The sequence below is a fragment of the Pinus tabuliformis genome, chromosome 9 (assembly GCF_031772625.1).
Source record: "Pinus tabuliformis cultivar Carrire ecotype Pingquan chromosome 9, CPIR1, whole genome shotgun sequence".
Taxonomy (NCBI): domain Eukaryota; kingdom Viridiplantae; phylum Streptophyta; class Pinopsida; order Pinales; family Pinaceae; genus Pinus; species Pinus tabuliformis.
In genome coordinates this window covers 1,431,905,261-1,431,977,349 of record NC_142307.1, presented here as the reverse complement: position 1 = coordinate 1,431,977,349, position 72,089 = coordinate 1,431,905,261, and the positions used below count along the sequence as shown (strand labels likewise).

Genomic DNA, 72,089 nt, shown 5'->3' with positions numbered 1-72,089 from the left:
GCCATATCTTAAGACAAGGTTCAAAAATGATAAGAAAAGAATTTTCCCTTTCTCTTATCTTTTGGACAAGTATGTGCCATTGATGAAGATCATCATGAGGTATTTCACATGTGAGGGCAGGTTTTCCATACTATACTCATACCATATCAGGCTTCTCATGCACTTTACCAGGGTAAGAATGCTCAATTTTCCATATTACCTTTTCAGGAGTATTGACAAGATGACATACATTGCTCAGAAAAGGGATCCAGCTCATCAAATGCATATTATTTTCCATCATTCTCTTATCAAAATGATAGTCCTCCATCACTTAGATCAACTAGGCATTACTTAGGGGACCTTCATAGCTAATGAAATATTCAATGAACCACCTACTCAGCCAGCTCCCCACATTCCTCCATCATACTCCACTCATCCATCTACTTCTTCTCATCCACCACAACCTACTTATCACTCATCCTAAATAGGTCATTCTTCACCAGACACCTCCACACCATGTACATCACCATTTCATGTAGCCATTGATTCACCCAATAGAGATGATGGCAGTGATGAGGAACATGATGAGCATGATGACAGTGAGGGACATGATGTACACATTGAGCATGGTCAGAGTAGTATACCACAAAGGAATAGTTTTCAACCATTTTCTTTCACCTATCAGAGGGGAAAGATGTAGGTGTTTACCCCACAAAAAGTGGGAGGGGCCTTGCCTTCATCATCAGCATTACAGGCTAAAGGAAAGGAGAAAATGGTAGAAGAAGAAGAGTTCAAATATAAGCATGAAGAACATGAAATTGAAAAGGATTTTCTCCTTGTGGACACTAGTGATGAGGAGGGAAACAAATCTTCTCAAGCTGCCTTGAAAGAAAAGGATGCCAAAATCAAGGAGCTTGAGGTCAATTTACAAAGAGCCCAATATGTTATCTGCTTTTATGAGCAAGAGAACAAGCAGCTAGAAGTTAAGCAAGAGTTGATGCAAATCAAGTAAATCAAGGCAAAGAGGGAAGGTGAGAAAGCCAAATTTTAGCTTGCTGAGGCTTATGGAGATTATGGAGAGTCGGATGTTGAATAGGGACAACGAAAAATGCCAAGAACAAGAGGATTGAAAATGGCCTTAGAGCTTGAAAGACAAAAATACGTAGAATTGGAGGAGCAGCTCACTCTAAATGAGCAATTGGTCAAGGACATAGCTGAAAATAGAGAGTCTTGGCTTGAGAGAGTGAAAACACACTTGGAGACCCTCTTGGACAAAGTAAATAGAGATGTTGAATTAAAAATGAAGATGGCCAAGTATTATGCAAGGAGAAACCAAGTGGCAAGGAGCAAGCTCAAAAGAGCTCATGAGAAAATTGACAAATTGACCAAGCAAGAGGAGAGGAGGAGACTTGACATGCTTGCTGAGGCATCCCTACATGCCTCTAATCTTTGATCAGTCATAAAAACACATTTTTGGACATGATGGACCATTTTTGAGTTTGAAGGAAGTTGTTGTGTTTTTCAATCCATTTTTTGCACAGTCATGGAAGGCAAACGCACAGCGCCATGGGCGCTACACTCTTTTTTGGGGCATCCAATGAGGAAACAGTCAGCATTTTTGGATTCACAGTGATGAGTACATGCACCCTGTGCATTTGCTAAGGTTTTGGAGTAGAACTGGTTGACCAAAAGGGCCAAAAACCCTCAAAAAATGACCTTTCTGCCCTCTTTTTGGCCTGGGCACTGCACATTGAGCAGTGTTGGGAGAATTGACTTTTGACAGGGAAAATGAACTCCAAATGAAAAAATTCAAGATGTTTTAGAAAGTAGACAGATGGAGCTTTCCAACACATTATTGTGGGCCCAATTTAGACATCAAGAAGGCCTCCAAAAGTGTAGCTCAAGTTGAAGGGTGTGCCTGGCATTGGTGCTTTATGCCTAGCACTGGTGCTGTGCATTTGACAATTTGTCTAGATTTTCATTGTTTCCTCCCAGTTTTCACTTTCACCTTGGAAAATCATGATTTTATACTTGTAATTGATCAGTTGAATGTAATTATGATGCTTCTAGAGCTTACTAGGGTAGATTCATTAGGTGAAACAAATTTATGAAGTGTAATGTATCAGTTTGTTTGAATTAGGGATGAGTCACTTTGACCACCCTATTTTCTTGTTAGTAATTCAGATTTTGTTGGGAAAAACTCCTCTCATGGATTCGACCCCCTGAACTTAGGATGAGTTTTTTTTGGGTCTATATGATTCTTTTCCTATTTCTTTGGGATCCATGTGGTATGATGTTCAGTTCAATTTTCTCTATTGTGATCATATGTTAAAATGTTTTTTATAATTCATCAATCATTTCATTGCTTTTAAGTGGATTTTTTCAAGTTGATAGGCAGAACCCATCATTTTATGCTCTGTTTTGGGAATATATTCACAGTCTATGTTTTCTTCAGTTTAGGAAGAATCCATGTTGCTTACATGCTCTTTCTAGCTCCTCACCTATCTTGAATCACCTCACCCATCAAATCCTAGAGTGTTGAGCCTTGTGCCTACCTTGCCCCATCGAACACCCTGCAATTTTGACCTAATTTCCTTGCCCTAACTGTTTGGCTCCTCATGATCCAGCAAAACCCTTCAAAATCAAATCAAACCTTGTGCTAATATACCTAGCCTAATATCATTTTCTTGATCCAGTCATCTTGGCTGAGATCCTTATGGAGAGAGCCCTCTCCTAGCCTAGTAGGGCTAGCTACTTGGCTAAGCATGGTTTGTGGTTACCCTGGCATTGCCTTCCTTCAGCCTAAGGTTCAATCCATGTGATAACATAGTGGCAACCATACTGGGGAAGAAAGATCAGAAATTAATCACCCCAATAAGATGTTTTATTTGAATTCTTAAGCTTGTGGATGATGAGTTTTAGAATTTAATAATAGGCTGAATTGGAAAGTTGTAAAGCAATATCTTAAATTTCAAAATTAGACATACTGGCTTCCCGAAAGCACACCAGATCCAATATAGATCCGAATCCTCCAACTATTGTCAGTGATCCTCATAAAATTGGGTGAAAATATAAGAAATGTGTAGAGAAAACCTATTTTAGCTGGAGAACAATCAAGTGAGGATTTCATTCCTCGAGTTAATTCACTCCCGGGAAGGTTAGACACTTTGCAAGACATTGAGTTTGATATTAATTTTGAGAAGAGTTTATTTCACAGTAAATCTTTAAGTTGGATTGATCAGACAGTTGTTGATTCCTCTATATCTCTTTATAACCCTGTTGAAGACTTGTTTTCACACAATAAATCAGGGTCACAGCTTATTCATACTCTTGATCATTTGCAGAACCTCTCTTCAAACTTAAACACTTGGGTGCAAAATAAGACTCATAGGCCATCTTTTGATTTTCGAAATACTTCCATTGCATCTACTACCACTCAAACTACCTCTCATCCTCCACCTTCTTCTTCACAGATTGTTCACACCACTCAAACTATCGTTACCCCCTTTGATTATACTGAATATCCCAATCCTTGTTTCAAATCCACCACCTCCCCCACCCCCATTTATGGATGCCTGATATGCACCCCTTGTTTTTCCTCAACCCTAGTGCCATGCCCCTTGATTATCAAACCAAAATACCTTTCTTTGATGGCACCCAAACTATTACAGCTCAACAACACGTAGACAAGATGAATGATTTCTTTGACCTCCATGAAGTTGAAATTGAAGATGTGATGTTGAGGTTGTTTGTATGAAGTTTTGGAGGAGAAGTTCATAAATGGTTCAGAGCCCTTCTAGCAGCTTCTATCACTAATCTACTTGCCCTTCAGAGGTAGTTCCTAGATCGGTGGGAGGTGAAGAAGAATCCCCTTCAGATTTTGTCCGAATATGAGAAAATCAAAAGAAATGTTGGCGAGAGTGTGCAAGACTATTGTGTGAGATTCAACGCAGTATAAAATGCTATCCCTGCAAATATCAAACCACTAGATGGATTGGCTTTGCTTAAGTTTCCAAATGGATTTGATGCTGATATGGCATATCAGTTGCGTGAACGTGATCCTACAACTCTAGAAGACATGCAAAAGAGTGTTGTGAGCGTAGAAGCGAACTTGCTGGCTAAAAGGGCAAGAATGAGATCAGAGAAGAGAGTGACCATGAAAGAAGAAGCATCTACTTCAGATGTAAAAATGGATACATTGATTCGAACAATGGAAAGGATGGTTGACCAGTTTTCCATCACAGACAGACCTGAACTGTAGATCCGGAACCCAAACTTTAGAGGGAAACAACATCGATCCGGAACCCAAACTTTAGAGGGAAACAACATCCCCAATTCTTAATCAAGCAAAGAGAGCAAAAAGCACCAGAACAACTAGTGCAACAACAACATATCAAAACTCCCTTACAGCAGAATTATGTTCAAGGAGTGGAAGAAGAAAAGGAGGAAGATCCGGTAATTGAAACAAATCACTTCTTCACTACAGATGGTATGCCTATATTTCTGATCGAAGATGAGGAATATGTAGAAATTTCTAACATTCTAAAGGATGAGTAATACATCTTAGCAAATGATGTTGTTTTGGAGACCGAATCTAATGATTATCAGCGTGGTTACATGAATTCTTTGAGCGCACAGCAGAAACAATATTCTTTGAGGAGCAGAGATGTACCGGTCAGTCCTATTCAAAACAGGAAGGATGTTCAATCAAAGAATGATCTCTCAAACAATAAAAAAAAGGAAAGGAGTATGCTGATCAGAATCCTAGCAAGGTAAATCAACCATCAACAAGTACAACTACAAAAGAGAAAGACAATCATAAAAAGGATAGTGCAACGAAGGAGCAAATAGATAAGAGGGACATCGGTGTCAAAGAGGTAGAAAAAGTCACATATTTTAATTTAGAAAGTGAAATTTCTAAATTGAAAGTGCCCATTCCTTTGACCGAGCTTGTTAAGAATAGCCATTACAAACACCATGTGTCTAGAATACTGGAAATTGATCCTTTGTCCAACATGGTGAACATTGAGGATGATCACCCTGAACTTATTTTTGGTCCAGTTATAGAAGGTCAGTTAGAAGATAGCGAGGTCCCTCCCTTTTATTTGAGTCTTAGACTGCATGAGTATATTCTTCATAATGCTATGCTTGATTCCGGAGCTTCCCACAATTTGATTCCCAAGGCTATCATGGAAAAGCTGGGCCTGGATATCACCCGAAAATATCATGATTCGTATTCATTTGATTCTAGTAGAGTTCGCTGCATTGGTCTCATCAAAGATTTGGTGGTTTCCTTGGATCAAATCCCATCCAAAAAAGTTTTGATGGACATGATAGTAGCTAATATACCACCTCGATTTGGTATGTTGTTGTCTAGATCATGGGGAGCCAAACTCAAAGTCACTTTACAACTTGATTTCTCTTATGCTACAATCCATGTTTTTAGTCAATTGAGGAAGTTGTACCAGGAAAAGAAGATGAAATATATGATCACTAGTAAAGAGAAGCCTATAAATCATCTGATAAATTTTGTACATACATATTTAGAGTATTTTGTTTTGTACACTGATAGTGGATTGAATGATTTATATATTCATCTCGTAGAAGTAGATGATGCACCAAAAATTTTCGAAGGTTTTAGAGGAGTTATTAATCAAGAAAAGAAAAAAGTGGCAATTCCTTCTTAGTAGCCTCCACATGAGCAGAAAGTTAGTGAAGAATAGAAAAATGAAGCAACCAACAAAGGTAAGATTGAAACAAAAGCAAAATTCCAACATCTGGAAGATGAAGACAGCCTTTGGAGCATGGACTTCGATGGTGCTTTGGGTAAATATGCTGCGAGTATTGGAATTTGGATTTGAAGTCTTGTCTTTCAGCCAGACAAAGTCCCAAGTAATGTTAGAGTGTGTTCCTATAAATTAGCTTTCGATTGCTCTAATAATGAAGTGGAGTATGAGGCATTGATTACAGGACTAAATATTTTGAAGAAGTCAGGTGCGAAAAGGATTTCTATTTATGGTGATTCAGAGCTAGTGATTAAACAAGTCAAAGGAGAATATCAAGTGAAGCATCCGCGGATGAGAGATTATAGGAACGCAGTCCTGGATATCTTGAAAATTTTTCCAGAATACACATTGACAGTGGTGTCGAGAAGTCAAAACATCATCGTTGATTCACTTGCTACAATAGCGAGCAATCTGAAAATTCCAATGAATTCTAGTAATAAATTTGAAATTCATGTCAAACATAGGCCTACTATTCCCGATAATTTGAGATATTGGAAAGTTTTCTGGGATGACAACAAAATTAAATCCTTTTTGCAGAATGAAGGGAAGTTTAAGAATGCTTTCATTGATGATGTTTATGATTCTGATAAGCAAGACACTGAGGTAAATCAGATGGATGTTTTACAACTGAAGAATAATGTTATTCCTAGAGGTCTTATACCTTTATAGGAGTTGTTTGACCAAGATGATGTGGTGAGAAAACCAACCTTAGTTCCTACTAACAAAGAAGTTGAAGATGTAAAAATTGGAATAGTGGACCAGCCCAAGCTTGTTAAAATATCAAAAACATTATCTCTTGAGTCAAAGGCTAAGTATGTTAAGTTGCTTTCTAAATTTTATAATGTTTTTGCATGGGATTACTCAGATTTGAAAGTGTATGATAAGAACATCATTCAACATACCATTCCTATCAAGCCGGATCAAAATCCCTTTAGACAAAAGTTGAGGAGGATCAACCCAAAGCTGCTACCATCTATCGAGAAAGAGATAAATAGATTGTTTAAAGTGGTATTATAGATCCAATTAGATTCTCTGATTGGGTATCAAATCTGGTCCCGATACGAAAAAAGACCGGAGAGATAAGGTTGCATATTGATTTCCGGAACCTAAATAAAGTATCCCTGAAAGATAATTATCCTCTTCCTAAGATGGACCATATTCTGCAAAGAGTAGTTGGAGCATCACAGATGTCACTACTAGATGGCTACACAGGTTACAATCAGATTTTGGTGCACGAAAAAGACCAAGGCAAAACTACAAACCTTCACAACAACATGGGGGACTTTTCAGTATGCCAAAATGCCACTTGGATTGAAGAATGTCAGGGCCACTTTTTAGCAGGCCATGGATATATCTTTCACTAATGAGAAGGATGTTTTCTTAGTGGTTTACTTAAATGACTTGACAGTATTTTCTAGTTCTGATGATGAGCATTTACACCACCTGAGGATTGTTTTTAAAAAATGTAGGGAGTTTGGGATTTCTTTAAATCCAAAGAAGAGTCTTTTTCCATGGAGGAAGGCAAGCTCCTCGGTCATATAATTTCCAAAGATGGTCTTTACATTGATCCTTCTAGGGTGGAGTCAATTCAGAAAATAGACTTTCTACGCAACAAAAAGGAGATCCAAGCCTTCAATGGTAAGATGAAATTCTTACGTAGATTTATACCAAATTTGGATGAGCATTTGCATGAGTTAACTAATATGTTGAAGAAGGACAACATTGTGAAATGGACTGAGGAAGCCATGAAATATTTCAACTTGGTAAAGATTGCTTTGACCACAGCCCCTGTTTTGATCAGTCCTGATTATACTCATGATTTTATTATATTTTCATTCACATCTTAGCACACTTTGGCTGTGGTGTTGATGCAAAAGAAGGATCAGGTGGAACAGCCCATTGCATTTTTCAGTCAGACTATCAGAGATACTGCACTGTGTTATAACATCATTGAGAAACAAGCTTTGGCTCTTATAAAGGCATTGAAGGATTTTCGAGTTTACATTTTTCATTTGCATACCATAGCATATGTTCCCAATGCATCTGTCAAAGATTTCCTCATGCAAACTGATCCAAAAGGAAGAAGAGGTAAGTGGATAGCAGCAATGTTAGAGTATGATCTTGAGATTAAGCCCACGAAACTGATCAAAGGTCAGGGCTTGAAAAAACTCATGGCTGAGTTGAATCTTCATGATCTGGACATAAATCTTATTGCAACAATGTTAGATGATGAAGATGGTGGCACACTCATTCAGGTATCAGAGATGTTTCTTAACTCACCTTGGTATTATGATATAGTATATGATCTTCAGCATCTTTCTCCTCCTCCTGGAATGTCGAGAAGTAAAGGTAGATCACTAAAACTAAAGTCTACAAAATTCTACATTTTAGACAGTGCTCTCTATTGGAAAGATCCGAGAGGGGTTCTTCTTAAATGTTTGGTTGAAAATGAAGCTCAGCAGGCAATGAATGATTTTCATAGAGGAGATTGTGGGGGTCACTTGTTTTGGAAAACAACAACTAATAAAATATTGAGAGCAGGATATTATTGGCCATCTTTGTTTTCAGATTTATATAAAACAGTCATGAGCTGCCACGAATGTCAAGTTTTTTAGGGAAAAAGGAAGTTGCTTCCTCTTCCTTTGAATCCAGTTGTAGTCAATGCACCTTTCCAACAGTGGGGACTTGATTTCATAGGATAAATTCATCCTACATCATCAACACAGCACAGATGGATTTTAATAGCTACCGATTACTTCACCAAATGGATCGAAGCCATTCCGACAAGGCAAGCTACGGACATGGTAATTATTCAATTTTTAGAGTCCAATATCTTGTCTCATTTTGGTTTCCCTCACAAGATTATTACAAATAATGCAGCGGCATTTAAGTTGAAGAAAATGGTTGAGTTTTGCAACAAGTACAACATCACATTGGGTCATTCCATGGCATACTATCCGCAGGGCAACGGACTAGCTGAGTCTTCAAATAAATCCTTAGTAAACATTATTAAGAAAATGTTGGAGGCAAATAAAAAGAATTGGCATCGAAATCTTGTCAATGCTTTGTGGGCCGACTGACTGAGCAGTAAGAAATCAATAGGTATGTCGTCTTTTGAATTGGTTTATGGTATTCATACAGTGTTTCCTACATCCCTTGCGGTCCTGGTCATGAGATTATTGCAAGAAGTCGACAGTGAAGAAGATGATATTGCACGCCGGATCAATCAAATGATTCACCTTCAACAAAAAAGGGAAGAGGTTTCTCAAAATACTTTTCGGCTACAAGAGAAGATAAAGAAAATTTATGACTGCAAAACCAAGATAGAAAAGTTTCAGCTGGAAGATGTAGTGCTACAATGGGATGCACAAAATGTAGAAAAGGGGAAACATGGTAAGTTTCACAATCTGTGGAAAGACCTTATAAAATCTCAGCCTATCAAAGACAGAATGCATTTTTATTAAAGGAAATGGATGGTCAAGAATGTTCAGGAGGACCAGTGAATGGTAGGCTTCTGAAACACTATTATTTCTGATGCAACTTGTTGAAGTTGTTTCACTGTCATTGTATATACTAGTTTACTTTTCTCACAAGATTTGAAGTACAATGTCATTCGAGCTTGGGGCCCGAAGTGAAGGCTATAAAGCTTAGATTCTTTGTGTTGTTTTGAGTTGGTTTTTGAGTTAGTCTAGAGTTGGTTTTGAGTCAATTTTCAGTTTGTATCGAGTCATTTTTCAAAAATTTCAAAAATATTTCAGTCTTTCATTTGTTTGACCGTATTGGCCCAATCAGCTAGGCACTTGTTCTACGATGTTCTTGACACCTCCAAGGAGCTGCCATCCCCAATAAGGTGAATGTTAGTGTCAGTATATGCATACTTCCATCAGGGATCAAATCTCCTCTTTGCATTTTCATTTTAGGTGTTTCATACTGATTTTTTTATCATTCCACTAGGTCATGCCAAAATGGTCCACTGATGGTTGTCTTCTTCTCATAAAATAAAATTTTCCCTCATGAGGTACATTTGCTAACCCATCTCCATGTTGCATTCAGTTATGGTTCCAGTTGTGTTATTTTTAGAGTCAAGGCAGTTATGTTTCCATTAGGTCTTAGGGTTCATTTCCAAGGTCTTTCCATTAGGTCTTAGGGTTAATTTCCAAGGTCTTTCCATTAGGTCTTAGGGTCCATTTCCAAGGTGAAAAGCATTGTTTCAGTGTAAAAAAGGGCAGCAAAGGTAGGAGGAAGACCAATAAACAAATAGTGATAGGTAGCAAGTCATGGTTATTGTACAAAGTTCTTCTTTCACTGATGTAATTTTCATGATGAAAATAGAGTATTTTAGTTTGTTTATATTTTTTTATGTAATTCAAATCATTTTATGTAATAATTGTTCCCATAAGCTACCAAAGCATTTCTCCTTGCTGCAAGAAATGAGCCATTGAAGAAATCAGCTCAATCAAAACATTATCCACCTAAAAAGAGACAAAGAAAGAGAAGCATCAGACAGAGATTTGAAAACAAAATAAAAGTTCAAAACAAGCATTATAAAGTGGGTTTTTTCTAAAGAAAAATCAAAATCATCCTCTATATAAAATTCCAAAAGCATTTTTCAAAATTCATTAGTTCTTTTGCACCCTAAGCTCTCCTTGGCAAAGAGGATATTTAGTGAAGCTTAAAAAAATCTGAAGGGCGCGTTTTCTGAGGGTGGTACGTGCTAGGTGGAGTCGTTGCATGCCTAAGCAGTGAGGGCCGCGTTTGCCCATCCAAACCAGAGAAAAATTCAACGATGTTGCGTGCCTGTGCAGTGAAGGGCGCGTTGGAATTTGGTGCTACACATTTGGCCAGAAGAGCCTGTAAAACCCTAGGAGCGCCAAAACACCACTTCCTTTGTTTTCTCAAGTGACAAAAGCTTCAACTACCTGCATACAACAAGTAAGTGGCCCAGTATCTCTTTTTCTCCATCAATTAAGCAAATTGGCACCCTAAATTTTGAAACCCTAACAAAGCTCCCTTTCATGCTTCCAAAATCACCTATTTGATCAAGAGTTACAGTACTTCTTAGACTTTGTCACCTTCCAATCATCCTAACTGTATTTCACTCCACCTCCTCACTATTTCACTCATCTTGGCATATATATTAGTCCCTCAAGTTTTCACCTATAAAGCATGGCAAAATACAGTAGTTTAGAAGAAGGGGAAAGACAGCCCAAGAGACCAACCAAGAAAGGAGGGAGAATTATTATATTTGAACCCACTGATACAATAGAACTTATGGCATCACCACTTGCAGTATCATGTTTAAGGCACATGGGTTGTTTAGAGTTTTTCCAAAGGGTTGAGACGGTGAATTTTCATCAGCAGTTAACCAAGCAGTTCATCCTCAATTTGAAAAACAACCAGGTCACTTTAGCCGAGGTCACATTCACTATATCTCCTACCACCATATCACAGGCCACTGGAATTACAAATGCAAGAGAGAAATGGTTCAAGCAGAAAAATCTGCATCACAGTTTTTATGAGCCATATCTTAAGACAACGTTCAAAAATGATAACAAAAGAATTTTCCCTTTCCCTTATCTTTTGGACAAGTATGTGCCATTAATGAAGATCATCATGAGGTATTTCACATGTGAGGGCAGGTTTTCCATACTATACTCATACCATATCAGGCTTCTCATGCACTTTACCAGGGTAAGAATGCTCAATTTTCCATATTACCTTTTCAAGAGTATTGATAAGATGACATATATTGCTTAGAAAAGGGATCCAACTCATCAAATGCATAGTATTTTCCATCATTAGCTTATCAAAATGATAGTCCTCCATCACTTAGATCAACTAGGCATTACTTGGGGGACCTTCATAGCTAATGAAATATTCAATGAACCACCTACTCAGCCAGCTCCCCACTTTCCTCCATCATCCTCCACTCATCCATCTACTTCTTCTCATCCACCACAGCCTACTTATCACTCATCCTCAATAGTTCATTCTTCACCAGACACCTCCACACCATGTACATCACCATTTCATGTAGCCATTCATTCACCTAATAGAGATGATGACAGTGATGAGGAACATGATGAGCATGATGACAGTGAGGGACATGATGTACACACTAAGCATGGTCATAGTAGTATACCATAGAGGAACAGTTTGCAGCCATTTCTTTCACCTATTAAAGGGGAAAGAGGCAGGTGTTTACCCCACGGAAAGTGGGAGGAGCCTTGCCTTCATCACCAGCATTACAGGTTAAAGGAAAGGAGAAAATGGTAGAAGAAGCAGAGGTCAAACAGCAACATGAAGAACATGACATTGAAAAGGAGTTTCTCCTTGTGGACATTAGTGATGAGGAGGGAAAAAAATCTTCTCAAGCTACCTTGAAAGCAAAGGACGCCAAAATAAGGGAGCTTGAGGTCAATTTACAAAGATCCTAGTATGTTATCTACTTTTATGAGCAAGAGAACAAACAGCTAGAAGTTAAGCAGGAGTTGATGCAAATCAAGTACATCAAGGCAAAGAGGGAAGCTGAGAAAGCCAAATTTCAGCTTAATGAGGCCTATGGGGATTATGGAGAGCCGGATGATGAACAAGGACAAGAAAAAGTCCAATAACAAGAGGATTGAAAAGGGCCTTAGAGCTTGAAAGACAAAAATAGGCAGAATTGGAGGAGCAACTCACTCTAAATGAGCAATTGGTCAAGGACATAGCTAAAAAAAGAGTCTTGGCTTGAGAAAGTGAACACACACTTGGAGGCCCTCTTGGACAAAGCAAATAGAGATGTTGAATTATAAAGGAAGATGGCCAAGTATTATGCAAGGAGAAAACAAGTGGCAAGGAGCAAGCTCAAAAGAGCTCATGAGAAAATTGACAAATTGACTAAGCAAGAGGAGAGGAGGAGACTTGACATGCTTGCTGAGGCATACCTACATGCCTCTAATCTTTGATTAGTCATAAAAACACATTTTTGGACATGATTGACCATTTTTGAGTTTGAAGGAAGTTGCTATGTTTTTCAGTCCATTTTTTGCATAGTCATGGAAGGGAAACGCGCAGTGCCATGGGCGCTGCGCTCTTTCTTGGGGAATCTAATGAGGAAAGGGTCAGCATTTTTGGATTCACAATGATGAGTACATCCACCCTGTGCATTTGCTAAGGTTTTGGAGCAAAACTGGTTGACCAAAAGGGCCAAAAACCCTCAAAAAATGACCTTTCTGCCCTCTTTTTGGCCTAGGCACTGCGCGCTAAGCAATGTTGGGAGAATTGACTTTTGACAAGGAAAATGAACTCCAAATGAAAAAATTCAAGATGTTCTAGAAAGTAGACGGGTGGATATTTCCAACACGTTATTGTGGGCCCAATTTGGGCATCGGGAAGGCCTTCAAAAGTACAGCTAAAGTTGAAGGGTGTGCCTGACATTGGCGCTGCGTGGACTAGCACTAGTGTTGTGTGTTTAACAGTTTGTCCAGATTTTCACTGTTTCCTCGTAGTTCTCACTTTCACCTTGTTAAGTCATGATTTTATTCTTGTAATTGATCAGTTGAATGTAATTATGATGCTTCTAGAGCTTACTAGGGTAGATTCATTAGGTAAAACAAATTTATGAGGTGTAATGTATCAATTTTTTTGAATTAGGGATGAGTCACTTTGACCACCCTATTTTCTTGTTAGCAGTTCAGATTTTGTTGGAAACAGCTCCTCATATCATGGATTCAACCCCTTGACCTTAGGATGAGTTTTTTTGGGTCTATATGATTCCTTTCCTCATTCATTGTAATAGTTGGACTCAGTTGGATGCTTATGCTTTGAGTAGACATCATTTTGTATCAGTTTTCAACAGGAGATTAATGAAAAGTTGCAGATATTTCTTTGGGATCCATGTGGTATGATGTTTAGTTCAGTTTTCTCTATTGTGATCATATTTTAAAATGTTTTTTGTAATTCATCAATCATTTCATTGCTTTTAAGTGGATGTTTTCAAGTTTGATAGGTAGAACCCATCATTTTATGCTTTATTTTGGGAATATATTCACAGTCTCTGTTTTCTTCAGATTAGGAAGAGTCCATGTTGCTTACATGCTCTTTCTAGCTCCTCACCTATCTTGAATCACCTCACCCATAAAACCCTAGAGTGTTGAGCCTTGTGCCTACCTTGCCCCATCAAACACCCTGTAATTTTGACCTAATTTCCTTGCCCTAACTATTTGGCTCCTCTTGATCCAGCAAAACCCTTCAAAATCAAATCAAACCTTGTGCTACTATACCTATCCTAATATCATTTTCTTGATCCAGTCATCTTGGCTAACATCCTTATGGAGAGATCCCTCTCCTGGCCTAGTAGGGCTAGCTACTTGGCTAAGCGTGGTTTGTAGTTACCCTGGCATTGCCTTCCTTCAGCCTGAGGTTCAATCCAGGTGATAACAGAAGCTACATGGGAGATGGTTGATTAGATGCATGATATGTATCCTTCATTATTTATTGGTTCAAGAAAATGAGTTTTTGGTATATGTATATGTATATGAATATGGATGTTCTTGTAGATACTGCAATGAGCTATGCTATAAATCTTCAATAAGAGGTATGATTGTCACATTTGTTATGTTGGTCATGTTTGGAGTAGTTTTTCATTGTAAATAATGCATCAAGATATGTCATAAAGCTCCATGGGAAGTATGTTTTTGTTTCAGTAGTTTACTGGTCATAGGTGTCATAGAACACCAAGGACAGTGTTCCCCCAAGGGGGAGGGATTTGTAACAGCCCCTGGTTTATTTTCTATATAAATAAAATAAGACAAAGGTCATGGAACATGTCTTCCAAGATGAATGTTGGGAAAAAACATAGTGATGGGATATCACTAGTGATTAATTTATGGCTATGGAAATTAAGAAAAGAATTGGCAAAGGAAAAGTGGCAATAATTGGCATTTTATTTATGAAATAAAGGAAAATAGGAGAAATGGAAGGTGAAGAGACACATATTTGCATGAGAGGGAAATTGAAGGAAAATGAACAAAATAGATGCCTCAATGATAAAGAGGTTTCTTAGGATCCATTTGCACCTTTTTGAGTTGAACATTTTGTCCGTTTAGTTTTGGATCTCTCTTATATTCTCTCATACCCTTGCACACTTGGAGTGTTCTTGGAGCATTCTTGGAGCACTTTGGCATACATTGGATTTGGACAAATAAGGAAATGGAAAGTAGGAAAGTGCAAGGGAATAGGTGGATCAACAACTACCACTAGATTGATTTGTAGGTAACATGTTGCATGTGTGATTTCCCTGTTGATTCCTAGATGCATTGTCTATGCATGTGAATTGTTGGTTATGTGTTGTCATTGGCATGGATATTTTCCTAGATTGACATTGGTTTTAGCCTTACATTTCCATTTCCTAGATAGCCATGGTGTTGTGGCTTTTTACACTTGACTACTTTCTGATTGGTTCTCATAATTCCTTATGGTTGTGAGTTGGAACAAATGCTCTAGAAGCCCTGGAACAACTTGGGTTGAGTTACTAGTCTTGGAGCCTATGTTGGGACAAACACTCTAGAGCCCTTGGTGGGTTTAGTTGCTAGTCCTTGGAGTCGGGTTGGACAAATGCTCTAGAGCCCTAAAAGGTTGTGGGTTGAGTTACTAGTTCCTGGAGCTCTAGATAGCTTGAATAGAGACTGATCTGTTTGGTGTTAGTGATGTCCAACCGTGGAGGTGGAATCACTGTGGTTGAAGGTTGAGGTGGTTTGGCCTCTAGAACCCTGGTTTGGTTTTTTTTGTTTATTCCATGAGATCACACATTCATTCTTGGAATATGGCGCAATGGTGATTAACTGAAATATATATTTGGTTCATCCCAATCTATGGTTGGGTGCTATGTGGAAGTCCTTGAATTAGTTGGTATTTTCATATATTAATAAGAGTTATATATGTTGTGATCATGTATCCTTGTAGTGATTATGTTTGCAATATTATGGTTATGTTTCCATGGTTTCTATGCTAGTTATTTTCTGGTTATATGTTGGTTATATGATTATGTTGGTTATATGATGTGTATTATATGTGGATCTTGTCATGAATTGTTTAGTTATTGATTGGTTGATGAATGTATGGAATAATAAATGTTTTTTCAGCTATGTGGGGAGGGCATAGGTATTTCTAGGTGATTCTTAGATGAATCTCAGCATCTTATGATTAGATATTCATTCTTGACTTGTAGCTTACATGTTTTCCATGTGTTTGACAAATTTTCTAATGTGTTCTAGGCATTATAGGTCAAGTTCTACCTCTAAATTTTAATGTTTATCATTGTTGTCATGTAATTTAGGATTATAAGAAGTCTCAAGAAGTTCTGGGAAGTACTCTGGAGGCTAGGCTAAAATTGTGGCTCAGATCTCAAGACCGCACCCTCTATATTGGATAAGTTGGGTCATAATTGCACTCATGCACTATTGTGCATGTGATTGGAGGCCTTCAACTGTACCCATGCCTTGTCATGCATGTCGTAAGGGGTTAAGTTGTGAGAAAATAAACCCAAGGGCTTGGTCACCTAGGGTGGTCTTTTGGCCCCTGAGTATTATGTATCCCTTAGGAATGTTGCAAGTTACTAGTTTATGGTCGGTATGCAGGCCCCACTTCCCTAACTGGAGCTAGGAGGTCAGGTCATGTCATAGTAACTCTTCATCTCATGTTTACTGTGGGAGGCTTGTCAATTTATGAAAATGTAGGAGGGTTGGTGACAACAATGGAAAGGACAAATTATAATTAGTCTACAAATTAATTAAAATGCATGTAACTTAAAAAAAAGAAAATGTTGAAATCTTAGTAATAAAAAAGTTTACCTCAACTATTGGTCCATGTGTTTGTACATAACAACTCTCCTCCAAATCACTGTTATGAGATGGAGGTGGAGGTGGAGGAGATTCCATGGAAACATGCACTAGTGGAGGTTGGTTTGGATGATCAACTACCCCCTCGGATGACCTCATAAGTTCATCCATGTAGTTGGGTTGTGTCTACATGAACTTATTAATATATATAAAATCTAAAACGTACTAAATTAATATAAATAATTATGCATAATTTGATGATAAGAGTGAAAATTTGTGTATATATGTACTTGGTATGTGTCACACGAGCCATGCATCCTCCAACTGTCAAGGATGGCATCATGACACCTACATGCATATGAAAAAAGCCAGTCAATGGGTAGAATCGTGAGAAATGAATCATCATGTACTGGAACTGGTGAGTTACGAGAAAATGGTGGTTGTTTTCTCATCTCTCCATGCAATGCGACATGCGCACTGACCAATGTCGTCTACATATTATCCATGCAATGCGACATGCGCACTGACCAATGTCGTCTACATATTATCTGCAATGGTATCCCTAGTATTAGCACCTGCAATGACTCCTAGAGCTATGTCATCAATACCACACTCGAAGACGATAGTGGCAATAATCTTAAAGGTGGTGGTACATGCCCAAGGTCCATATGAGCCTTGTCATGATCACAGGTATATCCCAATTTGGATCCATAAAAATAAGATCCAGTATTACTATAATCGAGTGTCATATGTAGCATGAAATATGAATATATATGCTTTGAAAAATAAACGGGGACTTGGTCATAGTGCGGGAACTGGCCTCAAGCTCCAATGAATCAATCATAAACAAAAGGAGTTGCAACAACATTCTTAAAATATTTGAGTGGAATCAGACCTTTATGTCTAGCGAGGCACTCCGAAGGGATGTCGAACAACTCCCCATGAACATCAAGGTACTTGGTGGCCTCTTTGACCACCTCCAAGGTATGTGGGCCTCTAACCTCATGCCTCCTAGTCCTTTGTATGGAATGTAGGAGGTGGCTTTATGGGCCCGACCTTCAGTATGTCTCGATCAACCTATTGATGGTATCCATCATTAGAGACAAACTATGCCTAGTAGGGGAACTAGCAAGGACTTTACCCAACTCTCATGTGATCCATGTATGATAGGTCGTAACATCCTCTATTCTGATACTAGTTGTAACATCATCCCATAGAGAGATCAATGCTACACTATGATCCTCAACTTCACCCTGTTGAAGGTCTGCAAATCAGAAACATAATTTAACATATATATTTAACAAACTAGAAGCATAATAACATATACATTAAATTCAAACACATTAGTTGAAGACAATTTAATAATTAAAGACAATCATTAGAGGAAATTTCAACCTAAAGTGGCCTCCTAAGTAAAAATAGTAAAATAATAGTTCAAATAATAAAATAAGAGTTATGAAATTTGGAGAGAAAAGAAACAACTATTTTTTTTAATTGTATTTTTGGCTTATCTCTTTATAGTTTTACTCAAATTTCAAGTATAGACACTTTCTGGATATGAAATTAAAATCCACATCTAATGAGTGCCCATTATGAATACTTTTGAGTAGAATGACATTGATAAAAATTAAAGATACATTAAAAAAGTGTGTTCAACACGTTTTTTAATGTATCTTGAATTTTTTTCAATGTCTTTCTTCTCAAAAGTATGCATAATGGATACTCATTGGATGTGGAATTTAATTTTGTATCCAACGAGCGTATAGTCTTCAAATTTGAGTAAAACTATAAGGTGATAAGCAAAAAATACAATTAAAAAAAGTAGTTTTTCTTCTTTTCCTTCCAAAATATTTACATGTACCTATTTTTAAATTTAAATAATTTTGATTGGTTTACCTATTATGTCATGGAAATTCCATAAAAATTTCATGGGCACTTTTAGGCTGAAATTTTGTCTAATGTTCAAGACATAAACACATTAATTTTAAAGAGGATTTAAGAATGCACTTGTATCAAGTGAATATGGTCCACTATCTGTAAGATGATCATTAATAGAGACAGAAACATTTCCTCTCACACTCTAGTTGGGCTATGTGATTTATTACGAGCCCGACCATGTATAATAGATCTCCCCCACACACCGACGACATGCAGTTGGGGGGCATATAGGATATGGCTCTACATATTACATATAATTCATATTTAATACGTATAAACGAATCCAAAAAAAAATGTTGACTAGACTATTGCATATAATACAAAACTATTACATATGATACATATAAACTAATCCAAGAAATAAATGTTTACTTAGAAAGAATGTTGACAATAAAACCATTTCTAAACTCAAGTAGGATAATCTAGCCTAAAGTTTTAAACTTTAGAGTCCATTTTTTGATCATTTATCAACCAAAGTATTGAGTTCCATGTAAACGCAATCGAAAGAAGTGATCAAATCTGTCTTCACGCTTTTTCCCATTTCTATATAATGTGTTTTATTCATAGGGCATACATATGTAAAAAATTGAAATAAATTTATTTGCAAAACTAATAAAATTTCATCCCAACCAAATACTTCAATAGACTTTAAGTTCTTATAATGTTTGACTTTGACAAATGACATGTACTAGGTGAAAGCACATGAATACAATGTTTCTGGTACAATGCACTACATAATGAAACAATATGGTACAAATTAGAAAAGAGTCAAATTGTTTTCATGATGAATTTAATGAATCTATCAATGATGCATTGTTAAAACTTGAATATATATATATATACACAAACACACACGTTATGTTAAATGTTATATACATGTTATGTTATACATAATTTATAGTTATTTATAGTAATATTACATAGTTATATATATATATATATGTGTGTGTGTGTTAAATAATTATAGAACTATGTGATGTTATAGTTAAATATTTATTTGTTATGTTATATAAGGTTATATAATTATATAGTTATGTTCTTAACTATAGTTAGAGTTATGTTACATGCTATGCTATGTTGTGCTATATATATATATATATATATATATATATATATATATATATATATATATATATGTTAATATATATATATATATATATATATATATATATATATATATATATATATATATATATATATATATGTTACATGCTATGCTATGTTATGCTATGTGTGTGTGTTAAATAACTTTATGTTATGTTAAATATTATATCTAGTATGTTATATATAATTATATGTTATATTACATATATATAATTATAATATATAATAAACCATTATAGTTATGATATATATATATAAATATAATTTTAAAGATTAATATTTTATTTAAGTAATTATTTTTTAAAACTAATTGCACTATATTTATTATTAAAAAAATATTTAAAATATAAATTAATTTAAATTTAAAATAATAAAATGAAATAAAATTTCTTATTTGATAAATAGAAGTTCACCATGAGAAACCATATTCATCATGTCAATCTCAAGCTCCTAATTTATTTATTTATTGGTTATAGTTTGGTTGTTTTCTATTTTGGAGTTTTTTGGGATATATTTTCAATCAAATTTGTTTGAAATTTAAAATGCATTTTAATAGAAAAAATAAAATGAAAATTTATTTCACTAAATTCCTAACGAAAAACTTTAAAACCTAAAGTAGTTAGAAAATAAAGTTTTTAACATTTAAAATTAGAAAATATGCATAATAAACAGGCTACCATTGCAAGTAAGATAACAAATTAAAACCTTAATTATAGTTCTTTTGGTGGTTTTAAAGTGTTTTCTTGGTGGTATTTTGTGGTTTTCTAGGTTGTTTTGTGTCATTTTCTAGGTTGTTTTTATGGTTTTCTAAGTTGTTTTTTTGTTGTTTTGAAGGGTTTTTTGGTTTTCATGGTATTTTTCATTGGTTTTGTATGGTAAGTCTTTTTTCAAATTAATTTATTTAATTTTGCAAGAAAACTTAAATAAAAAAGACAAAAAGGATAGGAAACCTACTTTGTCTTGAGCCTCTCGGACATTGGTGGGGTTGTTTGCGAGGTTGGATGGGTTTCTCCATGGTTGAATCCCTTGGTAGATCTTAATAACTTCACTCATGCCCTAAAAGTATCAATTCGGCTCTAGTTTGTCGTGGTCTATACAAAAATGATTTGTGCAAATAGTCACTGCAACTTTTAATACAAAATAAGGGCTTGTTCAAGCTCTAACGCTTGATCAAACCATAAATCTTGATCGAATCGTAATGCTCAACCGAGGGTTTTTTTTTTTAACCCTAGGTCGAGCTAATTTTTAGCGCTCAAGGAGCTCGATAGAGCACTTAAAGTGGCTTGATCGAGCACTTAAAGTGCCTTGATCAGCCTTTCCTTTTTTTGAACCTAAGCACACCCTCCCTTGCCAAAAAGTGTAAACCCACTCCATACTTTCACCCCAATTTTTTTAAAATTTTGGGTGTTTTTTCATGTTTATTGCACAAAAAAATTAGTTTTTAATGTCATTATTAAAAAGAAAATTAAATTTTAACCCCTCCCACCCAAAAAAAAATGATGCAGCATCAACATTTTTCATTTTCAAGGTGCTTTTTAATGTTTAATTCACTTAATTTTTTGTTATCGATGTCATTGCTAAACAAATTTGGAGTTTTAACCTAAAATAAAAGTGTTGATGTAGCGTTAAGAATTTTCATTTCTAGAATGTTTTTTCATGGTTTTTGCATAGAAATAGGTGTTTTTGGGGCTAGAGTTCTCATTTTGAGATTACAATTCTCGTTAAGTTGGTAACTTTGTTAATATGTATTACCTTCACAAACTGGGATTGACGCAGGATCATTCAACACCCAAGTCAAAATGTATTTTGACTAGGCTGAGGATGTTGATGTTTTATTTACCAAGGAAGTTGGTTCCCTAATTTATGAATTTGGGTGTAATTGATTTGTTTATATATTTTTCCTAATTTTGAGAAAATTTTAGAGAAAATGTATTTAGAAATTAATGTTATATTCAGATCTATTCCTCAGGATAGATCTCTATAATATTAAGAGTGAAAGAATAAGGGACAATTATATTCAATGAGAAATTCATGGATCATAGGAATCCTAAATTAGAGGATTGTTGAGGATTCTTTGGGTCTAAACAAATTCACTTCAAAATCCTTATGTTTATAATCAATGAAACGAGAATAGATATGGGACATAGAGAATAGAGTGGTAGAGTGTGTGTGAGAAGAGTGTGCAAGTGATGCTTACAGAGCCAAATCTGGCCTAAGGATGGAGTGGGCCTAATAATGCAAAATCAGGGCAAAGAGGGCCTTTCTGTATATCTATGTACATTATTTCCAGCAATGGAACCATTGTGAATTATGTGTGTGGATATTTTTGTCTCCACGCTTTAATTTTGTACCATTTATATTCTACAATGAGTTGTTTTTCTTGTGAGAACATTGTTCTTATAATTGAAATACTTGTGGGAGAATCAAGATCAATTCTAGATTAGGAGTGTAGGTTTTAACCCTGTACAGAAATTACCTGCAAATGAAATCTTAAAACAGAAAAATAAACAATGGCTAGAACATAAAACAAATATACATAGAGATTTTTCCCTGCACCCTAAAATAGATACTACCAGATTTATTTTTCATTATATTTCTTTCAATGTTACAATATATATATATATATATATATATATATATATATATATATATATATAGATATATATATATATATATATATATATATATATATATATAGATATATATATATACACATGTCGAAGCAATGATAAACCCCAATCCATAACCTTGGATTAGAACATAATCTAGTTCCCTTTACCGGATCTACAAAATATCGTGGGCAGAAAACCATCATACCCAAAACCATGGGTAGGTCCTCCCACCATCTTTGGTTCTACCCCCCATCCTTGGGTCCACCCCCCATTCTTGGGTTCACCCCATATCCTGGAGCTAGTTGTGGAAATAATATAACACATACCCAACATTCTCCCACTTGTTTTTTTCTTTCCACATAGGGGGTCACAAGAGATCTTAGACATTGGTCCATCCCTGCAACGCCCATTGTTTCTCTACACCAACAAAACTCCTCAGTGTTCATAGACTTTGTCAATGCATCTCCAACATTCTTCAAAGTGTCCACCTTTACCAGCAACACCTTTTTTTCCTCAACCATATCCCTCTCAAAGTGATATTGAACATCAATGTGCTTTGTCGTTGAATGATAAGCATGATTCTTTAAAAAAAAATTGCACTTTGACTTTCACAGTCTATCCTTATAGCTCGTTGTACCAACCCCATACTTGAACACAATCTCTACAACCAAACTGCTTCCTTACCTGCATGAGTGGCCACCTTGTATTTAGCCTATGTACTTGAAAGTGCCACTACAGACTGTCTCTTTCTCATCCAATTGACTGGTCCTCCAAATAGGTTAAACATATACCCACTTTTATATCTTCTCTAATCCAAATCTCCAACCCAGTCTGCATCAACAAATCCATGAATTTCCAAAACTTTTTCCAATCCTGGTCTTCCTTGGTAGCACAAACCATAATCACTAGTGCCACGCAAACACCTGAAAACCTACTGCATTGTTGTCTAATGCTCCTTCCCTGGTTTTGACATAAACCTACTCAATACTCCAATTACAAGTGCATTCTTGGTCTATTACAAACCATTGCATACATCAGGCTACCAAATGCACTTGCATATGGAACACGAGACATATCCTCTTCCTCTTCTTATGTCTTGGGACATTGATCAATAGATAAATTTACACCTACATGAATAGGAACCTTCACCACTTTACTATCCTTTATATTAAACCTCTACAATGTTGTCTCTACATACTTCCTATGGTTTTGTAACACCCCCTCCTCCTAGGTAGACATGTGACGAGAGAGGCCACTATAAGGGATTCAACCTCCTTGGTGACCTTAAGGAAATGGAATCAACAGAACACATCAACCAAACCGATCCACATCAGCAACACCACCCTCAAAAGACATGACAGCGACTCAGACATCCTGTCCCTAAGTCCCACTGATGTTTTAAGCCTTTTAACCCTTTCTCACTCTCATTCTATAGGGATGTGAATGTCTAGAAACCTAGAGTCACTCTCACAGGCCTATGTGCTAGCATCCATGGACTCTCCTCAACAGATCTGTGCCAGTGTCCCCAATATTTGAGCCACTTTTCTAGCCTAGAATCTCGGGCTCTGCCCCGAACTTGTTACAACCTCTATAATCCATCAAAGACATGATGACAACATTAATAAATAAAAATCAAACTCAGGACTAGGCTTGAGTATCCCCAACCACGACTGATATTTTGTCAAACACTTGGCATCAATGCAACCTACAAGTATAGGATACAATGAATGACTAAAAACATTTATGAAACATAACCAGAAGGATCACCACCTTCTCCATGGAACTGTTATAACATCAATTAGGTATTACATCCATCATTTTAACAATTACAAGTAAATACATGAAATAACCCTGACATGAACCAATCATATAACCATGCTTACAACCAGCATAAAACCATATAAATATCATAGATATGATATCCATTAAATCCACATATATAGAAGTGAAAAAGCAAGAGAAATTATCTTTTATTAAGCATAGGCAAATTTGATTAGGATCGGGACTTCCACATACCACCCGACCATAGACATGGTTGAACCAAATCTCTCTTTCATCCAGTCACCTCCGTGCCATATTCCAAGCATGAATGCGGGATCTCATAGAACAACCAATCCAAGAAAAACCAAGGGAATCCAAAGGTTAAACCACCTCCACCCTCATCAAACCATGATCACACCAAAACCGGTGTTCTGATCACAATCGAACCAAACTTGGAATGCCATTTGAAATCCATCACTATCGTCGAGGAATTTTCTATCTCCTTGTCTCTCAGGCTTTACCACAATTCAATATCAGATTACTAGGCCCTAAACCAAGACTCCTCCCTCAAGATTTACCGTTTATCCTGCCAAAATCGATCAAGGGATTCCTATGCCTTTGCGAATGAAACTTGAGACCACCTCCACCCTGGATTTTGAAATCCATCTGTCAAACCAAAGCTCAAAAACCAATATAAACATCCCACCACCATGGCATCCAGAAAAAGGCAAGGTTAAGTTGAAATCCACTGTCATAACTCAGAAAAACCATGTCATCGATAGTAAGAGAACCATACACCAACATGCAAAGCCATGCATGTCCAAACCAGCTAGGAAATCATGCATGCAAAAGGTTACCAAGTATTCCTGTTGAAGCTGCTTGATCCTACTTTTCCTTCCTTGATCCTTGCTTTCCTTCCTTTCGCTTTGCTTGCTTTTCCTTCCTTGATCCAAAGCTCGAGTGCTCCAAGGAAAATCTAAGTGACCAAGAGTGAGATAGAGAGAGAGAGAGTAATGAGAAAGCTCCAAACTTGAACTGACAAAAAGGTTAGAAAAATATTGCCCATTGATCCTTAGAAGCCTTTTTATGAATGAGGCCTCTATTTTCTTCATTTTCCATTATTTTCCTTCATTTTCCTCCTCACATGCAAGTTGTGACCTTTCACCTTACTTTTCTCCTAATTTTCTTTATTCTCATAAATAAATGTGCCAAAAATGTAATTTTTCCTTTTAATGCCTTTGCGTTATCCTTTGTCAATTTTCCTTAGCTAATACACACATCCAGTGATGCTCACTAGGATATATTTTCCTAACATTTAGCTTGGAATAAGTGTCCCTTAACCATGGTCTTGTTTTCCCTTTATTAACTTTTATTACATGAACTTTTCATCAAGGCTATTACAGAACCCTCCCCCTTGGGGAACAATGTCCTTGGTGTTAAACCACACCATGACCTCAGCAAAACTACTGAAAAGCAAACATATTGCCCATGGAGCTTTATAACTTAGCTTGTTGCATTATTTACAATGAAAGACCTGCTCAAAAGAAAAACATCATGACAACATGAAAAGGTAACAACCATAATAACATGACACCCATACCACTTATTGGAGCTTTATAACTTAGCTCATGGCAATATTTACATCCATGTACATATACATACATATACCAAAACAACAACAAAACATATGCCAATCATATACCAACATCAAACCAAAATTTATTTTCGTCAACCAGCAAACAATGAAGGATACAAGGCCCGCATCTGATTTATCATCTCCCATGTAGCTTCTTCAGGCCCAAAGTGCTTCCGCTACACTTTAACTTGCTATATGGCTTTGTTCTTGAGCATGAGATGTTTTCGGTGCAATATGCACTGAGGCTCTGGCTAGAACTCTCCTTCTTCCTCCACCTACAATACAGACCAATCAATAACATGATCAACATCCTTTATATAATTCTTAAGCAATGAAATATGGAAAAAATCATGGATTTTTACTGCTGCAGGTAGTGCAAGTCGATATGCCACTGGTCCAATCCTCTCAAGGATCTTGAAAGGCCCACAATATCGTGGTACCAACTTGGCACATGAACTAATCCTAAAAGAGATTTTCTTGGGCTTGATGTGCAAATACACATACTCCCCAACCTAAAACTTCTTAAACACTCTGTGTTGATCTGCATAACTCTTCTATCTATCATGTGCTTCCTTTAGATTCTTATTTATAACCTAGATTTTCTGCTCCATATCTACCAACATATCCGGTCCAATAAGTACCATGTTCACTATATTACTGTAGCTAATGGGAGTGTTACAACTTTTTCCATACAATGCCTCGAAAGGACTCATCCTTAATGACTCTTGATAACCATTGTTGTATGTGAACTCAACCAATGGAAGATACTCCTCCCATTTCCTCTGCTGGTGCATCACGTACATCCTCAACATATCCTCCAAGATCATGTTGACCCTCTCTGTCTGTCCATCTATCTACAGATGATAAGTTGAACTGAAGGCCAACTCTATACCCAAGCCTGTAAATAGCTCCTTCCAAAAGGGGAAGTGAACATTGCATGTCTGCTTGACACAATCTTCTTTGGAACACCATGCAGTCTCACTATCTCTCTGATGAACACCTGTGCTACCTCACTGGTTGAATATGTAGTCTTTATTGGAATGAAGTGAGCTACCTTGCTCAAATTTTCAACTACAACCATAATATAGTCATGCTTCCTCGTTGTCCTCAGGAAACCTCTAATGAAATCTATGGAAATTACCTCCCATTTCCATTCTGAAATCGCTATAGGTTGTAGTACACACCTAGAAGCTTACATTCTGCCTTTACCTACTGACAATATAAACATCTAGCAACGAACTCTGCCACTTCCTTCTTTAGATTTGGCCAATAGTAGAACTTCTTCATCGTTGTCAACATCTTTTGATATCCTAGATGACCTGAGTATGGCTTGGTGTGAAATTCACTTGAGATAATCTTCTTGATCTCACTACAATTCGGCACATAGATCATGTCTCTAAATCTCACCAAACCATCTGTTGTGAGATGATAGTCTGCATCCTGATCACCTGTACCTATACCTGCACCTGTACTCTATTGTAATATGTGCATGATATCCATGTATTTGTCATCCCACTGTCCTGCCTGTAAGATCATATCCTGTAACTCTGTCCCATAAGAGCTCATAGATGTAATATGATTTACCTTTACATTCCTGCTAAGAGAATCCACAACCTGGTTATCCTTCCCTTTGATGTATTTGATCTCAAAGTCGAACTCACTAAGGGTAGGAAACCATCTAGCTTTCCTAGGATTTAGATTCGGTTGTTCAAACAAATATCTCAACCCACTGTGATTGCTCATCAATGTAAACCTCCTTCCCAGGAGATAGTGTCTCCACATCTTTAATGCATGTATGATTGTTACTAGCTCAAGATCATGCATCAGGTAGTTTTGCTCGTGCTCATTCAGTTTTCATGACTCATAGCACACTACCTGTCCTTTTTTCATGAGAACTCCACCAAGTCCTCTCTTGAAATCATCTATACACACTACAAACTCCTTAGTTGGATCCACAATCTTTAGCACTGGTGCATGTGTCCATTCAAACTTCTTACCTTTCCTCTACAATGATGTGATATGATATGCAATGCATGAGAAGTTCATGATGAACCTCTTGTAGTAACCTGCCAATCCCATGAATGATCTCACCTCATCCACATTCGTAGGAGCTTCCCACTCCATGATGGCCCTTATCTTTTCTGGATCCACTGCTATGCCATCCTTGGAGACAACATGCCCCAAGTAATATACCTAATTCTGAAAGAAGTTGCACTTGCTAAGTTTAGCATACGATTTATGCTCTCTTAGCAGTCTCAATATTGCAGATAAATGCTCGGAATGTTCTTCCTCATTCTTATAATATACCAGTATGTCATCATTGAATACAATAAGAAAATTGTCTAGATAAGGACACAACACACTATTCATCAAGCACATAAATGTAGTTGGAGAATCAGTCAAACCAAATGGAACAAAAACAAACTCATAATGGCCATACCTGGTCCTGTACGCAATCTTGAAGATATCCTCTTCCTTGATGCAGACCTAATGGTATCTCAATCTCAAGTTGATCTTCGATAACACTTATGCTCCCTTCAACTAACCAAACAAATCATCAATCGTCGATAATGGGTACCTATTCTTGATTGTTACCTTGTTCAGTTGCCTGTAATCAATGCACAATCTAAGAGTACCATCTTTCTTTTTTATGAACACTGGTGCACCCCAAGGCGATACACTGGGCCTGATGTATCCTTTGTCCAACATTTCCTTCAACTGCAACTTCAACTCTACCAACTCAGGTGTGCTCATCCTATAAGGTTCTTTTGATGTCGGAGCTGCCCCTCGCACCAACTCAACAGAAAATTCTACCTCCCTTTGAGGTGGAAACTTTGTAATGTCCTTAGGGAATACATCTTGAAACTACTGTAAAACTAGGTACTTGCTTAATACATCTGCATCCTCAACCTCCTTAACCTTGTCACTAGAAATGTGTACTACAAACATCACACAACCTTTTCTACAACTACGCTTAGCCTGCATATCAGTAACCATCATGACTAATGTAGGCTTCTTCTTTCCCTACAATGTCCTCTTTTCCCCACTATCATCCACACACTCAATGGCCTTGTCAAAGAATTCCACTTTGGTCCTGTGAAGGTATAACCAATCCATACTCAAAACCCTACTATATGATCCCAATGGAAATACATTCAAGTGTGTTACTGTAGAAATACCATTTAACTCAAATGCGCAAGCTCTTACCCAATGGTGAACTCGCTTTTTTGTTCCTCTAGCCAACTGTGCCAACCAAGATTCTTCATGCACTTCTTTTCTCAAACCACACTTATCCACCATGTCAGGATTAATATAACTATAGTTAGATGTGGGATCAATCAAAATAGAAACAACTTGATCACAAAGATTACTATCCATCTCAATGATTGATGCATGACGATCTTCCTGCCTGTTGTCCACCTCTGCATAGATTCGAGGAATGTTATGACCAACATCACCAACTGTATGCACCTCTTGAGAATTGTATATCTAGGGTCTACCACCACTCTGATACTGCAAAAAATCCCTCTTATGATGATCCTTACCACATATCTAACACTGCAATTGTTCCCTACCACCGCCTCTAGCTTGCTACTCTCCCTGTCCTTCCTTAGATGTATTGAACTTCTTGTAAGGAATTGAGTTTTCTTTCTCACTTGCATCTTGAGATCTTCCTCTCTTTGGTGGCCATTTTCCTTTATACTTCTCATTTTGTTTCAAGTTATTCTTAGGCTCAACTTTGCGCTTCGACTACTCATAACAATATTTCAAATTTCAGATGACCTCCTCCAACAACCTAGGCTCATCGAACTCAACCGGGTCTTTGTACGCTATTGGAAGTCCATTGATGAATCTCTAAACCTTGGCCTTCTCCTCCTTGAGGTAAGGCACATACCTCAACTGCTCCAAAAACCTGCTAGTATACTCCTCATCTTTCATAGAACCCATCCACAACTCATAAAAATCCTTAGCTCTATCACCAAAGTATCTTTCTAGAAAATACTTCTTCCTGAAGAGCCTTTAAAACACATGCCAAGTCAAATCTTCCTTATGTATACCTATGACATTCTTTACGTCTTCCCACCAAATATCCACTTTACCTTTGAGACTGAAAGTGGCTATCTTTGCTTTCATGTTTTCTGAATAATCATGCAATCAGAAGAATTTCTTCATACCAAGCAACGAAACCTATGCATTCTGTGATTTCTTGATCTCTCCATCAATGGTAGGTGGCTTTTCCTTCTTAAACTGATCTAGCAATTATCCCCTATCACTCCTTTTGTAAGGATGATAACGATGATGATCGTGATGCCTATCAGAACTAGAACTAGAATAGTACCTATGTCTATCACCTCTCTTATCTAGAGTGTCCAACAACCTGCCATCTCTCGCCAGGTCAGACCTATCTGACCTGTGTATACCAGGAGATATATCTAAGTCTCAGGTGAATAAATTGTTCCTATGGAAAAGTTGTATAATCTAAGGATGAAAGATGGATACTTGATGACAGAGCATCTGGACACCTTTAATATTGTGGTAAGCCAGTTATTATCTATTGATATTAAAATTTCAGAGGAAGATAAGTGCATCAGTTTATTTTGTTCTCTAGCAGACTCGTGGGATAGTCTGGTTGTTGCAATAGGTAGCAATGAAACTACCTTACAGTTTGATGAAATAGTCTCATCCTTGTTTTCAGAGGAGATGAGATGGAAAAATATGGAGGGCCATAATGGTGATTCCTTTTCTATACAAAGACAATCCCAAAACATAAAAAAAATAAGTCCTCGAGTGGGAGATCTAAATCTAGAGAGAGATCTAAATCTCCAGGAAAACCTATAAAGGTGTGCTGGAAATGCGGAAAGGAAGGGAACTTCAAAAGGGACTATAAATCTAGAGCTCCTGAGAAAGGAAAGGAATCTTGTGATGCTTCTTCTGTAGAGGCAAAAACCACCTCAGATGAAGGTGGGGATGTGTACTTGGCTTCTTCTTCAAGTACACGTGTAGCTCATGAGGCATGGTTGATTGACTCAGATGCATCCTTTCACTTCACTACCCACAGAGAGTGGTTTTGTGAGTTTGATAAATATTATGGTGGTGATGCCTTATTAGGGGATGATAGGAAGGCTAGAATCGCTGGTCGTGGAAAAATCAAGTTGAAGTTGCAAGGTGGAAGGATTAGAAAAATTCTTAGTGTTCTGCATATTCCTGCATTGGCTGGAAATCTTATTTATGTAACCAAGTTGGATGATAAAGGTGTAAAAATAGTGTTTGAGAAAGATACTTGCAATATGGTTTAGGGAGCATCGACATTAATGCAAGGAGTTCAGATTGGAACTATGTACAAGCTTCAGGGTAGCACTATTATTAATGGGTGTAACAATTCAGTGGTTCTTGAAAGTGGAGCAGAAAATCTAGTGGCCTCTGGAGAGAAGACCATGCTATGGCATCAAAGGATTAGACATACTGGAGAGAAGGGCCTTCCAATACTTCATGCTAATGGTATGGTAGAAGGTATGTCTAGTTTCTCTCTAGATTTTGATTTCTATGAAAATTGTGTATATGGGAAGTATAATCAGGTGAGTTTCCCATGTGGTGTTAAGAGGGAGAAATGGATATTAGAGCTTGTGCACAGTGATGTGTTTGGACCTGTTTCGATTCCATCACTGGGTAATTTTGTGTACTATCTATCATTTATAGATGAATTCTCAAGGAATGTATGGATATATTTCCTCAGAAAGAAATATGAAGTCTTTGACAGGTTTAAAGAATTTAAGGCTCTAATGCGAAACCAGACAGAGAATAAGATAAAGTTGTTGAGGACAGATAATGGTGGAGAGTTTTGCAAGAAGGAATTTGAAGAGTTCTGTAAGAAGTGTGGTATAGCACGGGAGAAGACTACTCCATACAAACCTCAAAAAAATGGAGTTGCAGAAAGAATGAACATGATGTTGATGGAAAAGGCAAGAAGCATGCTCAGTGGTGTTGGGTTAGGAATAGAATTCTGGGCAGAGGCAGTGGAGACTGCATGTTACCTGGTCAACAGATCACCTTCATCAGCATTGGAGGATAAGACTCCACAAGAGGTATGGATTGGTAAGAAACCTTCTCTTTCACATTTGAGGGTATTTGGATGTGATGCATATGTGCATGTTCCAAAGGAGAAAAGAACAAAGTTGGATAGTAAATCTGAAAGGTGCATCTTTATTGGGTGTAAGGATGGTTTAAAAGGTTGTAAGATTTGGAACCCAAAAACAAGGAAGGTTGTGTATAGCTGAGATGTGGTTTTTAGAGAGATGAAAGATGTTATTAAACATGAATTACTACCAAACGAACTTGAGAAGATAGAGTTTGAGCTAAAGGAGGAAGAATCAAACTCTACAGCAGAAGAGGAATCAGAAGATGAAGAGCCACAAACTCCAGCTATGAGAAGATCAGTTCGAGAAACAAGGCAGCCAGAAAGGTATAATCCATCTTCTTTCTGTTCAAATTTTTCTTTATCTATTACTGATGATGATCCCAAAATTGTGAGGGAAGCAGTAGATTAAGAGGATGGAAAACTCTAGAAAGAGTCTATGGTTGATGAAATGGCATCTTTGCACAAAATGAGGCTTGGGATTTGGTGGAGTTGTTGGCTGGAAGGAAACCCATTCGCAGCAAATGGGTGTTTAAGAAGAAGATGAATGTAGAAGGAAAGGTGGAGAAATACAAATCTCAGTTGGTAGCAAAATCTTATTCCCAGGCACCGGAAAAATATTTTGGCGATATTTTTTCTCCCATTTCCGAGGTAGCTTCTATTAGATTACTTTTATTTGTTGTCACTGCTTTTGATTTTAAGGTAGAACAGATGGATGTGAAGACAAAATTTCTTCGTGGGGATTTGGAAGAAGAGATCTACATGAAGCAACCTGAAGGCTTTGCAGTGAAGGGTAAGAAAAAGTTGGTATGCAAGTTAAAAAAGTCTTTGTATGGGTTAAAATAGTCACAAATGATGTGGTATCAGAAATTTGATACATTTATATGGGGACTTGGCTTCACCAAAAGAAAAGAAGATCACTATGTGTATTTTAAATTAATTGGTGACCGTGTTATTTATCTTGTCTTATATGTTGATGATATGTTGCTGGGTGGAAATGACAAAGAAATCATCTAGGATTTGAAGACCCAATTATCCTCCAAATTCGACATGAAAGATCTTGGTGCTACAAACTATATTTTGGGCATGGAAATTAAACGAGATCGGGCAAAGAGGAAGCTTTGGTTAAACCAGATGAAGTATGTTGAGACAATATTGTAGAGATTTAATATACAAGATAGTAAACCGGTGAAGGTTCCTATTCCTGTAGGTGTAATGTTATCAGCTGAACAGTGTCCCAAGACACAAGAAGAAGAAGAGGACATGTCCCATGTTTCATATGCAAGTGCAGTCGGTAGCCTGATGTATGAAATGGTATTTACTATACCATACATTGCACATGCAGTGGGAGTATTGAGCAAGTTTATGTCAAAACCAAGAAAAGAGCATTGGACAACAGTGATGTAGATTTTTAGGTATTTTCTTGGCACTATTGATTATGCTTTTTGCTATCAAGGAAGACTAGGATTGGACAAATTTTTGGACATCCATGGCTTTGTTTATGCAGCTAGGTTGGAGATCCACATCAAAGAAGATCTACAAGTGGGTTTGTGTTTAACCTATTTGGAGGTGCAGTCAATTGGATGAGTAAGAGACAGTCTATAGTGGCCCTTTCAACTACAAAGGCAGAATACATGGCAGCCACTCATGTAAGCAAGGAAGCAGTTTGGTTGCAGATATTGTGTTCAAGTATGGGGTTAGTACAACAAGCTATAAGGATAGGCTGTGAAAGCCAAAGTGTAATTTTCTTAGTAAAGAACCATTCTTATCATTCAAAGACAAAGCACATTGATGTTCAGTATCACTTTGTAATGGATATGGTTGACGAAAGAAAGGTGTTTCTAGTAAAGGTGGACACTTTGAAGAATACTACAGATGCATTGAAAAAGTATGTGAGCACTGAGAATTTCTCTTGATGTAGAGAAACAATGGGCGTTGTAGGGCTGGACCAATGACTAAGCTCTCGTGTGGTCGCTTGTGGAAAGAAAACAACAAGTGGGAGAATTTTGGGTGTGTGTTATATTCTTTCCATGACTATCCCACATGTGGGGGGGGCGGTAGACCTCCCTGTACATCGCGTCGGGTGCAATGGCCTGGGAAATTTTATTTTGGACCCTATATTAGGTGGGCGGACCTACCTATGGTTTTGTGCATAGATTTCGCACATGTTTTTGGGCATGATAGTTTTTTGTCCATGGTATTTTGTAGATCTGGTCAAGGGAAATATAGTTATGTTCTAATCGAGGGTTAATGGATTGGGGTTTATGGATGCTTTGTCATGTATATATATGTATTGTAACATTGAAAGGAATATAACAAAAAATAAATCTAGTAGTCCCGGTTTTGGGATCTAGGAGAAAATATCTGTGTATATCTATTTTATGTTTTATGCTCTCGCTATTGCTTATTTTCTATTTTTTAGAATTCGTATTCAAGTAATTTTTTTACGGGATTAAAACCTACAATTCAGACAAACTTTGAAGTAGTATCACATTCATCTCTGCTTGTTTCTCTTGTGCCTGCATGATTTTTTAATTTTCTTCTTTGCAACTCCTTATTTATTCCTTCAGGCTTCTCAATGTGTCTTCCAAGCCAGAAGAGTGCCCCACATGACATTGCCCATATGATTCATAGGAAGATCCTATGTAGTCTACCTCCTTGCTAGCCATTTGATCTCTTTCCTGCAAGGCATACTATGTCAGCTAAACCAAAAATCAATAAACCTATGTACCTTATCATAATTCAGGGATGATACCTTGTCTGCAAGATCATCAAATAAACATGATACATGTATAGCATAAATATAATAGCATATAAACATATATCGAATAAGTGCGTCAACGCATAAACATAATTCTAGTTAGGGTCCAGTCATTAATGCAAGGTCATATGAATAATGCATGACATGACCTCATGCATGAAAACAATCATTATTCCATTATACACATTGCCACATGCAACTATCAACATTCATAAGCAATGCCTAATCAACTACACATACACAGGAACGCATGTAGTTGAGCATAAGCGGTCAATTATTGTAACCAACCTACAAGACTAATACATGTAATCAAAAAACCAAGAAGGCAATCTAACATACAATGACGTAATCAAGCTACATATAATCATGTAACCATTCATATACTCCTGACGATGCATTCCAAAAAATCAACATCAAGTTCCTCATGATAATCTTACCACAATCATGATCAACATGATGCAATGCAACAAGCACATGGAATGTAAGTGTAAGAGAGACACATGCAACTAACATGCATGCATGACCAACACATTCACCCAAGGAGAGAGCAACCATGCTCTAATACCAAACTGTAAAACCCCTTCCTCCCAGGTCTACCCAAGCAACCAACCAGTCAGGGTAAACATGCAACAAGAGAGGCCAATATAAGGGATTCAACCTCCTTGGTGACCTTAAGGAATTGGAATCGACATAAGACATCAACCAAACCCATCCACATTAGCAACAACACCCTCAGGAGATATGTCAGCCACTCACACATCTTGTCCATGAGTCCCACTGATTTTTTAAGCCTTTTAACCTATGGTCACTCTCATGCTATAGGCATGACAACATCTAGAAACCCATAGTTTCTCTCACAGGCCTATGTGCTAACATGCATGGACTCTTCTTAGCATACCTATGCCAGTGCCCCCAGGATTTGAGAGGCTTTTCTAGCCCAGAATCCCTGCCTCTACCCTGAACTTGTTACAACCTCCAGAATCCATCAAAGACATGATGACAATATTAAATCAAAATTAACCTTAGGACTAGGCCTAAGCATCCCCAACCGGGACTAACATTTAGTCAAACACTTAGCATCAATGCAACCTACAGGTCTAACATACAAGACATAGCATGAATGATTGAAAACACTTATGAAACATAACCATAAGGATCACCACCTTCTCCATGGAACTGTTATAACATCAATTAGGCCTTGCATCCATCATTTTAACAATTACAAGTAAATACATGAACCAGTCATATAACCATGCTTACAACCAACATAAAACCATATAAATATCAGAGATATGACAACCATTCAATCCAAATATAAACAAGTGCAAAAGTAAGATAACTTAGCTTTTATTAATCATAGGCAAATCTGACCAAGTTCGGAACTTCCATGTACCACCCGACTATAGACATGGCTGAACAAAACATCTCTTTCAGCAATCACCCCCGTGCCATATTCCAAGCATGAATGTGGGATCTCATAGAACAATCAATCCAAGAACATCCAAGGGAATCCAAAGGTTAAACCACCTCCACCCTCATCAAACCATGAATACACAAAAACCGGTGCTCTGACCACAACTGAATCAAACTTGTAATGCCATCCAAAGTTAATCATTATCCTTGATAAATTTTTGTCTCCATGTCTCTCATGCTTTACCGTAATCAAATCCCAGATCACTAGGCCCTAAATCGAGACTAGTCTCTCAGGATTTACCACGATCCAAACCCAGATCAATAGGCCCTAAACCGAGAATCCTCCCTCAAGATTTACCGTGTATCTCGCCTATACTGGTCAAGGGATTCCTAGGCCTTTAAGAATGAAAATTGAGACCACCTCCACCCAGATTTCTAAAATCCATTAGGTAAACCAAAGCTAAAAAACCAAAATAAACATCCCATTACGATGGCATCCGGAAAAAGGAAATGCTAGGCTAAAATTCATTGTCATAACATGACAAAAACATGCCACTGACAACAAGAGAACCATACACCACCATGAAAAGCCACGCATGTCCAAACCAGCGAGGAAATCATGCATTCAAAAAGTTACTTGAAAGTATTCTTATTGAAGTTGTTTGATCCTACTTTTCCTTCCTTGATCCTTGCTTCCCTTCCTTTTCCTTTGCTTGTTTTTCCTTCCTTGATCCAAAGCTAGAGTGCTCCAAGAAAACTCTAAGTGATCAAGAGTGTGTGTGAGAGAGAAAGAGAATAAGAAAAACTTGAACTGACAAAAAGGTTAATAAAATCTTGCCCACTAATCCTCGGAAGCCTTTTTATGAATGAGGCCTCTATTTTCTTCAATTTCCATTATTTTCTTTCATTTTCCTCCTCACATGCGACCAATGAACTTCCACCTTACTTTTCTCCTAATTTCCTTTATTATCATAAACAAATGTGCCAAAAATGCCATTTTTCCTTTTAATTCCTTTGCCTTAGGCTTTGCCAATTTTCCTTAGCTAAAACACACATCTAGTGATTCCCACTAGGATATCTTTTCCCAACATGTAGCTTGGAATAAGTGTCCCTTAACCATGGTCTTATTTTGCCTTTATTAACTTTTATTACATGAAATTTTCACCAAGGATGTTACAAGTTTAACCAGAGATTCCTCTTTTCTCGATTTCATTTAATTTCCATGCCCAAAACATAGTTTGCAGCAAAAAGATCCTTCATATCGAATTTGGAGGATAATTGGACCTTCAAATCCTGTATAATTTATTTTTTATTTTCAATCAAAAACATACCATACACATACAATACCAAATAGATAACATGGTCACCAATTAATTTAAAATACACACAATGATTGACTTTACTCCTTGTGAAGCCAAGTCCCCGTATATATGTATCAAATTTCTAATAGCACATCCTTGGTGACTGTTTTAACCCATACAGGGACTTTTTTAACCTGCATACCAATTCTTTCTTACCCTTCACCATAAATCCTTCAGCTTTCTTCATATAGATATCTTCTTCCAAATCCCTGTGAAGAAATATTGTCTTCACATCCATCTGTTCTACCTTAAAATCAAAAGCAGCAACAACAGATAAAAATAATCTCATAGAAGCTAACTTTGCAAGAGGAGAAAAAATATCACTGAAATCAATTTCTGACACTTGGGAATAATATTTTTCTACCAACCGAGCTATGTATTTCTCCACCTTTCCTTCTAAATTCAATTTCTTCTTAAAGACCCATTTTCTTCCAATGGGTTTCCTTTCAGCTGACAACTCCACCAAATCCCAAGCCTCATTTTTGTCCAAAGATGCCTTTCATCAACCATGGCCTCTTTCCAGAGTTTACTATCCTCTGAATCCATTGCCTCCCTAATAGTTATGGGATCATCATCAGTGATAGATAAAGAAAAATTTGAAATAAAAAGTATATGCATTATACCTCTCTGGTTTCCTTCTCTCTTGAATTGATCTTCTCAAAATTGTAGTTTGTGGCTCTTCTTCTTTTGATTCTTGTTCTATTGTAGAGTATGATTCTTACTCCTTTAGTTCAAACTCTATCTTCTCAGGTTCCTATGGTAGGAATTCATGTTTAATAATATATTTCACCTCTCTAAGCACCACATCTTGGTTGTACACAACCTTCCTTGTTTTTGGGTTCCAAAGCTTATAAGATTTTAAACCAACCTTATACCCAATAAAGATGCACCTTTCATATTTACTATCCAACTTGGTTCTTTCCTCCTTTGGAACATGTACATTTGCATCATAGCCAAATACCCTCAGATGTGAAAGAGAGGGTTTATTACCATTCCATACCTCATGTGGAGTCTTATCCTCCAAGGTAGATGAAGGCGATATGTTAAACATGTAACATGCAGTATCCACTGCCTCTGCCCAGAATTTATGTCTTAATCCAATGCCCCTGAGCATGCTTCTTTCTTTTTCCATCAACATCCGGTTCATTCTTTCTATAACACCATTTTACTAAGGTGTGTATGGAATAGTATTATGATGTGCTATACCACACTTCTTACAAAACTCATCAAATTTCTTCTTGCAAAATTGTCCATCGTTATCTGTCCTCAACACCTTAATATTCTTCTATGTAAGATTTTCCACTAGAACCTTAATTCTTTAAACCTATCAAAGACTTTGGATTTCTTCTTGAGGAAATATATCCATGTATTCCTTGAGAAGTCATCTATAAATGAGACATAGTACATAGAATTACCCAGCGATGGAACTTACACAGGTCCAAACACATTACTATGCACAAGCTCTAATATCCTTTTCATTGTCTTAGCACCCGAGGGAAAACTCACCCAATTTTGCTTCCTATATACACAATGTTAAAATAAATTGAAATCTAGAGAGGAATTAGAAATACCTTCTATAATACCCTTACCATGTAATATTCAAAGGCCCTTCTCTCCAATATGTCCAAGCCTTTGATTCCATAGCATGGTATTTTCTCCAGAGACCACTAGATTTTCTACTCCACTTTTAGTAACCATAGAACTGTAGCACCCATTAGTAATAGTGCTACCAAGGAATGGCGACAAGGAGAAACTATTCTGATGCGATTCACCTGCAATTCGTTTCAGAACCTTAGCCGCCTTTGAAGGTTCAAGCCATCGCCACCGCAGGTTCTTCTACTGGAAGCCAATCATGGCAAAAATTGCAGGAGGGGAGAGCTCCGCCTCCCCTCCATTGGACACACCAATCTCTGACAAGGCACAGAATACTGTGCCCCTGAACCCCGCTGGCACAGGCCCTGAACTTGTGCAGGAAGAAAAAAGGACAAATGAGGAAAATTTGCACACAACCCAGACTGCAGAGGACAACACAGGCAAAGATATGCACAACAATGCTTCATTGTCACAGCCAAAGGTGACCTCGGCCACATGTATACCAAAAGCTGCAGAACGGATCAAGGTCGATCTGCCAAGCCACCGCATCAATGGTGAGATCCAACACATGCAGGATCATGCGCTTATAGGAAATTTCCTGGGATTCTGGCCCACAGAAAAGGCCTTACAAGGATGGATCGCCTCTAAATGGAAGCCCAAAGGACAAGTTACCCTGCAGCTTGGTCCAAAAGGCTTCTTCACAGCCATCTTTCACTGTGTGGAGGAAAAAATGAGGATATTCAAAGGCGGCCCATACTTCTTCAACTCTTCAGGCTTGTATCTCACGGAATGGAAACCCAGATTCAACCCTGACAAAGAAGATTTCAGTTGGGCTCCTGTCTGGATAAGAATGTATTCCCTCCCAGTGGAATATTGGAAAGAAGAAACGCTGGCAGACATAGGCAACAAACTTGGGACCTTCATCAAAGTTGCAACCGAAACAAAAACACGCAAATACACCTCGTATGCCAGGATCTGCGTCCAGATGCACCTAACCAAAGCTTTAGCTGATTCGGTAAGTCTCTTTCACGATGACTTTGAATGGATACAGCCTTTAGATTATGAGCACATCCCCTTCCGCTGTCGAAAATGCCATGAGCATGGCCACCTATTCAGAGATTGTCCTTTAAATGCGCAATCCAAAGCCTCATCTAATGATTCTAATAAGGACTTACAAGGTGTCACCAGAATCCCCACCCGCCGCAGGCATGCCAAGAAAAGCCAAGCAGCTGCGGATCCGGCCTTCAGAGCAGACTCCCAGAACAAATTCTATGTTCTGGCCGTGCAAGATATGCTAGACCATCCCAGCTCTGACACCCAGGAAAAGCCTTTCCCACCCTCCCCCCCCCCCCCGCCCACATCCACTCTGCCCCCATGCAACCCTCAGACCCCGCCTCTTCCAACCCCGCTCCTTTTCCCTCCTCAGAGAAAGGAAAATTAGTTTCAGATCTCAGTCCCCTATTCTCATCTCAGGGGAAAACCATGTTGAATGATAAACAACAAGCCTCAGACATGGATCTCGATGCAGCTCTAGCCCTTAGTCTACATGAAGAAGCAGCTGAGGAGGACCACAACCCACCTATTGTCATGGAGGAAGACCAGGAAGATGTAAGCCTAGATGGTCTTGACATCTTCAAACTTGAAACAGCATGCAAGCAAAAAGAATACAACTCAATTCCCCCCTGGCAAATAGACAGACTTGAAGGAGTCCTGACCAAGGTGCAGCACAATAAAAGCCTGGGCATACAATGTTGGAAATAATACTGAGAGGGGGGGTGAATCAGTATTATGAGATCAATAAAACTTTTCAAATACTCTGAAACATATACGCGACTTCAGTTAAGTGAACCAGCGTGTACACGCTACTGTGTCTAAGGAAACCAGCGTATAACAAGAAAACTTATGATTCAGTTAGTTTATCTTCAGTAAATGCATCAGGACATTATTAACCATATTAAAAGTAACCAGATGCAGTATAACAGATCATCACACAAAAGCCACACACATGAACACCATGATATAAGGTGGAAACCCAATGTGGGTGAAAACCACCTGCTGCAAGTTGTCTCTATCTTTCTTTAATAAGAGCTTCAGTTTACAATCTTTTGTACTGGTGCAGCCTTATACCAGTACGCAGGCTACAACCTGCAGAGGGCTACAACCCTCTCTCGTTCTCCAAACTTCCTTGGAAGGGAGCTCCAACCCCCTTTGCTCTTGTACTAGCTAAGATACTAGTACGTAGGTGTAGGCCTACAATCTTCTTTCCTTCAGGTACCACTTTTCATACATTTTCAGACTGGATATTCCTGAAGCACAACATTACAATCTGAAGACCACAATTCATTCAACTTTCATAGCAGATTACAAAACAACCAATACTTGCATCAACAATCTCTGAATCACTGAACCACTGATACCCTGTCAAACCCAGTCACCAGAACACAGAGCAGACTACAGAACACTGCAATAACAGTCAGACCCAACTGCAAACCCAAAAATCAAGCTTCAAAAGATATACGCTACTTCAATGAGAGAAACCCGCGTATACACGCTCTTTTAACGAAGACAACCTGCGTACAGATCTAAAAATAAATTCTCTCAACTTGCAGCTGTACCAGACATTAGTTAGATCCTGAACATAACATTGCGTCAGTATGCAGATCTAGAGATACGAATAATCACCCATATCATAATAGAGCATTTCAAACCATTAGATCCCGATCTGTCCTTAGATCTAGTCTTCCATCAACCGATGTGATCTCTCCTTAGCTTAGATCAAGCAACCTAGAACCTGCATACGAGATCTTTTTCTTTATCAGATATTCAAGACTTTTTCAGTGTATTTGCCTAATGATCTTCTTCTCCTTATATAGCCTTAGGCCTTGCTCAATACCAAGGGCCAAACCATAGAAATACAATACCATCAGCTTCAAAACTAGAGATCAACATGTCTGTCGAGATACTTTGGTCCAAAGACATAGGCTCAAGTACCGAGGACTAACTACCACGGACCAAAGGGAAGCTTCTCGACATGCACGCCCTTTTCTGTTCATGAATTTGCGTGTATACACGACTTTATATATATCGAACCTGCGTATCCGCGACTTAGTCTATAGAGTACCTGCGTGTATACGCAACTTTTGCTTAATGAACCTGCGTATATGAAAATTCTCTTCATACTTGTAGTCTGGACTGAGATCTGTCATCAAAGAGAGTTGCCATCAAGGACAACACCTGGATCGTAGCACCACACCTGTGCCAAAATGCCAACAATCTCCCCCTTTGGACTTGATGGCAACCCCAAGATCCGTAGAATCATTCTCCCCCTTTGTCATCAAGGGCAAAGGGCTGTGCTCCCCCTGAGTACATGCTGATATTTCTGCTTGGCTGTGCTGAAACATGCTCCCCCTGACTGTAGGCAATATCTGCAAAAGATGATCTTCAAAAGAACCAAGACTTATACACCATAAGGGACCTTCCTATCACCAAAAGACTCAATGCATACATCCATACTCCCAACTAAGAGGGGATACATCAGAACCAACCAAATATATTACATCATTCATCCTAGGCATAGTGGGGAAACCAACAAAGGCCGTTACATGACCTTGACACCATAAAAGAGATATCACAGAAGAGATACATGACATAGAGACAACAAATCTAGACCAAGACTCATGAAAGTCACAAGCAGCATCTGATATACAGATCAGCAACCAAGATTTCCTTCTGAGCTCCTTCTCCTGAAACCAACAATAGTTGTGTACTAGAACCAAAAGCATCTAAATGCCAACAATGCTTTATGAGACTTTAAGCTGCTCCCCCTGAACCTGTGCCTGCTGCACCCTCTGAAACTGTGCCTGAAGAATTCTGTCATACCCATCTCAAACCTTCTCCAACCGGAGTCTGCCCTTGCTGTTCAGACCTCCATATACGCGATTTCTCCTGCATAAAATGGCGTATGCACGCGGATATGCTTTCGGCAGAACGCGTACACCATACACGCTACTTTCCCAGCATAAATCGGCGTATATACGCGGATATTCTTTACGTAACTTGCGTATACCAACTTTTCTGTAGAACAGACAAGCTTCAACAGCAGGATGAAGCATCAACTACTCCTAGCTTTTGTCTGAGATATTCAAAAGTTTCCCTGGGCAGTGGTTTTGTGAGAATATCAGCAACTTGTTCCTTAGAAAGAACATACTCCAGCTTGACCTTCTGCTCAAGCACTTGTTCCCGAAGAAAATGGTACTTGATTGGTATGTGCTTGGTCTTTGAGTGCATGACTGGATTCTTTGAAATGCTGATTGCACTTGTATTATCACATAAGATAGAGACTGGTGGAGTGCACATGATTTGAAAATCCTGCAAGGCCTGCATCATCCAAAGAAGTTGTGTGCAACAAGATGCTGCAGCCACATATTCTGCTTCAGCTGTAGATAAGGCAATCGAACTCTGTTTCTTGCTGAACCAAGATACTAATCTGGAACCCATGAAGAAAGCACCACCACTTGTGCTTTTCCTATCATCCACACTTCCGGCCCAATCTGCATCTGTGTAAGCATGAAGAGTGAGATTTGTATCTCTAGGATACCATAAGCCATAGTTTTGGGTCCCTTGAAGATACTTGAAGATTCTTTTGACTGCCTGAAGATGAGTTTCCTTTGGGTTGGCTTGAAATCTTCCAACAATTCCTACTGCATGCATAATATCTGGTCGGGTACCTGTCAAATAAAGCAAACTCCCAATCATGGATCTATAAGTTGGTTGGTGAACTGCTGCTGATTCATCATTTGCACTGAGGCTGCATCCTGTAACCATGGGGGTACAAACTGGCTTTGAATCTTCCATGCCATACTTCTTCAAGATCTACTTGAGGTACTTGGTTTGAGACAAGAAAATACCTCCTTCATTTTGTTGGATTTGCAATCCAAGAAAGTATGTCAATTCTCCAAGTAATGACATTTCAAATTCTTTCTGCATAACAGAGGCAAAGTTTTGACTCATAGCCTCTTCATTGCTACCAAAGATAATATCATCTACATACACAACAAGTATTAGCAATTTGTTATTTTCAACTTTCATATAGAGATTGCTATCTGCTGATCCTTTTGAAAAACCTTGTTGGTGAAGATATTTGTCCAACCGATAGTACCAAGCCCTTGGAGCTTGTTTGAGACCATAGAGAGCCTTTTTCAATCTGCATACAAGGTTTGGATCATTCCCAAGAATGAAACCATCTGGCTGCTCAATATATACTTCTTCTTCTAAGTCTCCATTCAGAAAGGCTGATTTCACGTCCATTTGAAAAACCTTGAAGTTTTGAAAGCTTGAGAGAGCAAGGAACATTCGGATGGCCTCAAGTCTTGCAACGGGAGCAAAGGTCTCTTCAAAATCTATTCCTTCTTGCTGCGCATATCCTTTACAAACAAGTCTGGCCTTGTTTCTAATTACTTCTCCATTTTCATTCAATTTATTTTTGAAGACCCATTTAGTCCCTATGACATTTTTATCTTTTGGTCTAGGAACCAATTCCCAAGTATTGTTCTTTTCGATCTGCTCAAGTTCTTCATCCATTGCTTTGACCCAACATTCATCTTTGCATGCCTCTTTCACATTTTGTGGTTCAGTGGAAGAGAGTAATGCCAAATAGCTTGAAGCTTCTGCAATTCTTCTTCTTGTTTGTATTCCTGCTTCTTTCTGCCCCACAATCTGAGATTCTGGATGATTCTTTTGAACATATCTGGATGGAGTCTTCTCTTCTATTCTTGTCTGCTCCTCTGGTTCTTCTTGATGCTCTTCTTCTTCTTGAGGTTCTTCTTGAGGTTCTTCTTCTTCATCATTCTGCCTTTGAGGGTAGCCTTCATCTTCTTCAATGTCTTCATGATGAACTTGCCTAGGAATATATCCCTTCTCATCGACCACTACATCAATGCTGTCAACAATTCTGCCAAGTCTTTTGTTTTAGCACTTGTATGCTTTGCTATGTGGAGAATAACCAAGAAGAATGCCTTCATCTGCTCTTGGTTCAAGTTTTCCAAGTTGCTCATCAGTATTCTTAATATAACATTTGCTCCCAAAGATTTTGAAATGCTTCACCGAAGGAGTCTCACCACTCCAGAGCTCATGAGGTGTTTGAGTGTTGTTTACTCGGACATTTTTTTTGTTAAGAATAATAACCGCAGCATGTGCAGCCTCACCCCAGAAAGTTGCGGGAGTACCTGATTCATCAAGCATAGCACAAGCCATTTGTTGAATTGTTCTGTTCATTCTTTCCACAACCCCATTTTGCTGAGGAGTTCTAGCTGTAGAGAATTCCCTTCTTATCCCATGTTCTTCACAGAAATCGAAGAATTCATTTGAGGTAAACTCCCCACCTCTGTCAGATCTGAGGCACTTAATTTTGTGTCCTGATTCATTTTCAACCAAAGCTTTGAAGGATTTGAATTTTTCGAATGCTTCATCTTTGTGCTTCATAAGCCCTAACCAGACAAACTTGGAGAAATCGTCAATGAATAATATCAAGTATTCTTCTCCTCGAAGTGTTCTTTTTCTGAATGGACCACATGTATCTGTATGTACTAACTCAAGAGGCATGCTAGCTGATCCTTCCTTCTCTGGAAAATTAGTTCTGGTTTGCTTTCCAAACTGACAAGATTTGCATATAGTGTTGTCTGGAATTTTGATATCTGGAAGACCACGAACTGCCTGATATTTGCATGCTTTCCTTATTTGTGAAAAGCTTAGATGCCCCAACCTCCGATGCCATAGCCAGTGTTCATCATCCTTGCTCAAATAGCATTGTTGTGGTCCTTCTTCAAATATGTATAGATTATTTGGAGTCCTTCTTCCTTTGATCACTGTTTTACCTGTATCAAGGTCACGAACACAACATCCATTTGATCTAAATATTACCTCTGTTCCTTGATCACACATCTGACTGACACTCAGAAGATTATGCTTCAATCCATCAACATACAAAACATTTCCAGCTTTGACCTTCTCTTTTAATGGAGCAACACCTTTTCCTTTTATGGCTGCAGAGATGTCGTTTCCAAAAGAAACTTTCTTCCCCTTTTCTAATGCGGTATATGACTCAAGTTTTTCTTTGTCCCTTGTCATATGCTTCGAACATCCGCTGTCAATGTACCATAGACTTTCTTGACCTTCTGCATAAAAGGCTATCCCACATCTTTCTAGTTGCGGTTCCTTTATTCTCCATGTTTTGACATTTGAGGTTTGTTCCTTCTGAGTTGTCTTCTGGAACCTGCTCCTGCATTCAGAGTCTTCATGACCAAAGTTATTACAAATAGAGCATTCAACTTCATTTTCAAGAACTGAAAAGTTGTTATAAGTCCTTTTCATGATTCCAGTCATTCTCCCTTTCTTTTGAGCTTCTCTAGTCATGATTGTCTTGTAGGCAACACATTGAGCTGCTTTGTGACCGAAGTTATGGCAAGAAAAGCATTGGCCATTGAAGAAACTTCTGCGATAATCAGATCTATCATCCAACCGATTGTAGCTTCTATTCACATTCATTCTTGGAGCAAATTGGGAAGATTTTACCTGAGGCTGATTGTAGCTTTTGTTTGTCCTTAAGGCAGTTTGTCCCCGAGTTTCTTGATGGTCTTTATTTGAGGTAAACTATCCCTGATTCACCTGATGACTTTTATTTGGCCTTTGCTCGCTTCTCCTTGCTGCATCAAGATAGCTTTTAGAGGTAGATGCTTGAGATGTTTCTCCATTATATCCAAGACCTGTCTTGATCAGAGGAGATCGCTGCACATTGATAATCTCATCCAAGGTTTCAGATCCTTTAGCAAATTTAAGATTAATCGCTTTTGTTTTCTCAATCTCCTTTCTAAGACAAACAATCTCACATTCCAATTTTTCAAGATGTTTTTCCTTTTCATCAATTTGAAATTGTAGAGTATCAATAATCATATTCTTTTCTTCTATACATCTCTTGAGTCCAGTAATTTCATCATAAAGGTCATCCACATTTACAGCATCCATATAATCATCATCTTCAAATGCCATTAACAACTTATATTCATTACCTCGTTCATCTTCATCACTGTTTGATAGACCATCACTATCTTCATGAGTGTAGTAGCTTTTCTTATTTGCACTCTGTTTCTTGTTCCATCTAGCAGGTTCCTTTCCCTTGTCATTCTTATCTTTGTGAGGACATTTGGCAGCATAATGACCTACTCTTCCACAAGCAAAACATTTAAAAGGTAACTTACCTCTGAACCTTCCAGAACCCCTTTGAAGATTTCTGACGAAATTTGATTCTTCTTCTTCATATTCTGGCATGTGACTTGTCTCATAATAATCTTCTTTGCCTGAAGCCTTGAAAGCAGCCTCTCTTCTATCTGATGGACCTCCTTTTCTCATTTCATAAGCAGTTAGAATTCTGTGAAGCTGAGACATAGTAAGAATTCGTAGATTTTCCTTTTCTTCTATTGCAGACACTTTAGATTCAAATTTGGGGGACAATGATCTTAGAACCTTTTCAACCACAATCGCCTCTCTTATTTCTTCACCCAAATTTTTCATGCAATTAACAATCTCATCTACCCTAAGGAAATAGTTAGCCACACTTTCATCATTATACATTCTGAGAGTCTCATACTTAATCCTGAGAGTTTGAAGTTTAGCACGCTTTACCTGTTCGTCTCCTTCATAGCTCGTGATAATTTTGTCCCATATTTCTTTTGCGGATTTATAGTGCATTACCTTCATGAATTCCGATTGGGATATACATCCTAATAGAGTACTGACTGCTTTCGCATTTGTTTCATACTTCCTTTTCTCGGCTGGATCTGTAGGAGTAGCTGAAGGAAAAGTGTAGCCTGTCTCTACGATGTCCCAAACTTCTGTACCAAGAGATTGAAGATAGGCAGTAACTCTTACCTTCCAATAATTGAAGTTTGTCCCATCAAAAACCGGTGGCCTGATTGATGCTTCTTTCTCGTAGTTGCTCATGATGAATGATCTTCCTTCAAGCGATCAAGCTTCTCTGAAGGACCTGCTTTGATACCAATTGTTGGAAATAATACTGAGAGGGGGGGTGAATCAGTATTATCAGATCAATAAAACTTTTCAAATACTCTGAAACATATACGCGACTTCAGTTAAGTGAACCAGCGTGTACACACTACTGTGTCTAAGGAAACCAGCGTATAACCAGAAAACTTATGATTCAGTTAGTTTATCTTCAGTAAATGCATCAGGACATTATTAACCATATTAAAAGTAACCAGATGCAGTATAACAAATCATCACACAAAAGCCACACACATGAACACCATGATATAAGGTGGAAACCCAATGTGGGTGAAAACCACCTGCTGCAAGTTGTCTCTATCTTTCTTTAATAAGAGCTTCAGTTTACAATCTTTTGTACTGGTGCAGCCTTATACCAGTACGCAGGCTACAACCTGCAGAGGGCTACAACCCTCTCTCATTCTCCAAACTTCCTTGGAAGGGAGCTCCAACCCCCTTTGCTCTTGTACTAGCTAAGATACTAGTATGTAGGTGCAGGCCTACAATCTTCTTTCCTTTAGGTACCACTTTTCATACATTTTCAGACTGGATATTCCTGAAGCACAACATTACAATCTGAAGACCACAATTCATTCAACTTTCATAGCAGATTACAAAACAACCAATACTTGCATCAACAATCTCTGAATCACTGAACCACTGATACCCTGTCAAACCCAGTCACCAGAACACAGAGCAGACTACAGAACACTGCAATAACAGTCAGACCCAACTGCAAACCCAAAAATCAAGCTTCAAAAGATATACGCTACTTCAATGAGAGAAACCCGCGTATACACGCTCTTTTAACGAAGACAACCTGCGTACAGATCTAAAAATAAATTCTCTCAACTTGCAGCTGTACCAGACATTAGTTAGATCCTGAACATAACATTGCGTCAGTATGCAGATCTAGAGATACGAATAATCACCCATATCATAATAGAGCATTTCAAACCATTAGATCCCGATCTGTCCTTAGATCTAGTCTTCCATCAACCGATGTGATCTCTCCTTAGCTTAGATCAAGCAACCTAGAACCTGCATACGAGATCTCTTTCTTTATTAGATATTCAAGACTTTTTCAGTGTATTTGCCTAATGATCTTCTTCTCCTTATATAGCCTTAGGCCTTGCTCAATACCAAGGGCCAAACCATAGAAATCCAATACCATCAGCTTCAAAACTAGAGATCAACACGTCTGTCGAGATACTTTGGTCCAAAGACATAGGCTCAAGTACCGAGGACTAACTACCTCAGACCAAAGGGAAGCTTCTCGACATGCACGCCCTTTTCTGTTCATGAATCTGCGTGTATACGCGACTTTATATATATCGAACCTGTGTATCCGCGACTTAGTCTATAGAGTACCTACGTGTATACGCAACTTTTGCTTAATGAACCTACGTATATGAAAATTCTCTTCATACTTGTAGTCTGGACTGAGATCTGTCATCAAAGAGAGTTGCCATCAAGGACAACACCTAGATCGTAGCGCCACACCTGTGCCAAAATGCCAACATACAAGGAGGCAGCCATTGGGATGGAAAAAAGGCCCTAAAAGAAACTAAGAGAAGGGGAAGAAAGACAGACCTTCAGAGAACCATAATAGTAGGGGAAATACTTATGGAATCAGGGCGATTTCCTAAGTTGACAAAGTTTTACAAACCCAAACCTCAGTTTACATGAAGCTCATCTCCTAGAATGTGAGAGGACTCAATAGTCCCTCAAAACATAGAATGATCAAAAACTTGATTTTACAAGAAAAACCAGCAATAGTTTTTCTTCAAGAAACAAAAAGCAGCAGCACAGCGATAGACAGCATTAGAAATAAGATCTAGGCAGGTAGCAGCTCAATATCAGTAGACGCCTCTAGGGCTTCAGGTGGTCTAGCCATTCTGTGGAACCCGCAGATCGTTTCACTAGATGACTTTCATGCCACTCTTCACCTTATTCAAGCTACCTTCCACCTCATAGGTACCAATATCCATGGGCATCTCACCAATGTATACTTTCCGCAGACAATTCAGCAAAAACTGGATCTTCTGGACACGATCTCCATCCTCAATGAAAATAGACATTTTCCCTTATGGATTGGCGGCGGCGACTTCAACATAATAAAATCCATGGAAGAGAAACAAGGGGGCAGAATCAGGCTCGATAGTGACAGCAGTGGCCTCAAGCAATTCTTACAGACCAATCGGCTCATGGATATTCCAACCTCCAATGGAATTTTCACTTGGACTAACAAGCGCCGAGGCATTCACCATATTGCCTCAAGGCTTGATAGATTCTTCATTTCAGACAATGCGATCCACCTAGGAGGGGATTTTAACGCCTCCATTATTCCCCAAGGAGGATCAGATCACTGGCCAATTTTGCTTCAATGGTCCAGGCCAGGCAATTGCAGCAACAGACCCTTTCGATTCGAAGCCTTTTGGCTCACAAATACCAATTTCAGGGCAGTGGTCAACAAAGCATGGACATCCTATATTCCGCCAGAGGGGGCTAAGATGTATCAATTCCAACAAAAGCTGAAAAATTTGAAACAAGTTCTCAAAGTCTGGAACCGCACACATTTTGGCAATATACAGGAAAACCGCCAAAAACTGGAGCAGCAAATGAAGGCACTTCAACAAACTTTCATTTTAGATGGCCGAACAGAAGAACAAACTCAACAGGAGCAGATCCTCTGGAATCAAATTGAAGAACGTCAAAAACAAGAGGAAATTCTATGGCGGCAAAAATCCCGAATCAGCTGGCTAAAAGAGGGGGAGAAAAATACAAAATTCTTCCACAAAACTACTATCCAAAGGCGAATGCACAATAACATTACCTTCATCAATAATCAACAAGGTGAAAGAATTGAAGCACATGAAGACATGGAGAAGGAATTCACAGGATACTTCAAGGATATTCTCAAGGAGCCTGAAGGTAATAGGGATGAGGCAATCAGAGCCATCACGCAGCACATTCCAAGAATCATAAATGAGGATCACAACAATAAACTGCTCCAGCCCACGTCACTAAAGGAAGTTGAAGAAGCCATGGCTCAGCTTAAAGACGGCAAAGCACCCGGGCCTGACGGATTTACAGCCAATTTCTTTCATGAATTTTGGGAGCTAATCAAAGCTGAGGTCTGGGATTTAGTTGAGGAATCCCGAAGCATGCACTGGGTCCTCCCGGCCCTCAACTCCACCTTCATAGCTTTGGTACCCAAAGAAGAAGCATCAAACAAACCAGAGAAGTATAGACCAATAGCGCTATGCAATGTAATATATAAGCTCATCTCAAAGGTCATCGCAAACCGGCTTAAACCGCTCCTTCCCCTGCTCATCTCTCCAGAACAGACGGGATATGTAGAGGGCCGGCAGATCATGGATGGAATAATTCTATCAAATGAAGTAATTCACTCATTAAAGATTCTCAAAAAACCAGGTATGCTTCTAAAACTAGACCTTTCTAAAGCGTTTGATAAGCTTAGTTGGAATTACATTCACAAAATGCTCTTGGCTTTTGGCTTTAACGCAATCTGGACCAGATGGATCATGAACCTAATCACATCTCCCAGCTTCTCCATTTTGTTGAATGGTTCTCCCTCATCTCCTTTTCGTCCCTCGCGTGGCATCAGGCAAGGGGATCCACTCTCACCCTTTCTTTTCGTTTTGATGGCCGAAGGGCTCAGCAGGCTTCTCAAATCTGCAGTTTCCTCCCAAGCTCTTAAAGGTATCTCCCTCCATGGCCTCAATCCTCAGACCCATCAGCAATTCGTTGATGATACTATGCTTTTCGGTCATCCTTCCTCAAGAGAAGCCTCTGTTTTCAAATCTTTACTCTCCATCTTCTCTGATGCCTCTGGCACTTCCATTAACGCTGCTAAATCTCAGCTCTTTTTCTTCAACACCCCCCCCACCACGCAAAGGAATATTGCTAGAATACTGGGATTCACCATATCCCACTTGCCTTCTAAATACCTGGGAGCTCCCCTTTCGGACTCAGCCATCAAGCATGCTTCCTGGAGGTCTCTCCTTGATAAACTAGAATCAAAGCTCTCATCTTGGACCTTCCGGGCTCTAAACATGGCAGGCAGACTCGTCCTAATCAAATCAGTATTACAAGCAATGCCACTATATCTTTTTTCTATCTTGGCAGCTCCAAAATGGGTCCTGAAAGCCATACGCAATCTCCAACGCAACTTCCTATGGGGCTCCACTGGCCTGAATCGGAAATGGGCTCTCGTTAACTGGAAAGAAGTTTGCAAAACCAAATCAGAAGGAGGACTAGGATTACGGGATCCGCTTCAAAGCAACAACACAATGGGAGCTCGAACATGGTGGAACTGGGTCTCCAAGCCAAATTCACCATGGGCTCGATTGTGGCAAGAAAAATATGCTACAGGCAGTCAATGGAGCGATCTTATAAGAATCAACTCCACAACTCAGGGATCACTCATTTGGAATACCGCAAAAATTCACAGCAACTTCATTCAAGAACACAGCTTCTGGGAAATTCACTCAGGCACGACTGCAAGATTTTGGGAGGACTCATGGCAGCAACTCCCCAAACTCGCAGATTTATTTCAAAAGCCTCTTTGGCAAACTCATATGCAGCAAGAGAGCCTCACCCATGTTCACCAATTCTGGCAACAATCCACGCATCATGACTTCCAAACATGGAAACCAGCGCGCCTCTGGAAAATAGACTGGCAGGGAGAACAGTATTCTGATATTGATCAGGAACTCACAAACCGGAAAATCCGCCACTCCAACCAGCCGGACAAACTCAGATGGGGCTACACACCCAAAGGAACATTTACCACAAAAGAAGCCCACCAATTACGCTACTCGGATCTCCAGGCGGACAAAGATCAAATTTGGGGACAAGTTTGGCTACCGGGGCTATGGCCCAAGATCTCAACCTTCTTATGGCTTCTAAGTAAAAAACGCATTCTCACATGGGATAATCTGATAAAAAGAGGATTCGTCGGGCCATCCAGATGCCCAAATTGCAATCTCACCTCTGAAACTATCAGTCACTTAATGGAAACATGCCCGCTAGCAAAGCAACTCTGGGAGAAAGTTGAGAAATGCAATATGAGAATAAACCAAAGATTGGAGGATGTAACGGAAAACATCAGGAACTGGACCAAGAAGCCGTTCAAAAGCCTGATTCTCAATTCCCTGTGGAGTATTATACCAGGATTCCTGTACTGGACCCTCTGGAAAGAGCGAAACCATAGAATCTTCAACAACACCTACAGGTCTATAGATGCTCTGTGGCTCATCTTCAAAAAAAACATACAGGAAACCTTGGCCATAAGAACCTGGCATGACACAGACATGCCAGAATCTCAGCAGGAGTGCAATATCTTGAAAGAATGGAATCTAGATCTCACCGCCTTAACCAAGGTTATCGCCAGTCCCACAATCAGATCCACCTCCCAATCATCCTGGTCCCCACCAGCATCCAACTCATTCAAGCTGAACTTCGATGGGGCGGCCAAAGGTAATCCTGGACCTGCAGGATTTGGGGGAATCTTCAGAAGCCACACAGGAGCAATAGTGCACATATATTATGGATCAATAGGCAAAGATACCAACAATGCAGCAGAACTGGAAGGACTCTGGAAAGGAATTTGTATAGCTGAACAAAAACACTTCTTCCCTCTTGAAGTTGAAGGAGACTCTCTTATTCTTATAGCCGCGGCTAAAAGAATACAGGCTGGGGCCACGGCAGTCAAGATCGCAACAAGTTGGAGACTGCTCAGCAGAATGGAATCCCTGGAGGAAAAGCTCAAAAATCCCCAAAGCATAACCTTCCATCATGTAAGAAGAACAGCAAACCAGGTAGCAGACAGAATGGCAAATCAAGGCGTATCTCAGTCACCACCATACTTCTCCGGCTCACTGGATATGGTAGATGATGATCAACTCAAAAAGGACTGCATCTCTTTGGTGCAAAAAGATCTCTCTCTCCCGGATGCGGGTGCTCTCCACGCGTAGAAGACCAGTGGCTCGTCACATGGGCAGGTGTCAGCCCGGACGAGCCAAGCAATACCTGGCCGTTGGTTTCATTAAGACGTCGGAAGGTGAACTCAAGCGAGGTTTGATGCAAGTCTTGTCTGCTTTCATTGTTTACCTGCAACTTGGAGTGATGGCGCTTCATAAGCTCGATACCCCTGCCGCTTTCTAGTATTCCCTCGAAGTGTCGGGGCAAACGCTGGCAGAGAAGGAACATTCTCTAGTTCTGTGGCGGATTTCTCAGAGGAATTCCCGCTTGGTCGTAAATTGGACAATGCAGCGTGAATGGCTCAGAATGAGTAGCCGCCGAGGAAGTTCACTGGGTCGTGCCTCAACTCACCGGCCCGCCATCTCACCCTCCTCCTCAGTGGAAGCAACCTCCGACCAGAACCGGAGCCAAGGCAGACCAGCAGGCCGTGGCAATGTGCATGGGCGGGGAGAAATAATGGACTGCGGCCATACAGAGCATCCTACAGTCAGATACAGAATTCCTTGCACTATGGCGAATACTACTCTCATCGTTTCTGTTTCTGTTGAACATTGTAGCAATTTCAGAGGACAGTTGGAAGACACGCATGGTAACCCTCCTCAGGTTCAAAGGACGGCACCCATAGTAGATATGCAGGTGCCAGTGGTTGATATGCAGCGCCCTACAAGAGAAAGCATCCCCCCAGCTACTCAGGCTGCCTGCGCAGGCCCCAGTGAACCGGCTCAGAGGACTCTGCTCTCCGACTCGGAAGAATCTCAGAAATTCAAATGCAAAGTGGAGGATGAGCCATACACCACAGACGATGAATAACTCCGCCAACAGTTCGCTCTTCGCTGCCTGGCAAGGAAAGCTTCTCTCTGTGTTTGTTCGTCTTTTTTGTTCTCTGTGTCTGTTCGTCTTTATGCTGGTCCATATGTTCTCTGTGTCGGAAATATGCAAAGTCAAGGGTCGCAATGTTAGTAATGTTCGTCATACAATCCAATTTTTGTACCTGTTCCACTCTGGATATGTCCAAATATGAGAAAATGCCAATCTCTCTGGAGACGCAGGGCCACGGCCCTGTTGTAAAACTGTTGTAATTTTTGACTTTTTGTAATATAATAGCATATCCTGACTTAGAAAAAAAAAAATAGTGCTACCAAGGAGCTTGTACATAGTTCCAATCTAAAATCCTTGCATCAATACCAGTGCTCCCCGAACCATCTTGCATGTATCTTTCTCTAACACTATTTTTACACCTCCATCATCCATCTTATTTACAGAAATCAGATTTTTAGCCAATGTAGGAATATAAAGAACGCAAGAAAGTGTTATAATCTTTCCACCTTGAAACTTCATCTTGAATTTTCCACGTCCAATGATTTTGGCCTTCCTATCATCCACTAAGAATACATAACCACCATCATATTTCTCATCCTCACAGAACCACTCCCTATGGGTAGTGAAGTGAAAGGATTCACCTAATTCAATCAACCATTCCTCATTATCTACATGTGTACTTGAAGAAGAATCCAAGTACACATCCCCACCTTCATCTGAGGTGGTTTTCCCCTTTGCAGAAGGAGAATCATCATATCCCTTTCCTTTCTCAAGAGTTTTAGATTTACAATCCTTTTTATAGTGCCCTTCTTTTCCACATTTCCAGCATACCTTGACATGTTTTCCTATGGATTTAGATCTCCCTAAAGATTTATATCTCCCACTCAAGGACTTATTTATGTTTTTGTTTTAAGACCATCCTCTTAAAGAAAATGCATCTCCATTCTAGCTCTCCATATTTTTTTGTCTCATCTCCTCCAACAACAAGGATGAGACTATTTCATCAAACTTCAAGGTAGTTGATGAGCACTAGAATGTTGTAACTCCTGGGGCTACCAATTTTACTTTATCAACCCGGGGTTTATACAAAATTAGATTTGATAGTTTTGTCTTTGAGGTTTCTACGAGTTTCATCATTATGTAGATCTTTCGGATACATCGCATTAGGAAACCTAATGCGATGTATCTGAAAGATCTACATAATAGATTTGATAATGCTGTATACACAAGTAGATGCAACGGGTCCACTCTTTTTCGTTGTTGAGTTGGTGATAGACCACTAGGGTTTCTCAAACCAGCCTTCTACTGATTTAGAAGAAGTTTGATTACCAATGGAGAAAGGGGAATTTTACCCTAATTGAGAGGATTGAAATATTGTCTACTGCATTAATGAAACACTGAAATAAATGCTTTAAACACACCACTCATCTCACTATTTTTTAAGATAGCTTGCTTTAGAATAATTCTAAGCTAACATGTTTGTAATCCTAACTATCCTAGGCATGCAATCTGAGATAATCAAACACTTTACTGTTATGCATATGAATGAACACAATAACCTTTTTCCTTTTTGTCCTTTTTATGAAAATATGTTCATGCTAAATCTTCTTGGTTGTATGGAAGGTGGGTTAGGTGTGGAGAGAGATGGATGTGAAGGGTCAAACGACTTGGGAGGTAAGCAAGGGTCTTATCCTAACTTTTTGGGTGCAATTTCCATAAATCGGCCTCAAAACAGGCCACTACAGGTCATCCTACAGGATGTCCTAATGCTACTACAAGATCCCCTGTATTCCTATAGGATCCGACCGAAAGCATAAGGAGTGGTTTGGAAGGTGGTATAAGGCTTAGGGAAGGTGAATGATGGAAGAAATAAGGCAAGGGAGTGGCTAGGACTTCCTCATAACTCAAACCAAAGTTTGTAAGATGGTTTGATTTGCTCAACAAACATGGAAAGTTGTTCTTATGGAATGATAAATCAATTTATGGACTTAGTCACTTTTGGTGATCATGGTTGGATGAGGTGAGGCTGGGGCTGCTGACATGAGATCTTCCTGCACTATTGAAACTCCTACAATACACACATCAATGGAATTTATCGATGAATCATGTCAAACAAGAAATATTTCCACTCAATATAAGAAAATGGAATTCCATTATTTAGTTGCCTAGTTCATGCATGGAAATACTTGCAGAATATGGTGAAACACCATGAGATCTATTGCAAAGCTGGAGATATCAGAAATAACAGCTGAAACCTACTTTTGGAAACTGAAAATATGTTGGCCTAATAAGCAGAAAACCCTAAATTCCATAAGAAATCAGAATTCTGTCTTTTGGGGATGAATAGGAGTTTTTCCTCAAACCATGGTCCCTTAAGGGAGGAGTGAGGTTAGATCCACCTGCTATTAGCCTTTTTGGTATTCCTTTGTCTCTCTAAAGCTACTGCTAAAGCTATGCACCAATGGAAGCAAACTAATCAAATTCACCACTACTTACAATGAAACAATGCCAAAATCAATTCAACAAGTAATCTATGAAATGACTTAAACATACAAGTACAATAAGAGGAACCTCTGCTACTATGGTTGGGCCCTAACCCAAGAGCTTCAACCCTCTGAGTCAACTCAGTGCTAGATCAAGGAAATGCTCATTCTCGTTATCATATCAAAAAATTACATAATAGTGTTTTGCCACAATCCTTTAACTCGAAAATGCTTAGTGATCTTAAATAAAAAAATATGAATCCTAATGAGGCTCTAGGCCTCCTTATTTATACAATTGAAGTCTCCAACAACTTCCTCAAATCTAGGGAGTCTTGGCTCCCAAACTCAAGATAAACAGGTTCTTAACTATCATTGACTGGGCTGCCAATGGTCTCCATGACTCGGCTACTTGACACTCTGAGCTAGTGTGATTTGATTGAGGGAAATTCAAATGAGTGAGGATTTAATGAGGAAGATCCATCTCCTATAATCTCTCCTTCTTGTCTCATTTGAGTTCCTGCACCTTAATTAGCCAAAATTGCCATGATTTGCTCCCAAAAACCTGCAACCAATGCACATTAGACCACTAGACATAACATCTCACTTTTACTCCTCATTAAGAAAAATACAATTAAAACATGTAAGGAATTATGAGAAGAGTTTATTTTAGCAACCTTGGAGGTGTATTAAGGTCCATATAGTTACCTAATGATGAGGCTCATTAGTAGTGGTATTGCTACCTATAGCAACAACCAGACTATCCCACGAATCTAGTAAAGAACACGACAAACTGATGCACTTATCTTGATCTAAAATTTTTATATCAATACATAAAAACTAGCTTGCCATAATATTAAAATTTTTCATATGCTCTGTTACCGATTCTCCATCCTTCATCCTTAGGTTATACAACTTTTTCCACAGGAACAATTTTTTCACTAAAGACTTAAATTGGTACAAAGTCCCTAACTTGTCCCATAAATCCTTCATCGTAGCTTCCCCTGATACATTCAACAATACTGAATACGAGATACACAACCATATTGTGCTCTTTTCCTTCTGTTCCAACTTCACACAATCTTTTGTTGATATTGTCATTGATTTAGTACTCGGATCTACCACAATCCACTGATCTTTATCCACCAATAGATCCTCCATCTTCAGCTTCCACAACTCAAAACTTTGTCCATTGAATTTCTCGATCTCTATCTTTCCACTCTTTTCCATCTTCTTTCACCGTAGTAATTAAACTCATAGATTTTCCACTGTAACAGGGTCTACCACAAGCCTGAGCAAAATCCCTGAGGAACAAAGGCGTCCCCTTTAAGCCAAAACAACTCTTATACCAAATGTAGGTTTTAATCCTGTACAGAAATGACCTACAAAAAAATTCTTAAAACATAAAAATAAATTATTGAAAGAACATAAAATATATATATATATATAGAGAGAGAGAGAGAGAGATACACAGATATTTTCCCCTAGATCCAAAAACTGAGACTACCATATTGATTTTTGATTATTTTCCTTTCAATGTTACAATACATATATATACATGTCTAAGCATTCATAAACCCCAATACTATCATAACAGAGGAATAATAAAAATTTCACGTATTTGTGCACAAAATAGTCAAAAGGAATTCAATTCTAGGAGGACATGAAGCTCAGGAGAGATGCAAAACCCTTGGATTCTTGAGGAATGTGAGTCAAATCAAAAGTGGAAGCTAAGAAATAGTAAGTCCCTGTGTAAAATGTGAATAATTGAGGTCGATATTAGCAAGGACCATGCATATAAGTATGCAATTGCAACGTAATTAATAAGATGAGATTAGAGGTGAAATAGAAGCACAAAGGCGAACCACACTTAGTCTTGAATTCGGATAGAATTTGTTAGTTAATAGTCTCGCAAGACAAGACTGTTAAGTGACGAGGGTTGGGCAAAAGGATTTAGGCCTAAAGAATCAAAGAATCATATAAGAAGAATGAGTGGGCTTACATGTGAGGAGAACATGGAAGAATTTATGTGGGCACGAACCATAAAGTGGAGGTGTCGAATAAGTGGGTCCTACCCAGATATTCCACCCTAACATCATTTTTAAATTCCTTTTCCCCAACGTGCTTAGCCAATAAGAGTGGACAGAAGAATCAAATCACGTAACTCTTTTAAATTAAGTGTCGAGGGAATTTTGTCAAAAGAAAGGAGAGGGAGATAGAGAAATATCCATTACCTAGAGCTATCAAGCCTCAAGGAACCGTCTGAAACCCAAATTGTATGTGACCTAGAAGGAAGGGATCAGGACACATCATCCCAAAAGTGATACCCCAGAATAATTATTTAGAACCCAAGTCTAAGCGAGTGGATAGAGAGGGACTAGTACACGTCATCCCGGCGATAATACTTAAAGGAAGAGCGTTGGAGGCTTGTGTTATAATAAGGTAATGGCCGAGAGGTTGGGAGTACCTGGAGGTTTCACATGGCACACAAAGTTGCAATTTCAAGTTGGAACGAAGTGGGTGGGGCCCACCCGAACGATGCCTAACCTGGAAATGCATGTTGAAGCACCCAAGGCTACACATCAGGCTTTCAATGTCAAGACATGGTGGCATATGAATGAATTTAGTCATGCGATATTAAGGCATATGTTTGTAGGAAGGGGGTTGTGCCCTTTTGGATCCTCCCACTGGTTCTAACATAGTTCACTCACGTAGAGGGACTATCCTAATTGTTTCCTCCCATTGTTACATGCCTGCTATGAATTTTAATAGTGCTTGGAAAATACATGGTCAGTGTAGAGTGCTTGGCTGCATTGCTTGGCTCTAAGGGCTATTTAAGAGGAACTTTAGCTCGACGGTTTTCAAGTGAAGGAAGCGCCTTTTGACCCACAATGGGCACTATGAGGTTTGAAAATTCTAGGATTTCAGTAGCTCAAAATTAGACTTGCATCAGGGTTTTTCATGGATATGCTAGAAACAATAGGTCAGTATTTCACTAGGGAGACCATACCATAGCCAAAAGTGCACACTTTGCAAAGAGGCATAGGAGATCATGCTTTAAAAAAGACTGAATAATAAATATATATACTAAAATTTGAGTGATATTGGCCTAGAGAGTAAACTAGATAATCATAATTAAAAATAGACCTGAGAATAACAAGGCTAAGCATTGGGATCAAAGTCAATAGAAGAAACCTAAATAGTGTCTTCACTGTTGCCAAGGGTTCTACCTACCAGTGGATGAATGCCTAGACATTACTTTATGTGGCCTAAATCTTAATCTATGTCCCTCAAGTGATGGTGAATGTGCTCCAAAGAGTGTAGGATGTCAACCCAATGCTCGAAACATACATTAAAATTTTTCCTAGGAGGAACTTTAAATTCCAATACAAATTAATAGTGTACATATACAACTTAAACCATCCTTGGATATCCCCACCATTTGGCACTTAGTCAGCCAAATCTACTAGAATTTTTGTATATAAAAGTTTCTTCCATTAGGAGGCCCCTTCTTGTTCCATGCAAGTTAGATTCCTTCAGGATGGGTCCTAGGGTGAGGTGTCGAAACCTAGTTGTTGATTCCTTAAGCATGTGATGTGCATGTGTATGTCACTGAGATGCTTGATCCTAATAATAGGCATCCTATTAGCAAAATTGTGCTCACTGATAGGACATTTCAAAGGACTGGACTCAAATACAGAGAGGGACATTTGAAAATTTGAACATGTGAGTGTTGGACTTAGGGGGGATTGTTGCACAAGGAGGGGGGGCGGTGAGGGGGGGGGGGGGGCATTGATAGCATTGAGTCAAATTGAAATATAAGTCGATGATAGGGTAAACCATCAACATGTTGGAAGAATACAATGAGGGTGTGAGAGTGGACATGGGAAATTGGTGGGCCTTCGAAGAAAGCTAGTTACAAGAGGCAACAACCCACTGGATAAGGAGTGGAGTAGGGATACAAAGTTGTAGGTATGGACATAGATGTGAACAAATACTAAATATCAAATAGGACTAGAGACTAAGTCCGATAAGTATATGGTGAGAAAACAAGGAAAGAGATTCAATTCTAGAATTAGAGACAATAATTAATTAAAGAAACAAACAAAAACCATAAACAGTCAAACCAAAATTTGTCACAGGGGTTTTCCTTCCACAGAGGGTGGTGTCCAGTGTACAATTGATGCATACGTGAGTCCTATTTTTCTCACCTGAATGCACATTTGATAGGATATGAAAAGGAAACAATAGCTTCAAACTAATAATCCAAGGAGTTGAATGGAAAGCACCACTACAATTCTATTAAAGGAGGAAATTTTGAATAAGTGTGAAGTCATTGGGAGAATTATAAGTGAGTTTTAGGGCTTGGCCAAAGCTCATAAGATTGGGTCAGACAGATCCCTTAGTATTTAGTTCCCAAATCCAAAGAAAGACTTGCATAATAGAGGAATTATTTTCATGTAGCAGCATATGAGAGAACTCGCATCAGGAGGAGAACTTCATATATGAAATTTTTAACTCTATTCATCACACAAGCAAGGATGTGACCATCCTTCAAAGACAACAAAATTTGTAGTGCATGGTATTGGGGTCAAGGAACTTGTGTACAACTCTCCTTAGGAGAAATTTTATGAGCATGTATGTCATCCATCTTAATGTGGGGGTGTGTCGACACATTTGTGGATCACTTGGCCAGGTCTCATTCTACATTAAAAGCATCCCATCCAAGAAGTATATGTTTATCTTCTTCTTTTTTCCTTCTTTTTTCACAGGTACATCGTTGTATATTCCATATAAGGAACACTCATATATTTTCAATATCGTCAACATTTTTCATGTCATTTTCGGGAATTTAACATGGGTGGGGAGGATTCCATTCCTTCCTTCCAACCATCCGAGATAACCCCAATTGACGAAGTGTATATTTATCTTATTACTATATATTATAAACTTAATATTAAATAATTTGATAATATAATAAACAATTTAAATATTTGGTAGTATTATTTATGACATTGAAACATTTATTCTGATTTTATTTAGTATTTTTAAGAATAATTTCATATCTCTATACTCGACACGTGAACTTGTTTTTTTATCTATGCCATGAACATACAATAAACAATAATTTTTTGCCTAATCAATAAAATCACAAATTTAAAAATAATTAAATAATTCTTTTAATATAAATATGTTTTAATTTTAATTTATTAAGATTTTGGAACTCGAGGGAGATGGAGTGGTTGGTGAATGAAGAGTGCAAAATATCGAAGAAAAATATGCAATTTATTTTTGATCTAGTGATATCACACACCCTTGAATAGACTTCACCCACTGTACAATGGCCCCTAGACCACAAAGAGCCCCTTGAAAAATATTTTTTCATATATCTGATGCTAACACAAGTTCAACTCCCATTACCAAGTGCAGAGAATGATGCTAAGAAGCATGATGATGAGTGCAGGGAGATAGGAGGATTTCGTTGCACTAATGGCAAGGTTGCAGTTTTAAGGATTACCTTGCAGTTAGGATTCAAATTAAGGGCGACTGTGTTAATCATGAAGGTATGTAGATATAGTAATTGTAAGAGTGGAAAGGATGTCAGCAAAGTGTTTGCTAAAATTCTACAAAGAGATACTCTCTCAGGGTAATGTAAAGCACACAAAGTGTTTGATAGAAATAGTCAACGAGTTTTGGATCTAAAAAGAAAGGGGTTAGGGACCTAGTTGTACAAAAATGTCTAATTTTTGCTAATTCCATGTCTCAAGATTCTCTTTGTTTATTGATCATAGAATTAGATGCTAGGGGAGCACTGGTTAACAACATTCAACAATAGATGGGAATCCCTATGGAAAAGATGAAGCTCCTCTTTAGAGTGATCCGAAATTAAAGAGGAATGCAACAAATTATAGTTATAACCATAAATACAGAGATGTAGCAGAAATAACACTTCATTTCATTAATATCAAATACTGAAATATGCTTACAAATAGAATGGAAATAAGAGTAGCTCAAGCAATGGTAGCTTATCTCTAAGAAGAGATGTAGTGGCTACATGCCTCTGAACTATGTGACAATGAGGCTTGGAGGCCTATTTAATATTGAGAAACAATGGAAAACCCTCAACATCCAAAAACCTAACCCTAGAAGATGAAGCGCAAAAACTATGGGCCTTGTTTAGGTAAATTGGTACATCAACTTCCCGGGGTCGTAACTTTGGCATATGATTTTCATTTGACATGCACAATACCTCAATAGAAAGATATATCTTAGGACTACAACTTTTCAGTGGTCAACATTGGTGAAAGACCTATGGTATCCCTAGTTTTCCCAAAAAATGTCGTTTAGGGCCTCAAAACAGCTTCAGAAGTTCAGGACCCGAAAAAGTACCAAAAATAGTAAATTGTGCTACAACTAAGGAAACTAAAAAGATGAAAGAGACTGTGGTGGGGTTCCAAGTGGAATAGGTAGGTGACTAATAGCATGCACCTGGATCATAGAGGGAGGCAACTAAATATGGAAGGAGGTCTCAAATATTATGGAATTAAGGGGGATTCCACTATCTCTATAGTTTCATTCTTGAAAGGTGGTGTCAGGGGCGTTGGGGCATATTTGGCATCAAAACCTTTTTCTTTCAAGGGTTCCCTAAGGCTTGACCCTAGCTCTCAAACATCTAAGGATCTCTAAGGTCAAGCTTTTGTAGTGGAACACTCTGCGGAGACCCTAATATTGAGGTGAATGCTACTACTAACAAGATAAGGAAGAAAAAATATAATTGGTGGGAGATTATTTTTTAGTTCAATGGATTTTGGCCTTTGGCATCGGCCTTCCAGGAGTGGTTTTACTAGAACTGGTCACAAAATATAAATTTTCTTTTTTGCTCAAAAGTATATTTTGTGGTTTTCTTTGAGAATCTCTAAGACTGAAAGAAGGATTTCAACCAAGGACCCTAGTTTTATGGTCATGTTGGTCTATTGATCTAGCCATGGTTTCCAAATATTAACCCTCTCACCATGAAGTCTCTACCAATTCTTTTTTGGGATAGGGTCCCAAACTTGCCTCTTCAATGTATCTATCGAGACAACCCATAAGCTATTGGTGACTTTATAGATCATTTCATCAAAGTAGACAGTGATAGATTGTCAAATGGTTTTGTCTCTTTTGGATGCATGTGTGTGGAATTGGACCTTAGTGAAGGATTACTAGATAAAATCATCCTCAAGTGGGAGGGTAATGAGTATACCCAACCACTGGATTACGAAAACACCGCTTTCAAGTGTAGAGTTTGTCAGCAACCTAGGCACCCTCAAAATGCATGCCCCTCTTCAAAAGGGGTGTTTAGAAACCAAGTGCTAAAGCATGGTGATCATGGATAGTGATCTGAAATGAAGCATATTAGTAATGATATGGTAATTCCCCATTCATAATAAAACCCAAGATGCTTATCATTTTCTTATCCAGTTCTTAAGGATTCGCCATTTTTTTTTAATTAACTAATTCCCATAAGATTTTCTCATGTAAATTTTATAAACAATTTAACATAAAACATATGTTTAACAACAACAAAATAACAACAAAGGACATCAACAAAACACATTACAACAAGCACATGATAAAGGAGTTAACCCCTCCTAGGCTATGTCTCCTTGGTTCAGCTTCCAATGGCTTGGGCCTCTCTATTATGCTCAAAAGTGTAAAAATTTGTGTTTACAATGCTCAAATTCTTTTGAAACATGTCTCAATGAGTTTAGAATACTCAAAAATGGCTATCTAGCCTCTTTTTTTATCCAATTTGGATAAGAACTGAAGAAGTTGTGACTTCTCCTAGTTATTCCACTATTTGTTCCACAAATTACTCCAAAATCAGCAGAAACCCACATTTCCGCTCCAAAATCTACTAACGGAGAGAATATTTCACCATGTCATGGGCCATAACTTATCGGCCATATCACAATCGGTGAAGTTTATTGGGCTGAAGGTCTTGTTAACACGACGGGGATGTTACAATTGCAATATCGGCCTCGATGGTATATTGGCGGAGAACCAGTGACAGTATTAACCAGGACTTGTGTTTACCTGAAATATTCGATTGCGATCCGCAATCCATTGCATCGCAATCGGGTACCTGCCGAGGCCGATTCTGACCTTTTCGTGATATGTGATGTGCGATCGCATCGCAACCCTGAACCTTCTGGGGGGCGATTTGTAACACCTTTTCCACCTGTGACTGATGATTTATGAAATGTGGGGGCCAATGGTAGACTGCTACTTGGCGCCTCCTCATTCGCTAAAGGGATTTTCCATGTCATCCAATCCTACCATGTAGACATGTCAAACTTGAACTTTGACTTGCTCTAACTTTTACATACGAGCTCGAATTTGAGTGTCATTTGCACCGTTGGATTCATAATGACGAGCTCTTCGATCTAAAGTTGAGTTTAACTAGATTCTGACACTTTGATTTTGAGCATAATTTTGAGCACCTGATCACTCCTCCCCACTGGAAGCCTTTTGGACCCCAAAAGAATATATTCAGTTATTGAACAGATGATGGTATTGTTCCCTCACCTTCCCCTCTTCAATCCATTTGGCCTTTTATGGATTTGTACCTTTGAGACACACTTGAAGATAATCAACATTTCCTCTCTTTGATGACCTCGTTCTTCTGCCAAGTATGGTGTCTTACTGAAGCTCATTAAGAAATTCTGGAGAAAAATATTCAATTTATGGAATTTGTACACTTTCTCCTTGATCTTCAATCAAAGGAGGCTCATACAATCTCAAATTTTCAACATTAACAATGAAATAAATTTGCATATATGAAGGCAAATCAAGCTTGAAAGCATTATTACCAATCTTTTCCATAATTTTAAATGGACCATAACATATTGGTTTCAGCTTTTTACCTTCACTTTCAAGCCTTTCCTTGCTAATGTAAAGCCAAACTTCATCACCTACTTGAAACTAATGATCCACACGATGCTTATCATGCCTTGCCTTATACTTGCCTTGACTCTTTTCTAGTTGTTCTTGAACTGTTTGGTGAATCAAATTAATTTTCTCAATGAATTTCTTTGCTCTGTCTATGTTGATATGTCCATCTACAGCTACATCTTTCTCAAAGATGAAATGCAAAGGAGATTTACCCAAATAACCAAGACATGCCTCAAAAAGCGAAGGTATATTTGAAGAGTGTTTTTCTCAGTTGTAAGCAAGCTGAATATAATGCAACTGTTCATGCCACAACTTAGGATGTTTGCTATAATATCCTCTTAGAAAATGAATAACTATCATGTTAAGTACTTCAGTTTGACCATATATTTGTGGATGGAAGGTTGTACTTTTCTTCAACTTGGTGTCCATCAAGTTCCATAAACTTGACCAAAAATTCCCAACAAATCGGGAATCATGATCACTTATAATAGAAGTAGGTAATCCAAAATGAACCCATACATTTTGAAAGAAAAGTTGAGTTGTTTGTTCAGTTATAATTTGTTTTTTACAAGGCATTAATATGCACATCTTGCTGAACATATCCACAACTACATACAAATAATCATGACCTTTTCTTGATAAAGGAATACCTCTTATAAAATCCATAGAAACACTCTCCCATGGACGTGAAGGCACTGGAAGTGGTGTGTACAATCCTAGTTTCCTATTACTAGGATTATTGACTGCACACAATGAACAACCTCTGATAAAATGTGACACACTTTCAAGCATACGAGGCCAATAAAAATACCTCTAAAGATTTTCCATTGTTTTACTTACACCGAAATGTCCAGCAATAAGAGAAGTGTGTGCTTCCCTTGTGACATTTACTCTCTCTCCCAGTGGAACAAAAAGTTTTCCCAAATGATACAACAGATTATCATATACATGGTAGTATAATTCCTCAACTTGGTGGCCTTAACTCAAGTTTGAATATACCTCTTGAAATTCAGCATCATGTGTGTATTGTTCAACATAAATTTCAGGAAAAAACATAATTATTCTTGAGTAAAATGGCCACATTAACATCCGATCTAGAAATCATGTCAACAACTTTGTTATACCTTTCTTGTACCTGATTACCAAGTGGAATTGTTGTAAGAATCCCATCCAATGAAAGTGCCTTGATTGCTCCAATTTTCTTTAAGATTGCATAAATTGCAAATTTTGATGATCGGTGTGAATAATGGTTTCTTTTCCCATCAAGTAATGCTTCCATTTCTTCACACTTTGCACCAATGTGTAAATCTCTTTATCATATGTAGGATAGTTAATAACAACACCATTAAAAATCTCGAAATGAAATAGTAAAAGAACTACACCCATGGCGTTTGTATTTCAAATGGTTGTTTCAAATCTGGAAATGCTAAAACTGGGGCTGAAGTGATATTTCTTTTTTAAGCATCAAATGCTTTTTATTGTTTTCCTCCCCACAGGAAGAAAACCTTCACATTGGTCAAAGCATGTAGTGGAGATGCTATGGAAGAGAAATTGGCAATGAAATTCCTCCAATATTGTGTTGCTCCCAGAAAACTCCTTACTTCTGTGACTGATTTGGGTATTGCCAATTCACAATGACAGAAACTTTAGAGGGGTCAATATTCAACTCACCTCCTCCAACTATGTGTCCCAAATACACTAAGCAAGCTTTCCCGAATTCACATTTAGACATCTTAAAAAATAATTGTTCTTTTTTCAAGACATCCAACACTTTCCTCACATGCTTGACATCCTCATCTCATGATTTGTCGAATATCAAAATATCATCTAAATATACAATTACAAACTCATCAAGAAAGAATCTTAAAACATCATTCATAACTCTCATGAATGTAGTTGGAGTGTTGCAAAGACTGAAAGGCATAACCATCCACTCAAACAATCCATGTTTGGTTTTAAAAGCAGTCTTCCAAATATCCTCCTCAGTTATTCTAACTTGATGATATCCACTTCTCAAGTCTAATTTAGTAAAATATTTTTCATTCTTCAACTGATCTTGCAAATCATCTATTTTGGGCAGTGGGTATCGATTCTTTATGGTAATTTTGTTCAAATCTTGATAATCTACACACATGCGTCGGGTTCCATATTTCATGGGTACCAAAACAATTGGTGAACCACATGGTGAAGTAGAGGGACAAATTACACCTTTATCTAACAATTCCTAGACTTGTTTCTTAATTTCTAAACTTTCCAAAATTGACATTCGATACATATCGATGTTTGGGAGTGGACAATCTTGTTGTAGCTAAATTTCATGCTGAATTCCCCTTTTTGGTGGAAATTCCTTTGGTTCTTGAAACATGTCTCCCTATTGATTGACCACATCAACCAATTCAGCTTTCAACTTCACATCACAGCCTGCAAAGGTTTCATGCTCCGTGTCATTCTTCTGCTTGATCATAAGGAGCATGAGATTCTTGCTAGAATTGACCAATCGCTTCATTTGCCCTATGCTTGCTAAAGACATATTAAGCTTTCTACGATGGGCTCTCACAATATACTCCACTCCATCTTTTAACAGATGATATTTTTTATCAAATCTATGTAAAACGACTTTCCGATCATACAGGCATGGGCTTCCCAACACAAGTCCAGAAATATCTAGTGGCACTACATCTAATTCGACTTCATCAATGAAATTGGAAATAATAGCAGACCTGAAAATGCATTTCCTTGTGACCTGAAGATTTGTGTCCTTAGTTATCCAACCCAAAGGATATGGTTTCCAGATTCAATTTCTTGACCAAATTTGTAGAAATTAAATTTTCCTGGGATCCACTGTCAAATAACTATCAATCTTGGTGTGTTTGGAAATAACTCATATGTGGAATAGCTCAATTATGTTTTCCTCATTTGAAATGTTGTTGGAGTTATTTGTTGTGCTGGTGCTTGCCACATCTTCCTCTTTATTTTCTTTTTCCATGGCTTTTCCTTTAGTGACTCTAGCAGCAATATTTATTTCAATACCTGATCGGAACCCAAGTCTTATTGTACAACAATGTTTGTCTTTTGTTTCCCTTTATTGTTAAATTTCTTTAGCCGTAATTCAGGATGAAGCTTCCAGCAATGTGCTTCATCATGGCCCTCTTTGGAACAATTCTTGCACATGGGTTTCTCCCCTTCTTTCTTAACAGAAGCATTTTTCTTCTACTTTCCTTTAAAATTCTTTCCCTTTTCACCACTCGAGAATGGCTTCTTTGTACCTTCTTCTTGTATATTTTTCCCTCTTGCTTTGAGGTGTGTAGCTTGAACACACACCTCATCAAGATTCGTGGGATTAAACATAAGAATGGTGTGTTGAAGATAGCTATGCAAACCTCCTATGTATTTCAGCAAAGTATCTTGTGACTACAAGTCTACTCCTAGCATAAGATCTCTTCTCGTAAAATCTTGAGTATACCCTTGCTCATTTTGACCTTTTAACTGTCTGAAATTTTTCCAATTTATGATAGCTTTTTTCATATGAGCTAAAGAGTAGAATTGTCTTTTTATAGCAGCAAATGTAATTAGACCAAGTGATAGAGATCTTACCATGTTTTTTTATCTCGTCTTGTGTCATTGCTTCCCACCAAATGAGTGTTGCACCCTCCATTCTCAATGAAGGCAACTGAATTTTGATATCATCCTCTTGAAGGTTCTGAATTCTACAATACACCTCCAACTGAAGAATCCAATTATCCAACTTTTCTGCATTAACTTCTCCATTGTACATAGGCAACTCAAATTTAACATCAAGCTTTAGAATATTTACCAGTTCCTTTTGCAGAATGATGATTAGTATGAGTAAGGGTTTTTTTAGTGGAAGAGTGTGAAGATGCTTGTAAAGTAGAAGATGAAGAAGATGGTGGAGTGGGTGGAGGCTTGTCTCCATTCCCATTACCTCCTTTTCCATTATCTCCTCCTAAAGAGCCTTCTCTTTTGGGAGGTTTGGAACTATCTCCTTGCAATCTGTTATTCCTCTCTTCATAGAGGACCTTCACCATCTCTATCATATCAAAGAAAGCATTTTTGAAGGTCTTCTCATCTTCTGTCATGATAGGTTCTCCTTCACGAGACATGGTCTATGAAGACTCAAACGCAACTTCTGCAACTTGAGGATGTACTGGTGTAGAGGAAATTGGCAACCTTACTCTTCTTCCCCTTGAGCCAACTATAGGGCTTTCAACCAGCTTCCTCTCTCCTCTTTTGAGTTTTAACCTTGTTAGCATGACACAAAACTATAAAACAATACTCCTTCTTTGCACAAGAAAATCTAATAAGAAAAAACCATTGCTCTGATACCAACTTGATTCGAAATGAAGTAGATTAGTAATGTTGTGCTAATTCCCCATTCATAATAAAACTCAAGATTCTTATCATTTACTTATCAAGTTCTTAAGGATTCACCATTTTTGTTTAAGTAACTGACTCCCATGAGAGTTTCTTATGTAAATGTTATAAACAATTTAACATAAAACATATGTTGAATAGCAGCAAAATAATAGCAAAGAACATCAACAAAACACATTACAACAAGCACATGATAAAGGAGTTCACCCCTCCTGGGCTATGTCTCCTTGGTCCAGCTTCTAATGGCTTGGGCCTCTCTATTATGCTCAAAAGAGTAAAAATTTGTGTTTACAATGCTCAAATGCTTCTGAAACCTCTCTCAATGAGTTCAAAATACTAAAAAATGGTTATCTAGCCTCTTTTTGCATCCAATTTGCATAATAACTTAAGAAGTTATGACTTCTCCTAGTTCTCCCACTATTTGTTCCACAAATTACTCCAAAACCAGCAGAAACCCACATTTCCACTCCAAAATCCGCTAACTGAGCCAATATTTGGCTGCATCGCGGGCCATAACTTATCGGTCGTATCTTAAATAACAATTGGCAAAGTTTAGCGGGTTGAAGGTCTTGTTAACACAGTGGAGATGTTGCGATTGCGATATCGATGGACCTGATGGTATATTAAATTGCAGCTCATAACATCTCGCGTCCAGAACTTATCGCATTTCGCAATCAATGGAGAACCAGCTACAATCTTAAAGGGGACTTGTGTTTACCTGCGATATGCGATTGCAATCTGTGATTCATCGCATCGCAACCTCGTACCTGTCAAGGTCGATTCTTATCTTTTTGCGATATGCGATGCGTGATCGCATTGCAACCCTGAACCTACCGGGGCTGATTTGTAACACCTTTTCTGCCTACAACTTGCGATTTACAAAATTCAAGGGCCAATGGAGGACTACCACTTGGCTCATCCTCATTCGCTGAAGGGCTTTTCCATGTCATCCAATCCTGCCATGTAGACAAGTCAAACTTGAAATTTGACTTGCTCTAACTTTTGCATACGAGATCGTATTTGAGTGTTGTTTGCACCATTGGATTCAAAATGATGATATATTCGATCTAAATCTAAGTTTAACTATATTTCGACACTTTTATTTTTGAGCACCTGATTAGATAGAGAGACTTGAAGAAATCAACAGGTACCAAGAAGTCTCCAAGTTATAAAAATAGAACCCAATAGCAAAAGACATCTACCAACAACTTAGGTTCTCAAGATCTTGCTTAGCCTGTAGTGGCACTATATCAACTCTTAGTAGAGGAAAACCTTATGGAAAAGAACAATGAAAGATCATCAACTATCATTGTGCCTACAACTTTTGGGAAAAATCATAATCACAACTCTGATCATTTTGACAATGAGAAAGAACTACTGAATCCAGTTGAACTGGTTGTTATGGATATTTCTCAAAAAATGAGGAAATGGCACTATCCATTTTTGGGATGGATAACATTGTAGGGTGGATATATGTTTATAGGAGAAAAGTGAAAAAGTAAAA

At 38.3% G+C, this 72,089-nt stretch overlaps 1 protein-coding gene across 1 annotated transcript; it reads left to right on the top strand.

Annotated features, from left to right (window-relative positions):
* The first annotated feature begins 39,156 nt into the window (after nucleotides 1-39,156).
* Nucleotides 39,157-53,953, top strand: LOC149153933 (uncharacterized). Its single transcript, XM_089443983.1, has 3 exons — nucleotides 39,157-39,912; nucleotides 50,546-52,294; nucleotides 52,562-53,953. Exons 1-3 carry the CDS (start codon nucleotides 39,157-39,159, stop codon nucleotides 53,951-53,953), a joined length of 3,897 nt encoding a protein of 1,298 aa, XP_089300109.1.
* The last annotated feature ends 18,136 nt before the right edge of the window (nucleotides 53,954-72,089 follow it).

Bases quoted from the DNA above. Each gene is read 5' to 3' on its own strand.
- LOC149153933 (XM_089443983.1), top strand. From the start codon at position 39,157: ATGGCAAAAATTGCAGGAGGGGAGAGCTCCGCCTCCCCTCCATTGGAC. The intron at 39,913-50,545 runs GTAAGTCTCTTT...GGCAATATACAG, and splicing joins CCAAAGCTTTAGCTGATTCG to GAAAACCGCCAAAAACTGGA. The intron at 52,295-52,561 runs GTCTCCAAGCCA...ACTCATATGCAG, and splicing joins CTCGAACATGGTGGAACTGG to CAAGAGAGCCTCACCCATGT.